Source organism: Vigna umbellata, chromosome 2 (genome assembly GCF_029865625.1).
Source record: "Vigna umbellata cultivar VRB3 chromosome 2, Vumbellata_1.0, whole genome shotgun sequence".
NCBI classification, from domain to species: Eukaryota; Viridiplantae; Streptophyta; class Magnoliopsida; order Fabales; family Fabaceae; genus Vigna; species Vigna umbellata.
Genome location: NC_142166.1, coordinates 15,700,330 through 15,772,418, shown reverse-complemented (window position 1 = coordinate 15,772,418; position 72,089 = coordinate 15,700,330). Strand labels below are relative to the sequence as shown.

Genomic DNA, 72,089 nt, shown 5'->3' with positions numbered 1-72,089 from the left:
TTTTTAAGGAAATCATCCTCTTAAACTTTCCTATTTAACATTAATGATTTGTGAAATATAGATGTCCGCTAGTTCTTTATAATAATTCATGTCCCATTCACCAGAAAAAAAAACAAAAAAACAATTACGTCTAGTGCCATTGAATACTATTATTGTTTATAATATTTAATTTTATAAATACTTTGGAAATAAAATATAAATTTTGTGAAATCAATTATTGAAATCAACTAACATACCTAGGTTTGCTGGTTTGGCTGTTTATTATATAAAACACTAGAAGAAGCAATAATTTATTTAAGATAATAATTAAAAGTATAAATGAAGCAAATTCTTATATAGTTAATATATATGGTTAGCTAACGTGTGTACGTTCTTTTTTCAGTTGGTACATTTTAATAATGTGTATCGAGTTTTAGTAGACAAAAATACTCTCATATATTATGGACTCTAAATTTTAAGGTTAAGGGTATTTGAATAATTTTCATTTTCAAAACTAAAAAAACAAGAAATCTCCAAACTCTTACTCACCTTCTCATTCCTCTCAACCCTTTCTCTTTCATCTCTCTCACTCCAACATTTTCTTTGTCATCCTAGTGTAGCCCCAACTGAAAAAATAAGAAACACTCGCTTAACCCTAATCCATTTTCCTCACTTATTCAATTTCTCTCTCATCTTCGTCCTCTCTCTCACACACAACAACCCGCAACACTGCAATTTGTTGCTCTTGCTATGTTTGTTCATTTGTTTTCCACTTTAATAACAAAATTTTGTTATTAAAATGAAAAACAAATGAACGAACAAAGTAAGAACAACAAATTACGGTGTCGAGGGTTCTTTTTAATTAACTTATAACTCTTTTCGGATTCAAATCTAAGAAAAAGATAAAAACAACTAAGATAAAAACAAAGAATTTGAAAAACGACAAAAATATAGTACAAAAAGAATACATGGATCTGGAACTATATTTTGTTTCAAATTGCCAGTATTTTAGTTTTTTTTTAGGTATTTTTTATGATATTGTTGCCCCAACCTATCAATGAATCTAAGAAATAGCGAGAATTCTTGATTTCTCTCAATATCTCTCTCAATTCGAAAATCCAGGATTTGAATTGATGTCCTTTCATCGAATCCTCCTAATTACATTGATTTATCCGAAAGATTTCACTTCAATTGGAATTGTATGGGTAAGAGAGAGTATAGAGATAAGAGAGAAACAAATTGGATAAGTGAGGAAGGTGGATTAGGGTTAGGAGAGTGTTTCTGATTTTTTTAGTTGAGGCTACAATAAGAATGACAAAGAAAAGATTGGAGTGAGAGAGATGAAAGAGAAATGGTTGAGAGGAATGAGGGAGGTAAGTAAGGGTTTCGGGGTTTCTTATTTTTCTTTTAGTTTTGAGAATGAAAATTATTCAAATACCCTTGACCTTAAAACTTAGAATCCATAATATGAGAATATTTTTGTCTACTAAAACCCACTACACATTACTAAAATGTACCAACTGAAAAAAGAGCATATACAAGTTAGCAAACCCATATATATATATATATATATATATATATATATATATATATATATATATATATATATATTCTTATAATTAGGATTTTAAAAAAATAGAAAGTTTCTGTATTAGGAAAATGACACATGACCAACACCTTTGTAAGAAAACTCTTTATTAAGAGCTTGTCATGTAGAAAACTACTTTAACAAAAGTTTTCCACTAAAAAAATGACACATGGTCACTACTCTTCACTAAGAGCTTGTCATGTTGTCACCATGTCTCGTGTGGGACACCTTTCACCAAGCTAGGGTTACAAAACTAATCATTCAAGATTAGCTTAAGTTAGACACAAATATTGCCCTAAAACTTAAACAAAATTGTTCAAAAACACTGCACTAATTAATCTTTAATATAAGCCTTAAAAAGAAATCATACATTACTTGACCCTTAATACAAAGTCTAAAAATGCTGTATAATAGCATAAGAGAAAGAGATTTGCTTCATTCTAAATAGATGACTTTATCTCTTCTTAAATGTGCTTAATTCATGGTTAAGGGATATGCTATCCCTAAGATTCACATTCCCGAATTCTTACTATTTTGGTGGATATAACTTTGATTTTAGCATTGTTGATCTCGGAGGAGTGATCTAACCAGCTAGATATATCGAACTCGAATCGACTTTAGGGTCATCACCTTACAACTCGATCCTAAACCTAGATTAATACCTAGGAACAACCTACATATCCCTTCGAGAGTCATTCGACCATTTAGCTAAAAATATATTTTCAAGGACAAAATTGACACAAGTTTATTCTGGACGATCCAACATTAAAAGTGATATTATATATAAAATTACTTTTACCAACCCAATTATTTAATTATAAATTGGTCAATGAATTTTTGTCATTTCTTTTAAATGTGAGCTAATTTGACAAAATCACATTTTAACATAATAAAAAAAATTGATGTCAAGATTTCTTGAGAAGATAGAAATAAACAAATTAAATTCTTGGTTGTTGTACAGAAAAAAAAATCATCTAGTGATATAAAAGACTGGCATGTATGGAGTTATAACTTTTGCAGGTTAACCCCACACACCATTTTGATTTAGATATGACTGCACCATTGATGAGTCCAACGGCTTATTTTGTTTTCTTTCTCATGCTAGAGTGGGCACTGTTGGCTAGTTTTGCAGGATAGAAAGTTCTTGAAGATATTATCCAGAGATTGGCCATGATCAAGCACCTAATCAATACTATAATATGCAAGAGAAAACATACTGAAAATGCCAAAAAATATCACTTTAGAATCCAGATAATAGATATAACATAATGAAAGCATAGCTTCTCATTAAGGAAATATTTAGCCTACAAATCCAGAGAATAAAGAAATAAATGACAAAAAAAATTAGGACAGTTGCTTTGTAACATTAATACTTCTTATCTTGCATCCTCATTTTGAGGGTCAGAACTAGGAGAGAGTTCTAAGGTAACGGGACAATGATCACTTCCATAGAAACCTGCAGAACAGAGACAAGAACATGGTCATGTTTGTTATAATATGCAGTTTACAAGTCAGCACCAAATAACACAAACTGCAGTTTGGTTTGGTTTCATATACACTCAAATTAACTAAAAGTTGAGTCAGCAATGAAATCATATCCTTGCCATGAGTTTCAAATTTTTTTCTTTTGCATAAGCAACGGAATAGAGTACCAATTGCATGAGAAATTACCTTCTAACTCTATCCCATGTCCTTGTATTTCACATGCAACAATCCTTTCTTTAAGGGTCTCTGAAACTAAAAAATAGTCTATTCTCATCCGTTTTCCACGATACCTTCAAAAAACAACACTCGTTGTAAGAACTAACACGCTTAAGATGTAGATTAAATTAGATAACAAGTATGGCTTGAAAATTAGAAAATAATCTCATTCTTAAATTTGCTACATTTTAACACAAATAAGATATTACAGGGGAGGCCTTCCCTGTCAACAAAAAAAGATGAAAAAGAAAAAGTAGTTTAGAGAAAAGAGATCAAATATGTGTGATAATATTATTTAAGTACGTTGCCTCAATATAATAATTAATCACCATTAACATTGAAAATCAATTCTTAAAGTTTAATTTTATACCTTCCAACTGGATTTCCTGACCATGAGAAACCTCGTTCCATGTCCTTATCCCTGTGCAGAAATCTATAAGCATCCACCAGCTTTCCCCTGAAGTATGGTTCATAATATCAGCTATTAAGACTTTAAATAGTTAAATAAATAGAAAGTAATTAAAAAATAAATGGTAAAAAGGTAACAAGTCAGCTATGGAGCAAGGTTATCTTTTTATCAATTTAGTTGGCCTTGGTTTGGTTTGGAATATCAGAACATACAAACATCATACACTAATTCAAAACTTTTGAAGAATACTATCTAAAGAACGGGTTCTACATCTCCAGTCTTCTACTCCACTTAAAATGGATAACTAAAACACAGTAAAAAAGAATACTAAGTTTGAAATATAACATTTTCTCTGTGGTTACTTTTACCATGAAAGTTGACTAAAAATCAGGTATTGAAAATTGTAGCAAATACTATATATATATATATATATATATATATATATATATATATATATATATATATATAAAAGACACTCACTCTCTTAAGATGGTACCAAATCGTCTTCTTTCAGCCAAGGTAAACCCAGGTTGGCCACAATCCTGCATAAAGCCATATCATCAGATCATATGCATAACTACTAATTGGTGGAGATCTTCTGCTCTATGTCAATAGTAGATATAAAACCATTATTGGGCATATCAAAGGACAGTCCTAGACAAGGTAATAAAACCCCTAAGGTTTGGATCCTGGATTCATTGTACATCATAATTAAATTTAATTCCAGTAAAAGAAAAGGTGGTGGGATGAATTTCCCACAATTAAATGAAGTTTGCTACATAGATGACATAATGTCCTTCTGATAGGATATAAGGTGATAGGATATAATGAGTTTAGGATAAAAAGAAGAGGAAATGAGAGGGCGGTTAGGAGGAAGAGTTGTTTGATAGTTAGTTGGTGGGAAGGGGAAGGGAGACTTTATAATATCTCCATCATATCTCTTAGACAACTTACTCAAATACTCTACCCTCCCATCGGATGCCCTGCCTAGTCACCATTGTATATGCCCAAACCAGCTCAATTAATTTCCTTTATTCTTTTACCCAGTCTAATAGCTTAAGCTTTAAGTTAAATCTATTGAAACTAACAGCCATGAAATATCACAAAAAATGGATAAATCTATTTTAAAGGGAACTTCAATAGAAAATTGCTTAAACCTCTTTATTTGGAGGGATATAACCATTGAGTTTTGCTGTACTGAAAAACTCGGGATGACTTACGTCAATCTCTTCATGGCTGCACACAATGAATATATATGTATTTAAAGCTCCTTCTTAGAACATGTACATGCATAGTAGCCCCAGTAAAATAGCAGACAAAGTAGATATAGACAAAAATTCAGAACAATTCAAGCAACATTCAAAACTAATCTATGGTGTATGATACTAAAAATTAGAAAAAAGTCAGATTTTTATAAACTAAAGAATCAAAGGCAAGGTGTAGCTTCAAAGAACTAGTTTCATAGGACACATACAATTACATCAAAATAAAATAAAACATGAATCTCAGTGGTCCTCTCAAACTATTAGAATCTTGCTTTTTTTTCATATAATGACGGGTAATAAATCTATAGATGAAACCAACAGTTGAGCTTCACACTAACCAAACTTTATGACAAAAGAATGGAAGAGGTAAAACTTTGTTCCTTTACGAAGGCCACAAAAATAATCAATCATATATCTCCAAAGCCCAACAAAAAATGAAGATTAGCCACCTGACATTCAGATCCCCACACCATATTAAAGGCTTGTCTGAATTTTGTGTAACGAATTCTAGAATCCTTTTGTCCCATTTTCTTCTCCTTTGAAACGAGTTTGCCTCCTCTTTCCATCCGTTGTTTGGTACATACGTATTCAATAAACGGAGTGTTTCAAATTCAACTAGGATCACTCGACCATCTGGTTCATGTTTTGAAGCTAACAATAAAAATAAGAATCCATTAACAGTGAACTAAACATGGAATATAATCCAATATGCAGATTCGTTAAAACCTTATTTCAGCTAAATCTTTATATGAGTCGTCTTTCTAAGATATATAAATATTCATTTTGAAAATTGGACTGGAATTTCATAAATATATCATAAACTTTTAACATTAAGAAAGTTTAAGCACCAATATATAATAAAAACTATTAAGAAATTTTAAGAACCAATATATAATAAAAACTATATTTAGGAGGATCCAAGAACCTTCTCCTCCCACTTCTTTTCCAAATCAAAACAATATGTATAGTAATAGTAACATCATGTAATTCTTTTTAAGCCACCCAAGGACACAATCAAATCATGGCAGGACTGAGAATTGCCAACATTTATGTTGGACATTTTTCAGCAAAAATAATAATAACACCACTGACAACGTCAAAGTATAATGTTTATATAAGGAAAAGAAATACTTAATGCCGTAAATACAATTAAAAAAAATCTGCAAAACAGGATACCTAATTTATCAAGATTGAAAACAACACTTTTTGGCTTGAAGCATTTTTTCACAAGTAGTGCTGTCCCTGCATACTTTGAATCTGCAAGAGACCACCAAACTTGATAGTTGCCAAAAGGTGGAGCAGAGAGTGCACGCATCAATACCTGCATAGGTTTGAACAAATATGCTCTAAAATATTAGAAAGTAATGTTAGAATGTAATTAGTCTTTAACAGTTAAATTTTTTTTACTCATTAGCTGTTACAGATTCTAGGAAATTAGGATCATTTATCCCTGATTATTTGGCAAGAATTTACTGTATTTGATTCTGTAAATTGGTATAAATACATGCCGTGTGATCCACATTAGACACACAACATTTAGATAAAACTTTTTATATGATACAGTTTGGCATGGCTAGGTGTGAGGCTGATTATTTTGTCTTCTTTCATTCTCCTGGTGGGTGCATTTATCTTGCTTATGTTGATGACATTGTAACAAGTGAGCAAGATCAAGCTGATGTAGCTGCTGATGTCAGCTCATATGGAAATAATGACATGGAAGGAGGAGCAGAATTAATTAGCATGAAGGAACATATGGAGACTGATACAAAAAGTGCAGTACCAAGAAGAAGCATGAGAATCAGGAGGGGGAGAATGTCTTAATGGGAGGAATCAGGAGGGAGAATGTGTTATTGAGAGGAATCAAGAGGGAGAATGTCTTATTGGAGAGGGTTTGCGAAATGAGAAGGACATGAGTCTGGTACAATCTCTCTCTGATAATTCTTCTTTCCTCTCTGTTTTCTTCTCTATTTGTTATTGTTTATATGTTAATTATCATTGTGATTACGTTGTTCTCTGGTCATTACTACAAGGGATCAAACTGTTATCCATAAAGTGATCGTTATTGTTTCTGTACAGAAGCCACTGGTGCATTTTTTTTTCATAATTTTGTAAGGAGATAAGATTTCATTATTTGTCTTGTTTCGGTAATCAAACCCAAATTGGTCTGTAAATAGGTCACCGTTACATGTTATGTTCTTCATCTCATTCGTCCCCACTTCATCATTTGAAGCTTGACACTAATGGTCAATAATATCATCTATGTAATGCAAGGAAGCAAGGAATAAATATCACACACATGGTGTTATGGCATTGCATTTGATTGAGAGAGAAGGAAGATCATGAGGAGTCCACAAGTTAGAGCAGCAGAGTGAAAAACAAGATTAGAAAACACATTTTGAGATTTTCAATCTTCAGCAAGGAATTCAAAGATTTCATAGATGCAGGTCTCGAATCAGCCATTATAGACACATAATCATAGCTGCTAAAAAGAAGGCCAAATCTATTTAAACTATCTACACAAAGCCAGTGCATATAAATAAAACAAGTTCTTTCATTCTCTTTCAATTTTAAGACGGTATCTAGAGCCTTTTCATCTCAATGGCTATCGAAACCAACCACTTCTCTCCTCCACCATCATTTTCTAGTAGCTAGAAGGACTTTTGGGTGGGGGTGGTTTGTGAAAATGTTTTCATAAAGCACCTTTGAGATGCTTTCGCATCCCACCCCAAGCACCTAAAGCTATGGCTTTTCAAGGGTTCAACCCATGATTCAACTTTCCCCACATTCAATTTATAATTAGTTGCAAAGAATCCGATTGTCATTAACAATCATGTCTCATCAATGTTTGATTTCAAGCAATATTTTTTTTCATTATTTTACTTGGCGTTCTCAACGTCTTAAAACAGCATTAATATTGAGAGAATTCCCAGATAATGGTAGTTTCCTGGACCATCTCTGAAGCAGACGATCAAGCTAATCCTTGCAACCCCTCCAAGAATATCTAACAATCTACCTGACACACCAATTTTATGCAATCTACTAATCTACCAATCCTGGTGAGGCCTGTATTTTGGAAATCCTCTCATAAAACCAGAATGGACAATTGTCACCGGACAACATCTAAACCCGAAAGCAGAAATTCTCATTCACCCAAGTCCCAATTTTTTTGTTATCAATTCACCTCATTTCATTAAGTCACATAAATGTTCCAATACACATACACAATAGACTGACAGTTCCAGCAACACATGTTTTGGCCACAATCAGCAAAAGAACATAAAGATACCTTTTTTTCTTCTCTGGCTGCGCTTGTATCATCTTTTATTTCCCCCGGAACTTTAGATGCACCCTTTGCTCCTGCAGCAGGCATCCGAACTTCCTAATGAAGATTTCATGCCACACCAAGTTTATTATTTGCACAGACAAGGAATGCAATATATCCAAAGTGTGGTACTTAAGAAAGAACATCATTGTTTGAATTAGAACATTTGCAAAAATAATAAACTCCATGGTCCTCCAAATAGGTTCCTCAACCATGATGAAGTAATAGGAAAAAAAATGAAAAGGGGTTGCATGAAAGGGAACCTGAATGGCAATGACATCAGGATCAAAAGTGGTGATGAGGTTGGTGAAGTCGGGCCAGTTGTTTTTGACCCGAAGAAGAAAGCTGTTGGCATTCCATGTCATAAACTTCAAAGGTTCCTTCTTCTTGTTCTCTTCATTTTCGGCATCATTCTCAGTCTCTCTTGGCTTCTTCGAAGACCCATCTGAATCTTTCTCCACTACTTTGAAAAACCGTTTCATTCTTCTCCCTTTTTCGTTCTTCACTCTTCACTCTCACCACTATTCACTTCACTCTATTTGCCTCCAACGTGAGAAGTTTTTGCCCTTTGATTGATCCTTCCACCAAAAACAGTCTGCTGCATTCTTTCACATCATCATATAATGTTAATTAATATATTTCAAAAGGCATAAAAGTATTTAAAAAAATAGGTTAAAATAATATATTTGAAATTTCGGTAAAATAACGAAATATTTTATTTACGGACGTTAAAATTAGGGTAAAGTAAGTATGTTTTCCATTACTGAATTTTCTTATTTGATTAGTTATGATACTAAACAATTTATTCGTTTGGTTAATGTATTTTAAGGTAACCATGACAATGTTCTTCTTCCTTAATGCTTGGTTAATGAATTTAAGATAACGTTAGGTACAATCAAACAAATTTAAATGACATGGAAATTGACATTTTTAAAAATTATGTTATTGTGGTAAAACAATAAGGAAAAAGACCACCAAAGTTTAATCATAGGTTGTTTTTGTTATTCTCCTGAGTTATGATTGAAATAATTGAACACACTTTTAATGTTATTTATTGAATTTGAATTATTCAAATTATAGGTTAATTTAGTCAAATTTTTTGAATTTTAAATATATACTAAACTAAACTATTTTAATAAAGAAAATTATTTTTATTTTAAATAAACGCACAAATATAGTAAAATTTTAACTAAAAAAATTACTTGTATAATTTGAATAATTATTATTATAATGAACTATAATTTTATATAACTTATTATTGAATTTTAACAAAACAAAATATTTTTACAAATTTATAAATATTAAAATATAAATAGATTTAGTTGAATATCTATAAATTTTTAATATATTATTCTACTGCAATTATCTATTTTATTCAATTTTATTTATCCAAAATTACTAATTTATTTAATCTAATTAAATTTAAATTTCTTCGGATTTAGTCGGATACAATTTCTTTCTCATGGCTCGAATGCATCATGTGTTTATACTCAAAAGACTTTGTAATTAAAACTTTATAAATTGTATTATTCTAATTTTTAGAGTTTATATATTTTCCTAATTATTTATCAAATATTTTTTAGAAATTAAAATAAAAAGCATATTCTTTAATTTCCAATTAAAATAAAAAATTATAATTACATAAAGTTTAAAATAAACTTTTCAATGATTTTGATCTAGATTGCGGAGGAAGAAAATATATAGATTCATACTTGTCCATATTATATATGAATAATGATATTTTGACAACATATTTTGACACAACCATGTGTCAAAATGTGACTGGTCCACATGGAAAACAAAATTGAAAAAGGAAAATGATGTGGAAATTCAAGTTAGAGGGTTGTAGGGTTTTTATTTAGGCGGCTTTATTTTTGGGTTTCAAAATTTTGAAATCTCGGATAGAGAACCCACGAGAACCAGAGAAGATCCTCCCACCTACAAATCTATGTTGATCACAACTGGTCATTCACTGATAAAGGAGCGTTCAGTCGTTCATCGAAATTGTATCCGCCGTTGTTGAAGTCGAATGTTCTGGCATTTCGAAGCACCGTTCAACGTGAAAACCACCATCTACACGCTCTACAGTTTCAATACTCACTCTCACAATCACATATATCCAAACCTTTTCACTATTATGCCATGGTCGAGGAATTGTGTTGAAGAAGCCTTTGCCATCAAACCCTTGTGCCGCTAGATCGTCGTTTTCTCTCATAAACCCTAACTCCAATTTCACTTAAAATTTCTTCCTTTCTTTCATTCTTCATCTCTGCTAACGAATCTAATCTCAGTTGAATTCTAGATTTTATGAACCAGAGTAATCTTGTTGTCGTGCCCAAGAAATATACCTTCAAATTATGCACATCATGGTACACTAACTTGTTTCATCTTAAAAGTCACTCATTTTGGACTGCCTAGTTTACTTCTCGTAATTTTTTTAACTTAAAATTGATGTGGAAACAATTATTATGCCATTTATGAACAATTCCATGGCCAAGGAAGCATATTTTGTCAAACTCATGGTGCAAATACATCAGTGGTATCAAAGACCAAATAACTGGGTACTTCAGGCAAAAGTTTTGCACACGTTGGTCAACTAAGAAGATGACACTCATTTTGGACTGCCTAATTTATGTCTCATCAGTTTTTGAACTTAAAAGTGATGTGGAACCAATTATTATGCCATTTATGAACAATTTCGTGGTTAATGAAGCATATTTCGTGGTGTAGATACATTAGTGGTATCAAAGACAAAATAAGTGAGTACTTCAAGTAAAGGTTTTGCACAAGCGGGTCAACTAGGAAGATGACACTCATATTGGACTGCCTAATTTACATCTCATCATTTTTTTCAACTTAAAAGTGATGTGAAACCAATTATTATGCTATTTATGAAGAATTTTGTGGTTAAGGAACCATATTTTGTCAAACTCATGGTGCAGAAACAACAGTGTCGCAACCGGAATCGCGACGAGACGACGATCCAAATAAGAAACGTATTTTGAAAAGAGATTTTGGAGTCGCCACCATAGTTTATTATGGAAAACTATGGAAAAACCTCAAAACGATAAAGCACGGTCCACGAAAACCAAAGATTGGGTTCGGGAGTCGGTTACGCGTGGGGAAGGTGTTAGCACCCCACAGCGCCTGCCCCAAGGCAGTACCTTTAACTAAATGCACGAATATGATGTGGTTTTTCAAAATGTTTAATTATCCCCTAAAATAAAATTCTAAATAAATAAAACATATTTTTTAGTTTTTTGGGCCCGACAAGGATTGACCTTGCTCCTACGTATTCTCATTCAAAATGAGAAATCAGGGTTACGTAGTTCTAGCTAAAAGATTGTTTGTTGTTTGGAAAAGCAGATGTTTTTAATTCTTGGAGATTTTATATTTTCAATATTTTCGAGAAAAAGAAGGTAACGAGTACTAGGCCGACGCGAACGATCACACGAGCACTCATACCGTTATCTACTTATTTAGGAAAACTTAAGGGTATTGAGTGCTAGGCTGATGCGGACGATCGCACGAGCACACATACCATTATTTACTATTACGTAAATAAGAGAGAAAAGTATTGAACACTAGGACGATGCGAACGATCACACGAGTGTTCAACCTTTAAACGTATTTTTGAAATTTTATTTAAGAAAAGAAGAAAAAGGTTTTTAGCACAAGGACGATGCGAGCGGTCACACGTGTACTTAACCTTCAAAACCTAATTTTTATGTAAATTTATTTAAGGAAGAAGAAAAAAAAATTTTTAGCACAAGGAAGACGCGAGCGGTCACACGTGTGCTTAAACCTTTAAAACATATTTTTGTAAATTTTATTTAAGGAAGAAGAAAAGGTTTTTAGCACAAGGACGACGCGAGCGGTCACACGTGCGCTTTAAACCTTTAAAACTCTTCTTGTAAATTTTATTTAAGGAAGAAGAAAAGGTTTTTAGCACAAGGACGACGCGAGCGGTCCCACGTGCGCTTTAAACCTTTAAAACTTTTCTTGTAATTAATTTTTTTTATTTAAACTATCAATATTGTATTATTAAATATATATTTTAGGATAAGTGAATGTCTAGAATAAATAAATAGAACAAAATAAAATAAAATAAGACAATAAAGAAAAACAAATAAACAAAAAAAGAAATGGGAAAGGCTGGACGAACATTGGGGACAGTATTCAGAATGACGAGCGTTTGTTGGGGAGAGGACGAACGTTGGGAACGAAGGCTGAATAACGAACGCTCGTTGAAGAGATGACGAACGGACGTTGAGAAATTGAAGTTGTGACGAACGCTCGTTATTGAATGACGAACGAACGTTCAACAATGGAAGCTTAAAGACGAACGCTCATTGTTTGAAACTACAAACGGACGTTCAAAAATGGAACCATAAGGACGAACGTTCATTATTGACATGACGAACGGACGTTCAAAAATGGAAGCTTAAGGACGAACGTTCGTTATTGGAATGACGAACGGACGTTCAAAAATGGAAGCTTAAGGACGAACGTTCGTTATTGGAATGACGAACGGACGTTCAAAAATGGAAGCTTAAGGACGAACGTTCGTTATTGGAATGACGAACGGACGTTCAAAAATGGAAGCTTAAGGACGAACGGACGTAAAGGCTTAAGGTTAACGAACGCTCATTCCTTTAGCTAACGAGCGCTCATTCGTTTGGATAACGAACGTTCGTTAGGGAAAAGGATGAGCGAACGGTCGAAAATGCTTAAGTTTAACGGGCGCTCGTTCACTTTGATAACGAGCGTTCGTGTTGGGGAGATGGCGAACGAGCGTTCCAAAAGAGGCCCAAGGCTCCCGGACGTACGCTCATTTCTGGGCCAGGCCCAGTGGAATGATTTCTAACCTAGAATTTTCTAAGGGGTTCAGAATGTTCATCCTCATTCCCCATTCCCCAGCTTGCTTCTTCTCTGACCCCAGGTCCCAAGCTCTGCACCACGAACTCACCATCACATCTGCCATATCCGGCCACCGTCACCTCAACCAGAATAAGCCTTGGCCTCGCCGGCGACACCTCGCGCCACCAGCACCACCGTCAGCCAAGACACCACCGTCTCCACTTCTCTCTCTTCGAAAACCAGAGATTCTCAGGGATGGTTTTCCTCCGTCTTCATCTCCAATCCGCTCGTGCTATCATCATCCATCAACATCAACCTCACCATTGCTAAAACCTCCACGACGAACACGATCACTGTCACGATAATGTCCCTCCTCGTGCCTATACTAGTCCACCTCCTCGGCCACCTACACGGCCACCAGATTCCTTCTCAACAGCTCCAGGCCGCCGGGACTCAATACCCTCGCGCCACTAACCTCACCGGTGCCACCAACGCCACTCTTCTTCTTCCCCATTCGAGTATTTTCTCAACTGCCAAATGCCCCCCGCAACACCATTTTTCCTCTCTGCCTCCCTTGATTTTTATTGTTTTCTGATTGGTTTAATGTTGATTGACTTCCTTTAATTTGGTACTGGAAGAGATGAGTGTGTTGTGTGTATATGAGCGTGAAGGGGATAATTGATTCTGTGATGATGGTATATGGGCTGGCGAGAATGGGGTGAATGGAGTTTAAGCAGTAAGCATACACCATGAATCTGGATGCACAAGTGAACAGAAACTTACCTGCTGCTATGGTTGCTGCTATCACTCTGTATCCGGTGACCTCCCCTAACCTTTCGTTTTCTCTGCCGGTGCCAATGATGAATCTGGATGATGATTCCTCCAAATGATGGTCCCCGTGTGTGTCCTCCTTCTCCCTTTTTCTCCCCCTGATCCAACCAAAATCCTCTCCCCCAAAATCTTGGAAAATATTCTCTTGTAACCACCTTGTCCCCTCCTTCCAGACACGCCTCCCACGTACCCCTTTCCCACGTTTTTTCTCTTTTTCTATTTCCCCTTTTTTTTTAATTTTTATTTTATTTTTTAATTGTTTTCAGTTTTAATTTTATTTTTCAATTTTTTAATTATTTTGATCAATTAACTCTATTAAAACAAATTGAAGATAAGAAATAAAAATTGAATTAAAAGCAAGAATCTAAATACATAAAAAAAATAAAACAAAAAAGGTAAAATAAAAATAAAATAAATAAAAAAAAAACAATCAACAAAAACACACTTTTTCAACCCGGACAAAATTGAGTGTTGACAGCTGCCCCTCTTTACTTAGATGTTACTAAATAATATGAAAATTTAATCTTTTCGTATTATTTAGGTAAAGCTAAGTAAAGATAAAGACACTAATTTTGTCCGGGTTTCAATCATGACAGAAAACGAACAAAATAATTCAAATCACGATACCAAACGACCAATGTCAAGTAAAGTATCAGTAACAAAAACTAAAACCTGGATTTGACCATTGCCTCGCAGAGGGCCAAACTCACAGAACAGAAATCTAAATCCGACCATTGCCATGCAGAGGGTCGATAACAGAAAATTAAAACCTGGATTTGACCATTGCCTCGCAGAGGGCTAAACTCACAAAACAGAAATTTAAAATCTGACCATTGCCATGCAGAGGGCCGATAACAGAAAATTAAAACCTGGATTTGACCATTGCCTCGCAGAGGGCCAAACTCACAGAACGAAAATTTAAATCCGACCATTGCCACGCAGAGGGCCGATAACAGAAAACTAAAACCTGGATTTGACCATTGCCTCGCAGAGGGCCAAACTCACAGAACAGAAATTTAAAATCTGACCATTGCCATGCAGAGGGCCGATAACAGAAAATTAAAACCTGGATTTGACCATTGCCTCGCAGAGGGCCAAACTCACAGAACGAAAATTTAAATCCGACCATTGCCACGCAGAGGGCCGATAACAGAAAACTAACCTGGATTTGACCATTGCCTCGCAGAGGGCCAAACTCACAGAACGAAAATTTAAATCCGACCATTGCCACGCAGAGGGCCGATAATCACAGAAAAACTAGAGGCGCCAGACAAGACTGGGCTTGAAACGCTGAACCAAAACCGTGCTTGAGGGGAACGAGGTGTACACACCTCGTGGAGGGTGTACAAACCCTGAACAAATGATGTGAGGTGTGCTAACCTCGTGGAGGGTGTACAAACCCTATGGATGAATGATATGAGGTGTACTAACCCTATGGATGAATGATATGAGGTGTACTAACCTCGTGGAGGGTGTACAAACCTTGTGGATGAATGATGTGAGGTGTACTATCCTCGTGGAGGGTGTACAAACCTTGTGGATGAATGATATGAGGTGTACTAACCTCGTGGAGGGTGTACAAACCCTGTGGATGAATGATGTGAGGTGTACTAACCTCGTGGAGGGTGTACAAACCCTATGAATGAATGATACGAGGTGTACTAACCTCGTGGAGGGTATACAAACCATGTGGATGAATGATGGGAGGTGTACTAACCTCGTGGAGGGTGTACAAACCCTATGGATAAGTGAATGAGGTGTATCATTGGGTTCGACCATTGTCTTACAGAGGGCTGAAATGCAAAAAGAAAAACTTTAGGTTAGGATGCCAGACAAAACTGGGCTTAGGGTGCTAGGCGAAACTAGGTTTGGTGGGCCGGTATGGAAATTGGGCTTGGGGCCAGTATGGAAACTGGGCTTGGGGGCCAGGCGAACTGGGCTTTCAAATTTTGAAATTCTAGTAATTTGTAATTTTGTGAAATGGTTTTTTTTTTTTTTTTTTTTTTTGTAATTTTTGACAGAAATTTGATTTTTGAAAAGGCGTCAGTGACTACTCCCAAAGCGAGGGTCCAGAGGTGAAGATGGGAGAAACAAGGTGTAAAGACCATTTTAGAATGCTGAAACCTAACTTAAAAGCGATGAACAAAAGTTGTGAGTGTCAAAACCCCAAAATGAGAGAAAAAACATGATCAACATGAAACAACATGACTTGAAAGAGAAAACCATAATGTTATTCTTTTTGTATTTTTGAAGAAGGATTCGACAACCATTCATATCAATGAAGAGGGTTTCGATCTGAAAGATTTTTTTTTTGATGGATGAATGCACACATATGGAAAACATTTGCTTTGTTTTGTGTTTCGCTTGTTTTTTTTTTTTTTTTTTTTTTTTTTTTTTTTTTTTTGCTCGAGTCAGTCATCTTTCTTGCAATCATCATACTTATTCTTATTTTCAATATTTTGTGAAAGAGAGGAATGTCATACATCTCGAGGTCTAATGTCCAATATGATTATATGTTTGACTTTCTCTTTCTCGACATCAATGCACACATGCTTGAATCGTAGACAAGTGGAAAATGTGAGATGTTTAGAAAGGTTTGGAGAAGACTGGGAGAGTCATGCGGGCACGTCATTCCTTCTATAATCCTCAAAGGATATGTAGTATGTGTGTGCCAAAGCGAAACACGAGATACCTAAAAGTTGCCCCAGTTTGGTGTTTGGGAAAATGAGCATTAAGTTTGGATCCATGATAGTTCAGGTGAAAAATTCATGTAAGACCCGCAAAGCTGTTCCAGTCTTGGGATTATGGGTCAATGAGTTGCAAGGTGAAGAATTCGTGAGATTCACAAATCTGCCCCAGTTTTTTCGAGTATGGGTTCTTTCCTGGAAGAGGTAGTGGGCATGAAAAGGATAAGCTAAAAGGATCGCCCCCAATTAGTTTGACTTTTTCCCATGCTTCTGGCTAGTTGGCAGGGAGATCCCCTCTTCTTGAGACATTACTTTTTTCTCTCTTTTTTTTCATTCATTTTCAAATTTTTTGTTCTTTTTGGTTTTTTTTTTTGGACACATTGCAAGTCATTTCGTCTTATCGCAAAATTAAGCTTTATGAAAATTTGAGCAAACATTATTCAATCTGTGTGGACTTTATTAGGCTTGTAATGTGGCTAGGGCTAGAAGGTATCGAAAGAAAGGGTTAAAGGCCCAAATGAATGCTCGTCGGTTATTTTTTTTTTTTTTTGGAAACAAGGGTTATCATCTGGCATTGTGTCAACTATTTGATCTTTTGAGCACTCTTCTTTTTTCTTGAACTTCGTTTTTTCATTCTTTTCATTTATCACCACTTTGTGATTTTTTTGTTTTTTTATTTTTGTTTTTCGTTTTTGTTTGTTTACCCTTTTGAAGGATTCTCTCGTTTGATCATTCAGTGCTCTTCGTATGCTTCTCAAATCGACTCATACTGATGATAACCCTTGCTTGGGAATAATTTTGAAAAAGAATTTATTTTTGGCTCAAACGGGGTAACAATGGTTATAGTTTTTGCTTTTTGGATAAAGAAAGAAGGCCACACATCATTTTGAACTCTGATTGCTTTATTTTTCAAAAGATTAATTCTACGATTAGATGACCTCAACATGAGTCATTTTTCTTTTTCCTTCTTTCAAGACCGCCCTTTCGGGTTTTCAATCTAGTGGACTTATTCTCCTTTTGAAAGTTCTTCTGTTTGTCTCAATGGATTCAGGGATCACCCAACTAGCGCAAGTGAGGAAAATTTTGGCCAGGCCAATCTGCCCCAGTGTAAAGGTTTTTGTTACTGAGGGAAGTGACAATGTTTGTTGGGGAAAATCCTTTATTTTAGAAAGGTGAAGGGTGGAGGTTTTCAAGCAACCCGTGCACAAACATCTCGAAAGAAAACTTCAAATTGTTATTTTTAAACATTTGACCTCAGAAAAACTTGACATCCCAATTTTCTTTTTGATTATTCATCATTTTTCCTTTTTTCTATTTTCGAAAAACAAGAGTTTGACGATTCACAAGAAAGACAAGTGACTCAAGACTTCCTTCATTTTTATTTTTTCAATTTTGTTTTCCTTTTTTTTCGTAATACCCTTTCAAGACTCGATTTCCAGCACTACTTGGAGAAACCCTGTAGTGAATGGTCGCATTGCAAGTCATGGATGAGGATGTGATACCAATGAGCATACTTCTCCATAGCAAGACACTTCACAACATTGAATTCACTTATACAATGACTTATGCTTTCTTATGTGGTTTTGAAGACAACTTCATTTCTTCATGGCATTTGTAGAGGCATTCTCAAGCCTTGCCTCAGTGTTGGGTTGACTTTCTCCACACTTTAATCATCTTGAATGAATCAAAGTTTGCCTTTGTGCTTGAACCACCAACACTTTTGGTGGAATGACCGATAGCCACTCCATTGTAATCACCTTTTATATATGATGCATCACGAGTCTTGAGGTATTCAGGCCTTAAAGGCTTCCTGACAGCTTGGTGGGAAGTTGAGTTTGGGTCGAGTCCAATTTTGTCTCAGAGCGGTTTCAAAGGGTAGGCCAACGGTATTTGAGTAGTGGTATGTGATTGAGCTCTTTCTTCTCTCTTTATCCCAAGCTTAGACCAGACTTGTTCACATTTGTTGTCATGGTAAGACCTTCTGCGATCTTTTCAGTCTTCACACCAATTTCAATTCTTTTTTGGATTATCACCAAGTTTGAGAAGTTTAGGGAAACACTGCTCACCATGGCCTCACAGAAGGGTGATTGCAGAGTAGTTAGGCATGTGTCAACCATCTCGTTATCACTCATAAGAGACTTTCCTTGAGCAACAATCTCTTTCCACCTTTGGGCGTATCCTTTGTATAATTCATACTCCTTCTTCACCATGCTTCGTAGTTGTAATCAATGAGATGCCACGTCCATGTGGTATTTGTACTACCTCAAGAGAGCATCCACCAAATCTCCCCAAGACCGGATGCACGAAGATTCAAGATGAGTGCTCCAGTTTGGTGTCATGCCAGCTAATCTACCTTAGAAGAAACGAATTGACCACTTTTCATCATAGGAACACACAACCATTTTCTTTCTGTACATCATGAGATGGCTCTTGGACAAGTGGTGCCTCCGGGTAATTTAAAATTTGAGAGGTATCACCGCCTCTGAGACTAAGCATAGCCCTGCAACATTTCCAGACTTAGAGCTTCCTCCCCCTTCCATGACTCTTATCCTTTTTCCAGTATTTCAAATTTAAGCTTGTCAGCATCAACATCCACTAGTGCAACGACATGAGGGAAAGATTTCAACTCGGGTTGCTTCGTCATTATCTTGCTCACAAGGCGTGGCTGAATCATTTCCTAGGGGACCATGAAAGTGGTTGCCCCAAGCTTGTTTCTTCCTTCAACTGCGTTATTTTATGCCTTTTGAGTGTGAACATGCCTCAATTCCACTCCCAAGGGTGAAGTGTAATGTAGAGGAAGACCATATGAGGAGAAAATTTAGGTCTCTCGAACTTTGTATTGTAGTCGTGGTGCACATGAATCTCCAAGGCTTTGTAAGGCATTCAGAGCCTCTAGGATTTGGCTCATTTATCCCTTCAGTTGTTGGATATCGACTTTCATCCCTTCTTGAACTTCTCCTTGGTTCTCCAAGATTTATTAACTGGTTCGAGTCCTTTAGGGTATCTTGGATGTTTAGTTATATTTTTTTTTATAGATGAAACAATTTAAGAAAATGAAAATGAAAATGAAAAGAAAAAGAAGAGACAATGTAGTTCAAATATTCTAGTCAGAAATTATGAAGCTGTGAAAACATTGCTCCGATAGTTTGGAAATTAACATGAAACAAAGTCAATAGGGTAGTTCATCACTCAGAAGTTCCCAAAATGTGAGGCATAGGCAATCTGGGTCAACTACCTCGGGCCTCATCCATCAGATTCTTCACTTGTACGATCAGTTCTTGCAACAATTGAGGAAATTTTCAATCCCCTTAGGCGGGTTAAATATCGGCATTGCAGACTCAGCATCAGCCAATAACTTCATAACGTCTTCAAGGGCTCCATTAGCGAGGGAAGCTAGTTGTGAGAGACTCCTCCTTCAGTTCCTTTGTAACTCGCCCTTCTTCAACGACATACTCTTTCACCTGAATCATCAATGCTTGATGTCCCCTTTTAGCTCAATGACATTTCTTCTCCAGTTTTGCCACTGCTGCTTTCACACGGTTCATCACTACGAAATTGCTTTTCACAATTTGGGTCAGGGGAGATTAACTTGAATGACAACTGGATTATCTTAACTCTTTCTACGATCAACTGGCTGAGGGAATCTTTCATTAACAATCCATGATTTTGGGCCTCTCTCGAAGCGAAGAACATTGCCCCAAGCGTCCTTAACTTGATGAAGCATTTCAGCAAAGGTTCCTTCCTTTGAAGGTCTACGATATGGCAAGAGATGTAGGCGTGGGCGTTACCCAGATTGCTTTTGTTCTAACACAGTATTGTGATTAGTACAACATCGAATACCCATGAGGGGTACATTAGGGAACTTCCCGCAATGATATATGATATGCGGTCTTCGCTGCCAAGAAAGCACATCATTAAAACCTTTCCTCCTCTGAGGCTGCACAGAGTTGCACTCATTCATTTGCCTCTTTCATCTTCGGTTTACACCGCAATAACTCCTCCATGTGACATGTGGCATTCAAAATCGCCTTACTTATGCGAGAGATCTTCTTTCTGCATGGCTCATAACCTTGACTAAGGGTCCTGGAAACTTCAGTTAGGACAATACTGACTGGATTCTTTAGAGCGAACTTTGTATCCCACAAACACATTCATGACAACGTAGCCGACAAAATTCATGATATTAGAAAAGAGCATGACACCATAGAGGATAAGAGCTAGTACATTCGTAATTGTTTCCAATTTTCAACGCAAGTACCACTCTAGGTATCCTTGACAAAGGCCCTTCACCTTACCCTTAAGTGTGAATTCACTCTCCAACTTCATAGGGGTACTTTTATAATTCTCGCTCGCTGCAAGACATGGGTATACTACCCAAGATAGTTGCATAGAGTTTTTCCCTCGGGAGGTGTATTTAAGATTTGCCCAAATTCTTCCCCTCTAACAGGCTCACCAAATTCTTATACCCCTTCTTGAATGCATCCTTCAAGGTTATCTTTTTCTCACCAGATCCCCTGATCCACCAGTAATACCGTCCTTTGCTTTGATGTATATCAAAATGTCTGAACTCGAATACCCCCGACTCAAAATCCCATGTTAATTTCCAATTTATCTCAAAGGCTTAATCACAAATTTATAATTTTCTGACTAGAATCAGCGACAAGACCATAAAAATGCATGAGAAAAAGAAAGAAATAAAAGAAAAAGGTGTATATATAAAAAAAAGTATAAAGATATGTACAAGGTGCTTGATTTTATTAAGCAAAAATGAGGGTTATGAGACTGCACACATCTCCCTTTGTGCCCTAATGAAGGTTGAACACTTAAGATCTAAGGTTAAGTATATGGAATCTCACAAGGATGGTTACCTGAACCTAAAGATCAACGACCACTAGAGCTATGGCCCCCTTTATAGTATCTCCACAACAGTCGAGTAATCAACTAGGTGTGGAAACACATATGAAGAGAACAGACTCTAGCTGGAGTTCTCACGATAGCCAAACAGGAAGTACATCCCAGAGTGACACCGCTACACAACTCCTCTAATTCTAAGTTACACTCAGACCCGGGTATAGGGCCCCACTCATGATATGCCGAAAGTATGTGTGTGAAGGGAGAACATCATGCACATCCAAACCCTCACCTGCAAAACAACCAGAAAAATTTCCAGGCAGATATGAACATATTGTCTACCCTAGGGTTCAATATTCAACAGTTATTGCAGTTATTCCAAATATCAAGCATAGATAGAGAAAAGGGAAAGAAAAGCAAAACCACATCGAATTCGCGCATCTAATTAAATGGCTCGACTCTCTAGCAGTCCCCAGTGGAGTCGCCATCTGTCGCAACCGGAATCGCGACGGGACGACGATCCAAATAAGAAACGTATTTTGAAAAGAGATTTTGGAGTCGCCACCATAGTTTATTATGGAAAACTATGGAAAAACCTCAAAACGATAAAGCACGGTCCACGAAAACCAAAGATTGGGTTCGGGAGTCGGTTACGCGTGGGGAAGGTGTTAGCACCCCACAGCGCCTGCCCCAAGGCAGTACCTTTAACTAAATGCACGAATATGATGTGGTTTTTCAAAATGTTTAATTATCCCCTAAAATAAAATTCTAAATAAATAAAACATATTTTTTTAGTTTTTTGGGCCCGACAAGGATTGACCTTGCTCCTACGTATTCTCATTCAAAATGAGAAATCAGGGTTACGTAGTTCTAGCTAAAAGATTGTTTGTTGTTTGGAAAAGCAGATGTTTTTAATTCTTGGAGATTTTATATTTTCAATATTTTCGAGAAAAAGAAGGTAACGAGTACTAGGCCGACGCGAACGATCACACGAGCACTCATACCGTTATCTACTTATTTAGGAAAACTTAAGGGTATTGAGTGCTAGGCTGATGCGGACGATCGCACGAGCACACATACCATTATTTACTATTACGTAAATAAGAGAGAAAAGTATTGAACACTAGGACGATGCGAACGATCACACGAGTGTTCAACCTTTAAACGTATTTTTGAAATTTTATTTAAGAAAAGAAGAAAAAGGTTTTTAGCACAAGGACGACGCGAGCGGTCACACGTGTACTTAACCTTCAAAACCTAATTTTTATGTAAATTTATTTAAGGAAGAAGAAAAAAAAATTTTTAGCACAAGGAAGACGCGAGCGGTCACACGTGTGCTTAAACCTTTAAAACATATTTTTGTAAATTTTATTTAAGGAAGAAGAAAAGGTTTTTAGCACAAGGACGACGCGAGCGGTCACACGTGCGCTTTAAACCTTTAAAACTCTTCTTGTAAATTTTATTTAAGGAAGAAGAAAAGGTTTTTAGCACAAGGACGACGCGAGCGGTCCCACGTGCGCTTTAAACCTTTAAAACTTTTCTTGTAATTAATTTTTTTTTATTTAAACTATCAATATTGTATTATTAAATATATATTTTAGGATAAGTGAATGTCTAGAATAAATAAATAGAACAAAATAAAATAAAATAAGACAATAAAGAAAAACAAATAAACAAAAAAAGAAATGGGAAAGGCTGGACGAACGTTGGGGACAGTATTCAGAATGACGAGCGTTCGTTGGGGAGAGGACGAACGTTGGGAACGAAGGCTGAATAACGAACGCTCGTTGAAGAGATGACGAACGGACGTTGAGAAATTGAAGTTGTGACGAACGCTCGTTATTGAATGACGAACGAACGTTCAACAATGGAAGCTTAAAGACGAACGCTCATTGTTTGAAACTACAAACGGACGTTCAAAAATGGAACCATAAGGACGAACGTTCATTATTGACATGACGAACGGACGTTCAAAAATGGAAGCTTAAGGACGAACGTTCGTTATTGGAATGACGAACGGACGTTCAAAAATGGAAGCTTAAGGACGAACGTTCGTTATTGGAATGACGAACGGACGTTCAAAAATGGAAGCTTAAGGACGAACGTTCGTTATTGGAATGACGAACGGACGTTCAAAAATGGAAGCTTAAGGACGAACGGACGTAAAGGCTTAAGGTTAACGAACGCTCATTCCTTTAGCTAACGAGCGCTCATTCGTTTGGATAACGAACGTTCGTTAGGGAAAAGGATGAGCGAACGGTCGAAAATGCTTAAGTTTAACGGGCGCTCGTTCACTTTGATAACGAGCGTTCGTGTTGGGGAGATGGCGAACGAGCGTTCCAAAAGAGGCCCAAGGCTCCCGGACGTACGCTCATTTCTGGGCCAGGTCCAGTGGAATGATTTCTAACCTAGAATTTTCTAAGGGGTTCAGAATGTTCATCCTCATTCCCCATTCCCCAGCTTGCTTCTTCTCTGACCCCAGGTCCCAAGCTCTGCACCACGAACTCACCATCACATCTGCCATATCCGGCCACCGTCACCTCAACCAGAATAAGCCTTGGCCTCGCCGGCGACACCTCGCGCCACCAGCACCACCGTCAGCCAAGACACCACCGTCTCCACTTCTCTCTCTTCGAAAACCAGAGATTCTCAGGGATGGTTTTCCTCCGTCTTCATCTCCAATCCGCTCGTGCTATCATCATCCATCAACATCAACCTCACCATTGCTAAAACCTCCACGACGAACACGATCACTGTCACGATAATGTCCCTCCTCGTGCCTATACTAGTCCACCTCCTCGGCCACCTACACGGCCACCAGATTCCTTCTCAACAGCTCCAGGCCGCCGGGACTCAATACCCTCACGCCACTAACCTCACCGGTGCCACCAACGCCACTCTTCTTCTTCCCCATTCGAGTATTTTCTCAACTGCCAAATGCCCCCCGCAACACCATTTTTCCTCTCTGCCTCCCTTGATTTTTATTGTTTTCTGATTGGTTTAATGTTGATTGACTTCCTTTAATTTGGTACTGGAAGAGATGAGTGTGTTGTGTGTATATGAGCGTGAAGGGGATAATTGATTCTGTGATGATGGTATATGGGCTGGCGAGAATGGGGTGAATGGAGTTTAAGCAGTAAGCATACACCATGAATCTGGATGCACAAGTGAACAGAAACTTACCTGCTGCTATGGTTGCTGCTATCACTCTGTATCCGGTGACCTCCCCTAACCTTTCGTTTTCTCTGCCGGTGCCAATGATGAATCTGGATGATGATTCCTCCAAATGATGGTCCCCGTGTGTGTCCTCCTTCTCCCTTTTTCTCCCCCTGATCCAACCAAAATCCTCTCCCCCAAAATCTTGGAAAATATTCTCTTGTAACCACCTTGTCCCCTCCTTCCAGACACGCCTCCCACGTACCCCTTTCCCACATTTTTTCTCTTTTTCTATTTCCCCTTTTTTTTAATTTTTATTTTATTTTTTAATTGTTTTCAGTTTTAATTTTATTTTTCAATTTTTTAATTATTTTGATCAATTAACTCTATTAAAACAAATTGAAGATAAGAAATAAAAATTGAATTAAAAGCAAGAATCTAAATACATAAAAAAAATAAAACAAAAAAGGTAAAATAAAAATAAAATAAATAAAAAAAAAACAATCAACAAAAACACACTTTTTCAACCCGGACAAAATTGAGTGTTGACAAACAGTGGTAGCAAAAGAAAAATAAGTGGGTACTTGAGGCAAATGTTTTGCACAGGTGGGTCAACTACGAAGATGTCACTCATTTTGGACTGCCTAATTTACTTCTCATAATTTTTTTCAATTTAAAATTGATGTGGAAACAATTATTATGCCATTTAAGAACAATTTCGTGGCCAAGGAAGCATATTTTGTCAAACTCATGGTGCAAATACAACAGTGGTATACAAGACAAAATAAGTGGGTACTTCAGGCAAAGGTTTTGCACAGGTGGGTCAACTAGGAAGATGACACTCATATTTGATTGCCTAATTTATGTCTCATCATTTTTTCAACTTAAAATTGATGTGAAACCAATTATTATGCTATTTATGAAGAATTTTGTGGCCAAGGAACCATATTTTGTCAAACTCATGGTGCATAAACAAAAAGTGGTATCAAAGACAAATTAAGTGGGTACTTTAGGCAAATGTTTTGCACATGCGTGTCAACTAGGATGATGACACTCATTTTGGACTGACTAATTTATGTTTCATCATTTTTTTAACTTAAAAGTGATGTGGAACCAATTATTATGCCATTTATGAACAATTTCGTGGACAAGGAAGCATATTTTGTCAAACTCATGCTGCAGAAACAACATTGGCATAGAAGGCAAAATAAGTGGGTACTTCAGGAAAAGGTTTTACACACGCAAGCCAACTACGAAGATTACACCTTTACATCAAGGTGTTGTTGAACTTTTAATATTGACTTACATCTCCAAGAACCTTTAATTTCAACAACGATGCTAAATGATGATCAAAACACACATTTTTCGGAAGAAGCACGAAAATGAGAGGGTGGGAAGGAAGTCCTTCTCTCTAGGGTTCGGGTTCTCTCCGGCACTCTAGTTGTGACTGCATTGGTGAGTAGGTGGGTTTCGTCAACGGCGGCATTCCGGGACTCCGGCACTCTGGTGACGCTCTTGGGAATCGACACGAAAATGGGTGGATGGGTGGAGGGAAGAACTTCTCTTTAGGGTTCGCGTTCTCTCTATGAGCTTGGGTTCTCTTCGTAAAATTTTCGCATTCTCTCTCTAAGCTTGGCTTATCTCTCTAAAAGTGCCTTAAATTCAAATTCTAAAAAGTTAAATTGAAACCCCTCAATTCAAATCCTGCCCCAATTTTGTTTCCACGTCGTTTTACATTTTCTATTTTCATTTCCATGTGTACCAGTCACATTTTGACATGTGGCCCATGTCAAAATGTTGTCGAACAATGTTGTTAAAGTATCATTATCCATATAATATATAGGATAATGATACTTTGACACCAATTTTTGACAACATTTTGACACAACCACGTGTCGCGCTCTGATTGATCCATGTGGAAGAGATTTAAAAAATTGAAAAGACGTGGAAATGGAAGTCAGATGGGGTTAAGGGGTTTTGATTGCACAGACTTCATTTTTGGATTTCAAAAATTAGAAATCTCATTTTCGCGAGAGAACCCTAGAGAGAGCGTCTTCCCAGCCACAAGTGTCGCTTGAGCAGAACCGACCATTGGCCAACTTTCCACCGTTCATCGAACTCCCACCGTTAACCAAAGCCTTGTCTGTCGCCGTCCGCTGTTCCGAAGCACCAACAAAAGGCGAAACCACCATTGACAAGGTTCTTTAAGCTTCCCGTCATTCCTTTCGCCAATCCTTTATTGTTGTTCGATGGGTTTGATTTCTTTTTTAATGTTTTTTATCATTTAGGGATTGTTGTGTTTTTTTGGTGGTATTCTAATACTTTTGGACCTTATTTGGTAATGTAGGTATTGTTGCAATAGAGGGAGTTGGTCAAGAGGGTGAAGTTTATCAAAGTAGGAAGAAGGTATGTTGGATTATATTATATTTCCATAAATTTAGGGTTTTCATGTATTTAAATAGAAACCATATTTTTGAGCTTGATTATGTTGATATTGTTGATCTGAAATTTGTGAAATAAGAGAGATCTTGATTTCCAATATATGTTATGTTGCAAGTTCTTCTCTAAAATTGTTGTGTTGTTGTGATACCTCTTGGCTAGCCCCAAAGAGAAGTGAAGGGAATTGTCTTTTTCATGTTTTATCACTCATTAGTCGTGCATATTTTGTTAGAAGATAAATATGCCTTATTGATATCTTGAATTATTATATGTATATTGTAAGGGTAAATTAAGTTTTCTAATATTTTAGCGATTCACCAAAGTTGAAACATTCTTGGCCTTATTCACGTCATGAATCATAAGTTTTCAAGTGAATTATATATTCATTGGACCATACCTCTTGATATATTCTAAAGCTAATGCGAACGTACTCCTACATCTGTTATGTTTGGGAAATATAATTGATATGCAAGGTGTTAGCTAGGAAAATCATGTGAAAAGCCTTGATGTAGATGAATACATCACTGTTAAACTGCCTTTTAGTCGCCTAAGGCAGAACAAAGTCTGGTCCCCACTAATGTAGCATAGGGATGACCAAAATGTCAATCCTAGGACTCAACAAAGTTAAGATTAAAGTGTACAGTTAAGGTCTTGTGTTTATTTACTAATTATTTACTTACTAACTACTAAACAGGTGGGGACATTTAAAATGAATGAAACTACAATAAAAGAATTGAAACTAGTCTATACTAAAATCTATTTAAAAGAATAAAGAAATTGAAATGAAATAAAAGAAAATAACAGTCTAAACTACTCAAAACAGAAATAAAACCTATTTACTATAACTACCTACAACTGAAACATAACATATATTATACAATCTAAATAGAACTCAAATGCTAAAAAAAAAATAAGGAAAGAAACTTTTTGAAACAAAACTGCAAAATAGAAGCAAAACCTAAGTCTAAAAGAATGCATTAACAGTCAAGAGATATTCCTAAACTAAGCATCAAATCTGAATTAGAATGTAAAACATAAAACCTAAAATGAATCATCAAATCCTACTTTAAACAGAAGTAATCAAGAACAATTATGTTAATATTTTCAACTAAAACTGAAATCAAATGAACGAACACCTAAACTAATGAGTAGAAACAGATTGGTCGATTAGAACCATGAATAAGAACCAAAAGTGCCAAAGTCAGTGTAGAAAAGTAGTCATTTACAACTCATGAAGATATCCTGTGCAGTCATACCCACTGTGTGGTATTTAAGTTCCAAATCAGAACTTAAAGTTTGTAAATGTCTACTCACTATACCAAATCACAACAAATTCAACTCCTAATTCATATTCGTAATCATCACCAGATGCAAAACCTAATCTAAATGTAATTGAAACATGCAATATACTCTCAAACATATAAAATCCTAATTAAAATGAACTGACAAAAACAAAATACGAATTACAATATTTTTTCTTTCATTGGACTCATCTCCAACTCGAGAAGACATCTCGATAAGTCATGCTCACTCTGGAGTCATGTAATTCCCTTAGGAATTTCAACTGTGTGGAGTCACAAAGTCCAAATCAGAATTTTTTACAAAACAAAACTAGAAATGACTCTCACATCATCAATCAAGAACACAAAAATAATGGAAAAATCAAAATGACAAAATCATCAAACGCTCAACACATGGAAACATCAAAAGGAAGTATTACTAACAAGGAACAAAGTTACATGAAAATGTACCGAACAAAACGCGAGCGAGAACACAAAAAACTCGAAGCTACCGAAAGCGTGTAAACACTAAGCTCTCACGTCCTCTCTATCTACTCTACAATGTAAACTGAAAAAAATCTAAGTGTCTCGTCTCCGTGAAAGTCTGTTATCTACATGGCAGAACCCCTTTATATAGGGTTGAAAATAGAGGAAAAAGAAAATGGAAGAGAGAAAAGAGGAGACTTGCTTGCGACGCTTTCTTTATCAGACAACCAACCTTCATCTTTCTTTCCAAGCCCTCCGATCAACTTTTCCTTTCCACCGGTCAACTTCCGTCACATGCTTCTTCCTCGGGCAGGTCGCAAACATGGAGCTCTCCTCTACACGTGCACCGACTTCGTCTTCATCTTCTCTCTAGTTGCTCTTAAGAACCCTAGCTGGAAGAAAGCTACCTTTTCTTCCAAATGAATCACGAAGTAAGAACCCCAAAGCAGGGCAACTTCAGCTAAGATTGAAACACTATGTTTCATTAATCTCATGCCCGTGCAAAATAAGCCCATTTCCCTTTCAGCTAAATTTGCCAGCCTTCAAAATGTAGAGCATAAATTAAAATGCAGGCCTAATTCCCCAAATTTGGCAGCAGCAACCCACTCTTCATCAACAATCATCAGTAGTCCATCAAAAGCAACTTCCAATTATCCAGCCAATGGCCCAATGTACTCCAAATGTGGCAGCCAGGCCAAAACGCGCGTTTCACTAAAGTTGGAGTTCCATTGCAGCAGTAACGGCCTGACAACGTCTTGAATCAGCAGCGTCAAATCCAGTAGTGTAGAACAACCAGCCCAATCAAGGCCCAATCCTGGAATTTCATTTCAACTACGAACAGAAAGAGCAATTAGAAATTAAAAACAAAGACAACAAAAATTAAAAACCTTTTTAAGCAAAATAAAGAAAAGAATGTTTATTAAAATATTTTCCAAAAATACTAATTTCCTATTTATTAACAAAGACTAAAAAAATATACTCATAAAAACCTATTTTTAACTAAAATTTTACAAAACAAAAGATTTTAAAGAAAAACCTAATTCTATCCCAATTCTAAACAATTAAAGATTAAAATACACTAACCTAGACTTCTAAACACAATTAAAGGTGCAAAATCTGAGAGCTATAAATCACTACATTAAAGAAAATGCGTAGGAGAGCGGGGTTGACATTGTATTTTTTGTATAATGTAGTGAACGAATCAGGGTTTGAAAAAATAGTGAATGCAACATCAATGAAGGAGGCCTGAAAAATTATGGAGGTTGTATATAAAGGATACTACCGCGTGACGCAAGCCCGAGTACAAGCTCTCAGAAGAGAGTTTGAACATCTAGAGATGAATGAAAAGGAGAGGGTTGCGAAGTTTTATAGCTCAGGTGCAAAAGGTGGTCAACCAACTCGAAATGAATGGAGAAGAAATGCCACCTAACTTTGCGAAAAAGATCTTGAGATCTCTGATGGATGACTTCGAGAGTATTGAGCACCATTGAAGAAATAAAGTATGTCTATTATGTTCTCGAGCTGAAGAACAATATTTTGGACATGGGTCAAATGATAAAGAACAATATTTTGGGTATGGGCATGAAGAACATGATAATGAATGATGGTAGCTCAATTGATGATTATTTAAAGACAATTATAGACGATGGGAACTCAATACTAGAAGTGGAGAATGTGAGTAACTTGGTAAAGTGTAATTGAGAAGACGATCAGAACAAAGAACAAATAAGCAAATGTTAAAATAGTCATGATCAAGAAGAGGTTGATCATAATGAAATCAAAGTATTAAAGAGGTCAATCAAAGTGAAATGTAGAACCATCAACATGAAGAAAATAAAGAATCTAACTTTTATTGAAAGAACCAAGTTTGATTTAGGATGATGTATATGGAAAGTTAGAATATACAATGAAAGATGGATAATGTAAGTTTATGGAAGGTTTTGTTAAATTAAACTTAAATTTTAAGAATTTATTAATAATTTTATTTAAGTTTTATTTTATTAGTTTGGACTAAACAATATTATTTGATAAAAATAAGATAAAAATTGATAATTTTGATTATTTAGATGTAATATTTATTATTAGGTTTAATTGCTTCCTTTGTCCCCAGTTTGGTTGAATTGTGTCAAATTCATCCTCATTTTTAAAAAAGTTTCATTGTCGTCCTCACGTGGTATAAAAGTGTCAATTGAATCCAAACGTAGAAAAAATTTGTGTCAAAGTAGTCATTTTTCCTATATCTCTGTGTCTTCCTTTCATATGTCACTTCTCTGGAGCTATGAAAAGCCTTAAATTGGATAAGGTAAAATGAATATCTGTACTTGATTGTATGAAAGGAAGACATAGATATATAGGAAAAATGACTACTTTGACACAAATTTTTTCTATGTTTGGATTCAATTGACACTTTTACACCACGTGAGGACGACAATGAAACTTTTACACCACGTGAGGATGACAATGAAACTTTTTTAAAAATGAGGATGAATTTGACACAATTCAATCAAACTGGGGACAAAGGAAGCAATTAAACCTTATTATTAATATAAATATAAATAAATTATGTAGTTTTTATTTTTAGTAGCTTAATATTTTGTTTTTAATCATTATTTTTGTACTTTATCAAGATTGTATTTACATGTGTTTAAAAACTATCACGGTTCAATAAAAATGTATCATAATAAAGTTACACTACATCTATTTGTGTGTCACTTTTCCTTCTTGACGAGTGTTGGTGAAAAATCCAGAAGTCGTTTTCATTGATGTCGCCGTTAAGAAAAGCATTATTCACGAGACGATGGAGTTGATGGATGGGCCACCTATCTGAAACAGCAAGCGCAATGATAATACGAGGTTTTCCGTTCAGGATGTTGTAAATTCTTTAGGTTTAATAATAATATGAAATTTTGAGCGTGCTTTCATATTAACTGGTATAGGTGAAACAGGTGAAGAAGGAATCAGGGAGTCTGTAGGAGGAATAAAGGAGAGAGAAGCATGTCAACATGATTGTCTTTTATTAGCAGAGACCCACTGGCAGCTAAAGAATCAGCCGTCTTCTTCATGTCAAGAAGATCAAGCTTCTTGCATTTTGCTTGAAACTGAAAGAAAAGTTTAAGAAAAATAAAAGAAAGATCAAGAAAATATAATTTTTTTAGTGTTCACGTAACCATGGATCAAATTAACTTTATTTATGATATATGATTTTTATTTTTTTCAATTTACTTATAAACGAGGGAAAACTAAAGTTTATTAAAACATTTTATAATTTAAAAAAGTGTTCTTAGACTAAAAACACATGTAAAGACTCTTTCAAACTGGTTTCAACAAAGACTTATTATTCTTCTACCTTCTTTTGTAAATATCTAGACTATAAATGTTGTAATAACCATTACATAACTAATAATGTTATTTATTCTAGACTTATGAGTCTTCACATGGTTAGACTGGATTTGCCAACAATTACCTTAATTAATCTTCATATTCTTTGGTTATCTCGCTCCACAAATATACTAGCCGCCTAACCTTGAGGAGAAAAAGACAAAGATGCTTGATTGGAATGTTACCATACTGTTAGGTTGTCATCGAGAGATAATTGAGGTTTAATCAGGATTGAGATGGATCTTAGTAGGAAACATTTGAAGAATTTGACGCGTTCAATTGTGACCAAGGTGGACTTTTGTAAGAAATTTAGAAACATGTTCAATCATAACTAAAGGAGACCTTGGTAGAAAGCTTAGAAATACGTTCAACCAAAATAAAAGGTAACCTCAATAGAGAATTTAAAAGAATGTTCAACGAGAATCAAAGAGAATATAATGCATAATAATATAAAAATAATTTTATATTCTTTAACTCTTGTTCCATTGATATAAAAAGGAATAATTGATTTTCAGTTTAATCATTAGGCAAGTCCCATTTTTGGGTGGGAATCTCAAATTGGTCATCTTATTTTTCGGCGTCTCAAACGCAATTTAGGGTTTGAAAGGGTTTTTTGAATTGGGAATTTTTCTGAATTAGAGCTCCTCTACGTTTGATTTGCAGGTGTAAGGCAGGATGCTCTCTGATGAAATTGATTTGGGTTTTCTATGATTAGGTCGGGTGGAGTTTCATGGAGGTTGACGCACTGCGATGGGGCTCGTGATTTAGATTGCGCTAATGGAGGGTTGTGTGGTGGCTATCTGTGCGAAGAAGATGATGCGTTGAAGGTAGTGGTTGGTGCAAGGAAGCGCGACATGATTCATGGCGGCGACGGCCTAAGGGTTTGGTGGAGGTTGCAGTGGTGGTGGTCTGGCAAGTCCTGCGCATGACTACGACGATTAAAGTTAAATGGTGGCTTTGGGTGGTCTCTACAACGTATGATGGTGGTCTGGGAAGGATGGTGGTGTTGCTATGCTGCGCGAGGAGCAACGATCCTGTGACGGCGACAACGTGGCTGACAACGCTAGGTACCCTAAAATAAAATTAAAAATATCCTTCTAATACAAAGAAATGTAAGACCATGAAAGTGCATATGGCGGCCAGTGCAAAAAGTGTCTTTCTTTATATCTTCTTTAAGAAAATAATTTCAGAGGTAGTTCTAGTTGTTACGATTTTGTTGTATGTGTTAATTCCTTCAACCTTGTATTATGATTTCAGATATAATTCCTGCATCATTTTTATTTGAAGAAGAAAATAAAAAGTTGTCTGAATCACATGAAATTAATTCAACATAAGAAGATGAGTCGAAGGCAGAAGCTTCAATGAAAACATTTTCTGAAATTAATTCCCACTTTGTATGAACCTTAAAATCAAACTTCCTTTTCTCAATCCATAATTCGAACAAAGTATGTAGTTTAATGTTTAATTCTTTTTTACCAATTTCTTTTATTAAAAAAAATCAAAAGACACGTCAAAATCACATACATCAAATAAGATATTCCACGTCATCTAAAAATGAAGATCAATATGCCACGTTAACATAGTTGGACCTAATTTAGTGTTAGGAGTCTAATTGTTACAATTTTCACATAATAAAGACCTACTTGAGACACCGAAAAAGAAAATAACCAATTTGAGATTCTCATCCAAAAATGAAACGTGCCGCGAATGATTAAACCTTGATTTTAAAAAAAGTGAGAATATTTTTCTTGTACGGTTCTTTTTTAGATCTTATACAAAATTTACTTATTTTTATTACAATCACTTTTAGATTTATCAAACTTTATCGTGACATTTTGCTTTCATCCAGATTTTTGTTTTTATATTTTCAATTCTTAATTTTTTTGTTTTAATTGATTTTAACCCATAATCTTGTGGCAATTCTATTTTAAATTTTATCAACCCTCCAACCCACTAACCTCAACATCTTTCACACCATAAGCCCCAACACCATGATTCCATCCTACAAATTGGTTTAACAATAACTCAATTATCTTAACTTCACTAACAACATTTTGCATATAAATTATATCTACTTCCTCTCTTCTATAGTATAATATAACACTTGTATCTAGGCATATCTGTTTCAAATGGTTATTTATCCTTCCATTCTTAGCTCTCCATTACATCTTCACCTTCTCTTTTTTACTTTAACTCCTTAGTTATCTCTAATGCTTTAAAATAACATCACTTATTAGATCCTGAAAACATATTATTTTCCTCTTCAAAGGGATAGCAGAAAATTTTATAACTTTCTTATATCATAAAAAGTTTTGAAGTTATAAACAGTCTCATTTTGTACTATTAAACCATACACTTATATAATTTTAAAATTTAATTAATATTTTGGTTTTAATATTTGTGAAACCACGCCTCCTCCTTTCCTCCTCCTTTCGCTTCAACCCTGTGACGTGGAAGCCTCACCACCATCGTTATTGCAACACTACAAGATTCTCACTACTAAAACTAGAAGATTTGATTCACAATTCAAAATAAATAAAAAAACAATTTATTTGAATATTTTACACATATATATTAATCTATCTAGATTGTTATTCTCATTCTTCACAGCAATCCTATGATAAAAAACATTTTAAATTAAAATTAGAAGAGACTTTTTGTTGTTGTTGTTGTTATCATAACTATTATACCACATCATATATAAATATGATCAAAAGATAAAAGATTATTTTAAGAAATAGAAATAATTAAGTGACCTTCTACACACATTTATTTTCAACAAAACCTGAAATTGTTATAGTAGTTTAGTACTATTATCATATAATTACGTGAAATGAAATGAGCGCATTTCCTAATCGAAAACCACGCTGACATTGAAATTTGGTCTCAAAGTCTAACAACTGTTCCCAAAATATGCCTTTTTAGTTTACAAGAAATTGAAGCTTTAATATTTGTAAGGTTAATTTCAGGTTTCAGAGTGTTTCATTCTATTTATTTGATAGAAAAAGATGCATCCTTGAAAAGAAATTAAGGTTAAGAAGAAATGAAGATTCTTTATTGAACCCATGGTAGTAGAAACAGTGAATGAAACAAAATCCTTGACTTAAACTAGCTCACATATTGCTTCTCAAGAAGGCTACCACAGAATGCCAAATCAAATCTCTCCTCAGGAGGATCTCCAATGCAATCAAACACTGCATCTGCATTTAAGAAATCTTCATCTTCTGTGTAGCTGCATTTGGATGAAACAGTTTCAGAATATTGAAGAAAGTTGTTGCACAAACATCTAAAAGGGAAATCAGAAGCCAAAGAAAGGTATTAAATTACACCGTGTTCTCTTTCATCTCTTATTTCTCTCCTTTTTCCCATCACATATTGGCATCACTTGTAACCTGTATTACTCTCTCTTCTCTTTCCTTTTCTTCCTATCTTTCTTTCCCATATACCTTAAAAATTATGGATATCTGTTTATTAGGTTTCAAAAGTTTAGAACTCCCTAACCAAGGTTGCGTTATATTTCAACAACAATTCATACTATAGACACAACACTAACAAGACATGAACTCAATCTATTATCATCAAAAGGAATCACCCGTTCTGTCATCATTAATAGATCAATTTATTGGAAAAATACAACAGAGAAAAATGAGTTCAATCCATATAAGATTAATATCAACTCTAATACAAAATATTAATATAATAAATTTGAGTCTTATAATGTAATTAACTTTCTTTTCTTATCTCTACTTGATGCACGATGCACTTAAATTCTCAAGATGTCCAACTATAACATTCAAGAAAAGAAACCTGGGGAAGTTCCTAAGGTTTGCTGGAAATTCTACTGAAAATACACTCGACCTAATCAGTTAAAAAAATAAATGCTGTCTAGTCGTGTTAGGCAGAGATATTAATCACTGTGGAGGAGAAAAGCAAGCTGAGACAACCTTTCCACTGAATCTTGATGCATTTAAACCCAATCCAAATTCAGAGAACTGCCTTATTGTTAATGTTTATGCTGTGTATGAAAGCATTTAGCAGTGTTGCCAGATATAGCATCAATCAGTCGGATTCATTTACTTTCTCAGTAACTTTTTCTCACTTCAATAATGAAGACTGAGTCCACTTTACACTTTTTGGTGAATAACAAGATGGCATTAAGAGCTGTTACATCACTGTGCAACCTTTACATCACAATGAAGCTTGATGCAATTCTCAGAACAGTCTGATCAGCTTAGATAACTTTCGAATTATGTGCCCAAGTATTTTACATTGTTTTCAAACATGATTAAATATTGTTAGGTGAGTTAAACATTTTCATGGCATCCTTACAAAAGAATGTCATTTACCAATAGACAAAAAAATATAAGTATTTGGATAGCTTCAGTTACTGACATGTGATGTTTTTGATAGTATATATTGGTTTTCTATGTCAACAAAATTGTCTGTTAGTAGTATGATTTTAGTAGAGTTGCAATGTCTTTATCAGCACTTTAATTTCAATTAAAAATTTAGAAAACAAAAAGCTGCATCCCATCTAATAAGTAGAAACATACCCGCTCTTTGTTACTATACATGTCATTCCAGCTGCTTTAGCAGCTGCTAGGCCTATGGCACTGTCCTCCACCACAACACATCTGCAGAGAACAAATATCGATATTTCACATTCAAATGTGACATGCCAGTGAATAAAAAAATGTAAGACACCTGAGTTAAGCCATCATAAAATACACCTTTTGAGTCAAAGCATAACCATCAACTGTAGAAGTTCATGGCTTCTTATTTGAATAATAGTTTTAGCACAAGTTATCATCACCTAGGCATTAGCATAGTGAAATATACCTTGAAGGTTCAACACCCAGTGTGCTGGCTGCTAACAGATAGATGGCCTGTCAGAAAGAACATGATGCAATTAGATGCCTAGATCATTGAGTCCTAACTCAATTTGAACACACTACTAGGTAGCTATACCACAACAGAACTTTGTATGATAGAATCACTGAAGATTTCAGATCATTAAACTTCATACTTGAGCATAAAGGACTTGCAATAATTGAGTTTCATTTTTTAGTTGATTTCTATTGAATGTGTCCCTGTTAACATCAGGAGGATGAAATTCTTACTGGATCAGGCTTTTTACGGGGAACCACATCTCCTGCAAATATCTTGATTTTTTCTGCTCTCTCAGGTCCCAGCAAGAATGATACTATTGCAGAGACCTAAAATCAACTCACAACTTAGGTCTGAAGATGAAACAGCAGTGGAATATGATTCATTCATTGATAATTACTTTAACAAGTAATAACGATTTGAAAGTTGGCCTATTAACAACTCAAATTACACGGATTGGATTCAAGGAATTGAATAGCAAATTGATTATGCATACCGCCTTTTCATTGGAAGTGCTGCAAACTGCAACTTGGACTCCTTGAGCAAAAGCCTGATCGATAATCCTATATGTTTGATAAAAAGGGAGACATGCAATAAGACAAGGCACGATTTATCTTTCTATGATGATAATAATACAGTTTTTTTTAATTTTGACACACATACATAAAAACCATGAATGTTAGATAGAAATTGAATGATAGCAGAGAAAATATTGGATAAAAGTTTAGGAAGAAACAAGATCAAGAACTCAAGATATGGAATGCTTTGCATGTTCTAAATCGATTATGTAATTGGTAATTTGATCTCTCTTGAATTTCAAGTTCGAATAAAATTATGCTGTTCTAAACTTTAATTATGAAGAATAGAGGAAGCAAAATCAAATCATGAAACAAATCAATCCAGTGGTAAAACAAGAATTAGATGGCGGGTAAGGAATGGTTTTATTTTAAACTTTAAACAAAAGCCACTCTATAAAGAATTTGGATAAAAGATAAAGAACAGATAGTAACCAACTTTGCAACACCTGGACGAAGAGGCAACAGTTTTTTCTCAATAAGAACCATGAATAGTTCAGTCTTTTGTTTGTGAAGAGAAGCAACGAATTCTTTTCTTTCTTGTTCACCTGCTGGGGCATTCGCAGGCCAACCTGTCTTGTTAAAGTATGCTGTCATCCTGGTAAAAAAGAGAAAAAAATGCACATCGATTATGACTTGAAATTCATTCATATGATGAATTCAAATTTTTTTAATCTAGAGATGTTTAAGGTTTTAACTATACCAAACCTTTCTTTTCCACCTCCAATTTTGAGCAATTCTCCATACAAGTCCACATCCCATGTAACTCCCAGATTTCTCTGCATGATAAAAGCGGAGACAAAGCAATAAGACATTTGTTAAAGAAAAAAGTGAACCAATAAGTGTTTGTATGTGTACCTCTTGGAAGGTTTGGTTGAAAGAAATGCGGTGACCATCTTTCTCAGTATCTACAAGGACTCCATCACAGTCAAATAGAAGAGCCGAGGGAAGAGTGGAAGAGGAAGATGCAGAGGCCGAACAACTCAACCTACGAGGAGGAATATTGACCCTTGTGGTTGAAGTGACTCCAAAGGTTGATGTTGGTTTTGATATCCTAAGAGAAAAAAGAGTAGTGAAGGATGACGTTGGAAGATGATCATTGTCCTTGGTGTGTTTGAGGAGGCAATGGGTTTTTGGTTGAGGTGTTGTTGGAGTGAAGAGTGACGCAGAGGAGATGGAGATGATGCTACTTGCAGCTGCCATTGATCACACACCTTCTACTCTCTTTTTTTTTCAGCTTATTATCTGCTTCTTTGCTTCCAACTTCCAACGTCCAACACAGGTTTCGATTAGGTTCAGCCTTCTCAACACTCGCCACGTGGAACAATACTCTTTTTCTTAAGGAAAGTGTGTTTTTTGTCCACAGAAACAAACTAAAACAGTGACTTCTCAAACACTGTTGTTTTTAGAAATAATTTTTGCTAATGCTTTGCTGCTCGACTTAGTGTTAAAAGATGTTGTTCATGCTGAAATTATGGATTATATTTTGGTTATTGAAGTTTCTTATAACAGCCTGGATGCTTTTCGGTTGGAATGTGATAATTTATTTGTGATTAAAGCATTTTTATACATCCTTGATTCCTCGAGTTAAAGAAACAGGCTGAAAATTGTATTTAGCTTTATCAAACATATTTTAGTTTCACCTATTGAGTATGAAATAGTTATAACTTATGGTACATTGAATTTCTGATATCCCATCTTTTGTAAGTTTTAATATATATTATTTTGGACTATCAAACAATATATTATAGATTTTCTCAAGTTTTATTGGATTTGGTTTGGTCATGCCACTTTCTTTTGCTTGCTTTGTTTCTTTAATGATATTTTTATTGTATTCCAATTTTGATAACACAGACTGGTGTACGAAATATTTTTACCTGCTACAAGTTTATGGTATTTATTTAGTCCTTTTACTTTTATTTCTTAGTGGCCATCATAATCATATATATAGCTAGAAGAAAATGAAACTATTTACTCAATTGCTATTCTGAAAGCACTAATGATACAAGTACATTTCTCTTTTATCCATTTTAATAAATGCTTGAGGGAGACAATATCACTCTTTAAGAGCGCATGAGGTGAGGCCTTTGCATAACTTTGACATGACAACCGCCTTAATCATATTAGATTTAGCTGCATCTAGCAGTGGATCTGATTGGAGAGCTTTGTTGAAACAATACTTGGCTTCTTCCAAAAGACCCTCAGCAACAAACACAAGACCCAGATTGTTGAATGCAGGAGCATACCCAGACTGAAGTTCAAGTGACTTCGTAAACATGGCCTTCGCACGTTGATATTGTTTCTGATGGCGGTACAGAATTCCCAAATTGGATAATATAGCATGCGCTTGTTCAGTTGTTGCCAAAGACAATGCTTTCTTGTATACTTCTTCAGCTTGTGATGGTTCCTCTGATAGTTGAAGTGAGACACCTATATTATCAAAAAACTGTATTATCAAAAAACTCTTCCGAAAAAGGGATTAAAGTAGATGATGAGAACATGCACATTCCTAGTACAACAGATAGAACATACCTAGGTTAGACCACGCATAGCTGCAATCCCTGTCACAGGCAACAGCAGCTTTGAAGTACTTTTGTGATGTTTTGAATTGCCGAGCACAGAGACTATGAACGCCGAGTTGATGCCACTGCACCGCATCATTTGGATCTTCTGCTATAGCCTGGTGGCAAAAGTATGGCATGCCAAACATATAACAAACTATATCCATCATCATAGAAACACCAAATACATTGGATTGCGACATTTTAGCTCCAGATGAAAGACTCACGCATTGTAAACAATACAATATGCTGATAAAACCTCAATTAGCACGTGGATTATCAAGATAAAAGCTAGGTCATTCTAGGATAATAACCAAAAGAATACATTACCTGCTTTAAACTGCAAAGAGCACGCTCTTCAACCTCTCTCAACCCGTGCTTTTCACTTTCATATGCTGCCACTATCTCATGCTGAGCCTTGTGAACCATGGCAAGCCCAGCCCATGCTATTGGAATCTCGACCAGGGATGAATCACCATCTCTTATTATGGAAGCCATTTCGTTTCCAGCACATGAAAGCAGTTCACTGCGATCTTGTGATCTTTCTGCCTCCTTTATTCGATGGATAGCAACAGCATATCGAGTAGACATGCAATTGGGCTCCAGTTTGGCAGCCTACGAAGAAATGGCGACAAAAGGAAAAATTTAGCAAATGTGAATGCTGATCACAGAATTTCCACAGGCTGATTTTCATTTGGTGAGGTGGAAACTTCAAAAGTGCAACTAACACTATGCAATACATACACACCTAATACTTGAGAGTAATTCCTCTCATTTTAATTATGAAAAATATACATATAAAAGGATCGAGAAAAAATTTCCACCAATAACAAGAACCAGGAAACCAATAAACAACCTCAATAAATACGCTATAAATGACTGTAGCAAGGAGCCATGAGCACCTTCTCCAAGCACTTGCTGGAACTTCGATGATCACCACTAATAGAAAATGCATAGGCAAGATTTGCCCATAGATGGGCTGATTTGCTATCTGCTTTAATTGCAGCCAACAAACATTCCTTGGCAACTTTTGCAGCCATGATCTGATCAGCCATGGCACCTTCAGAGGCACTTGCACCCGGACCTGGCATTAAAAGAACATACTATGAAAAATTCGGCATCTATTAAGAATAAAGGAGAAAGAAAGGTAATATCCCACAAAAATTGAGATCTTAGAGCCAGAAAAATAAAAGTACCTGCCACAACTGAAGCATATTTACCCAAGAGAAGGGCAGCATAGTTGACCAAAGCTGCAGGATGATTTTGATCTTTTAAAATCAATTGCTGGAAACATTTTGCAGATAATTCCAAATTCCCACTGCAAGGCAAGATAAACGTTGGAGTATTGACTAGTGAGGAAAAATATAAACAGAATAAAAATTCATATCAACCCTTTAATTAAAGCCCCAAAAGGACTAGTATTTCCCAAATAATTTAATGCAATATTCCAGAGAGTACTAACCCAGAAAAGGAAGCATAAATTTCGTATCATAAAAGTGACAGCCACAATTGCTTAAATGTACAAGCTAAGAAGTACAGACACCTCTAAATTGTAGCTGTCGGGTCTTAACCATGTCAAATATGTATCCATGTTGGATACTGCATGGACACTTCAAATATTTTTAATTGCATTTCATATATAGTTTAAGAACTTGTATACTAATAAAGATTAGAATACCACAACAATATAACTTTTTGTATTACATTACATTTGTAATGGTATGTGCTCATTTTTAAATCATCAATTCTCTATTGTGAATTTAAAATTTTATTTGATTTTAATTTAAAATAACTAATATTAATTATATTTGCATCATATCCTAAAAATTTGAATATTTGTTGTATTCCCAATTATAGTCAATGGGGCATTAGCATCACACCTCAAGGTAGCGGCTGTTGTGCAGCGTTGAGCATGTAAAATTGCAACAGATCATTTAGGTTTTACCTAAAGAACTAAACTCCTGGCTGGGAAATGGGGTTGTTTAGGTGTTTTCTTTTTTTTTTTTCTTTTTTGCATTAAGGATGAATGAGTAACTTTCTATTTTAACCTATAACCCACTATTTTTACTCCCCTCTTTTGCAAATCAGCCCTTCCGCCTCTCTATTTCAAGAAGCATTTCCAATGAGGTTTCTGTGCACACTTCCAGTGGCATGGCAACTTCTGACAAACTGCACATCTTCTTTCTTTTCTGTTCAGCTGAAATGGCTTCATCTGGCCAATCAACCTCTGCCACCCATCTCGTTCAGCCAACCTCTTCTTGCAGATTTCCTATTTTGGACATGTTGATATGTTGTTTAGCGGCTTTCTTTTGGACCACTAGGTCATGAAACTTAATCAGAATATGATTTTAATTATAGGCATTTTCCCTTAATTTTTAAGGGCACACACACATAGTGCAATATAAATCTACTTAAGGATCAATACAACCGTTATCTCAATATAGTGGTTTTGGAGAGAATATTGGCTCCTATGATATATTCCCGAGTCAATGTATTCCTGTGTCCATATCCCGTATTGTAACTGTCCATCCTAGAAGTGATAAGAACGTAGGGACAGTCACACCACAAAAGGTAGCACTTGTAGTCAGAGCCCAAGGCCTTATAAACAAACACGATATTAGAATCCCATACTTCCAATGTGAGAATCAAATCTCTTAACCTAGAATTAGATTCTAACATCCCACACAGGCTAACTGCTCAGTAGCTCTTCAACTAGTCCTAGACAACACGAAAATGCTGACATCACCAACAGTGTCACTCCTTTACAACTAATGGAAAACTATAATACAAATTGATAAAGCCTTGGACAACTACACCATGACAGCACAAAAGTTAGCCTATACAATCCCATATGTGGGACTCAAGTTTCCTAACAGCAAGTCTCAATTCCGAATTTCCTGGCAAATCTATAATTTTTAAAATATATTTCCATTATAATTGACATTTCTGTAAGTGTTCATAAGACAATTTGATGCATAAATCTCTATGTTCTTTTCGAAACTTGTCATTGTTTCCTCAGCAAATTTCTTAATTAACAATCCACAGTGCTAAATATTATTCAGAAAGCAAAAGAGATAAATGAAACCTGTACATATTGTTCAAGGATGGATTAAGAATTTGTTAAAAGGCACTCTTTTTGTTGAAAAGAAAAAATAATAATATGCAAGACAATTACCACTCATACTTACATTTGAAGATAAGCTATCCCAAGATTTCCTAGGCAATCATAGTTCTCTGGTGCAATGGACAACAATGATGACAAAACTGAGATAGCACTCTACACCAGCATTGGAAGTCACATTGGTCAAAGCAAAGTCACATCAAATATTGACACAAAAGCATCACATATGCCTCTAGAACATTAAAGTAAAAAGAAGACGAGCAACCAAGTATTTGTACCTGCACGCGACCAGTTTTAAGAAGGATAAAACCCAGTGTGTTCCATACAGCTGTCTGTCTAACATCTGACTGCACTGACTCTTTCAGCTTAGACAGAATCTCCTCAAGTTCATGAGGCTCAAGTTCTTTATCAGAACTATTTTCTGATGAACTTTCTAGTAACAGGCACTAAAAGGATTATAAAATATGTTAATGAACAGAGATATTAGAATCATTAATCCATCAAATTATGACCATTGCACCTGTGCATGGTGAATCTGAACTAACGAAAGCAACTCTGGCCTATCAATCTCAGCCTCAGGCCTGAGCAAGATCTGTTCTGCCTTCTCATAAGCCAACACAGCCTAAAATTTTTTTGATAGACATCGAGTAAGTTATCCGCATCAATAGTAACAAGTACAATTGAAAGCACTGCTTAGTACCTTTTGAGGCTGGCTTAATCTTTGGTACATTAGGCCAAGTATAAAATGAGCATGAGCATTTTTGGGCATCTTCTTTGCAACATGAACCAAGCCCTAAACATAAACTTATTTTGTTGGTAATAGAACAAAAACAACAACAATAGCAATAATAACAACAATGGCAAAAATTGCAGTGGCATGAAAACAAATTATTATTGTTAAAATTGCAGTCTTGGCTTTACAATGTCCCACTTTGTTAAATAAGCAACTGAATATGGAAATGCAGTGATTAGTTTCTAAGAAAACAAAATAAAATCAATCATAGTAAGCTACCGGTTGAGTGAACAGCTGGCACTAGACTTGATTCACAGCCATAGATCCATATCAAACAAAACCCATTATAATACGTTACATATAAGCAAAACAACAAATAACCAATTGAGTTATATTGAAATTATGCTGCCATTCTACACATAAAAAGGAAGTACAGAGAAAAAAGAATAATGTTTGAATATTGGTCTATCACCAAGTCACCTTGTCCCAATAAATACAACATTTTAGGCTCAGTAAAAATTCATAACAGCTGCAACACGTTCAAAACTTGAGAAGAAAACATTGAGATTTTTTTTTTCTAAATGGCAACATAGGAACAAGAAAATGTCTCCATCTTCAACTGGTATCCCATATACACCACATCTCAATAGGATGGCTAGAAATATTTTATCTAATAAAGAAAAACATGTTAAAAACTATTTCCATCACCATGACTTGGCATGATTAATCTCTGGTCATATTTTACTGGAAATAACAGTTGAAATTTATATCTGATTGCCCATGTATCAACTTCCTAAATAATTCAACAAATAAAAAAAAAATAGACATTTTGATTCTGAGAAAACTTGTCACTTTTAAAAATAAATTAGAACAATGAATATAAACCATTAGATTACATCTTAGTGGTCTAGATTAAAAGAAAAAACAGACATGATTTTTTAAGTACTCATGCGACCACCAACTAACTTTCAATCTTGACATTTCATGTATGATTGTATAGTTCTCATTTCTCAAAATAATCAAGAGTTCTCACCTTCACATATCCTCACTCTGTGTGTGTGTGTATTCTCAAGGACACACAAACTTACTAGAGTTTAAAAGTAGGATGTTTTTAATAAATGAGGAAAATATCTAACAACATTAGAGTAAACTTACAGTCTTCACACTGCTAACTTTTTCCTCCCGAGATGAAGGAGGTCCTTGAACATGTTGATCACCATCTGCATCAGCTCCACAATCAAGAGAAGACTCTGTCTTGCTAAGTCTGGAACGACATCTGCCCAGTTTGTTCAACTTTTTACTTTCACCTTCAATGCTATCAGTGTCTTTGGACAACAAACTCTTATCTTGACCACTTTCATCATTCGCCAAACTATATATTCATTAAAAAATATAAATGACAAGAAGCAACAAACAGATACTGTCTCAGACAGTAATAGGTCCTACCATCAAAACGACATTTTAGAGAATATTGGTGACCATTAAACGAGTCATAAGCAAGAAAACATATCTTCTACATAACAAAACGGAAAAATGCAGAAAAAATCACGATGAATAATGTCATATTATAACACAGCGCAAAGAAGTACTTATATATTTTATATTGGGTGCTACTAACTAATACCTTTAGGACACTAGTTAAGGAATCAATAAGTAGGAAGTTCTAAAATTGAAATTGCATGGAAAATCACAATGAAATGCAGGCTTATACATTCCAATAAAAAATATTTCCACTTTTGATACCTAAACCTGTAGTATTTTCCTTTTACACTTTATTCTTTCAGTAATCCCTCAACCTGAAGTTGGTTATCCATGTTACACATGTCACTATGTTAGTTTTTTTAATAAAAAACTAAAATTTAATCACTCAAAGAGCTAAAAAGTCACCACATTTTAGTCCTCCCAAAAATATAAAATATAACCGTATTCATCCTTATAAATTTCCCCTACAATACATCCTGTAACCCACCACAGTCTGTTACGGAAGCCACTACCTTCAACAAAATTAACACCCTTTCTCCATCTTCCTGCTCTTTCAGCCTACACCCAAAACAACCCACCCGAAACAAACAGCCATTGCAATTTGCAATGCTTTCAATACAGCCATAAAAAGATGAAGACTGACTATATTTCCAAAAGTCTCACAACATTTAAATTTACGCAGAGTTTAAAAAATTAATGTTCTTCTGGCTATGACCTCTAAGGGTTTGGTAAGTTTCTAAATTAGAGATTTCAATTGGTTCTCCAAGGCAGAAAATCATAAATCAAAAGATGAAAAGGGAAAATTGAAATTATGCCAGAATGAGGAAGAGAGTATTACGTTGCAATCGATGGAGGAGGTACAAGGGAAGAGTCGTCGTCGTCGGCTTCGGGAGGATCAACGTTGAGGTCGGCCAAAACGACGAGCTTCGCTGTCGTATGGTGTGGAACCCTGGAGTTAGAGCTCTCTTCTGCTACTGCTGCTACTCCAAACTTCTCCGCCATTTCTTGAGTGTTAGTTAGGTTTCGCGTTCCGCGTTTTCCTCTTATATACTTTGTTTTCTAAACTCGTTGGGATTAGGATTTCACGTCAAAAATTTATATATATCTTATATATATATATATATATATATATATATATATATATATATATATATATATATATATATAAATTCGATTTCACTATTCCAAAAGATAGTTTAAAAAAATGATATAAAAAAAATGTTCACTTATGAAGCATAAGGTTTATCTAAAGTCATTGAAAAAGGAATTCTTGATGATAATAGAAGATTGCTTTTCTAGAAATGAAAGTCAAAGCTACAAATTATTAAAAATGTAAAAGTCAAACATATATTACTATATGCTAATTTAGATGAAGATGTCATTAGAGTTGAAAACATAGTTTCTACAAAATAAATATAGAAAGAACTAGTTAATACTCATTAGGATACAATAAAAGAGTCAGAACACTGAAAGATATATTCAAATCAAGTAACACATTATAATCTTGTTTCCTCTAATGTTCAAAAAAAGTCAGTATTATATTGTACAACTAATCGTAAAGATAAATAGGCTAGAACATGTGTGCATGTGAAATATCGAGACATAAAGAAACATTTCCAAATTTTAGTTGGAGATCAAGGCCACAATGTTGTTAGAATCTTCCAAGCTAATACTCTAAACCTTTTCTTTCATTTTCCAGTTTTAATGTAAATTTCTATTTCCCTTCATTGTTAGTGCTTTGATTTACTGTTCTTGAATTCATTTCTTGATTGCCATTTAAATTTCAAGCAATTTTACATCTTTCTTTTTTAAGTTCTTGCAAGTTAAGTTTCAATTTCATGCTTCTCAAACTCATTTTATGTTCTTGCTGTCAAAATCAATTAAGGGATGTTTGATCATTAATTTTCCAACTTTTATCATTTTCTTGATTTGATTTCTGAATTCAAGATCAATATCAAAGTAGTGCAATGTCACTTGATAATCCAATGTTTTTCAATGAAGTGATTGATATCAAAAGCTGAAAAGTAGTTATCAAGAATCAAGTTGTTGGTTTTATCTTCAAAAATTCATTTTTTCATCTTGCAACCCACATCGTGATTTTGAGTTCAAATATCTGCTTTTGTTATTTCTTACTATTTTTAATTTTTTTCCATGATCTTTAACATGTTCCAATAATTAGTTTTTGGTTTAGAATGCAAAATCCTTAATTTCTTCAAAGTTAGGTAATATAGTTAAAATTTTCATCACTTGCTTTTGACTTGTTTTCAACATTGATTATGCGTTTTTGTGATTTCAGCATTGATTAAATCAACTTAACAGGTTTAGTGTTTTTATTCATGTTGGTATCAACAACTACCTCTTTTTATATGAATTTTGTAGATTTTGACCATTGCATAGGATTAAGGTTTCAAACACTTTGAGAATTAGACATTTCTTACAGTCTTCATATTTTGATCAATTCTTTGTTTTATCATTTTATTAGCATCATATTAAACTTGTCTAGATGAGAAAATCATCCATTAATACATAACATTGCATCAAAACCCAAAATTATATAGAAATACATTTGCTGTCAAAACCAGTTTGACTAGCTTTGCACTCAAACTTGGTTCAACAAGTAATTTTTCTATTTTTAAGTTATTGGTTTGATTTATTTATTCATTTTGCATAGTTAGTCATATAGGAATTTGTTTAGGTCATTTGCATTGCATAAAAAATAGTTTAGTTTATTAAAGCATTTTGTTCACTTTAGATGATTGATTTGGAAGAGAGTGGCTAGATGGATTAAAGAAATTTGAGAGTGAAATGATTGTTGTTTATTAGTGGATTTGGAAGTGAGTGAGAGTGGATTTGGAAGTAAAGCTTGTGAAAATTAGTATAGGATTTAACCGATGTGACACAAAAAAAATTGTTTAATTAGTATAAATTGAAGATTATCAAAATACCCCTAATTATAAAAAGGGTTAAATATGTTTTTAGTCCCTAAACTATTGGCCGTTTCTGGTTTTCGTCCCTCTTCCAAAGTAAGGTACAATTTGGTCCTCATTCTTTAGAAAAACGTTCGTTTTAGTCCTCAAAATTTTGTTTTTAGTCCTCGTTTTAGTCCTCAAAACGTTCGTTTTTTCGACTAAAACGAACGTTTTTTAAAGATTGAGGACTAAATTGTACCTTACTTTGGAAGAGGGACGAAAACCAGAAACGGTCAATAGTTTAGGGACTAAAAACATATTTAACCCTTATAAAAATAATATAAAATAACATTTGTTAATGTTATATTTAATTGTAAAAATATTTATAAAGAGAAAAAAAAATTTTAAATGTAAAAAAAAGGTAATTTAGTAAATTGAAATAATTACTTTTAAAATATAATATTTTTTGAATATGATTTAGTGCCAAGTGGAAAATATAATATTTTTTGAATTTATTAGTTTTAAAATATAATAGTTTTTTAATATAATTATTTTTAAAATATAATATTTTTTGAATATATTTTTTAAAATCTAAACAAATCATTAATCTTCTATTTGCATTAGAAGTAAAATACATGCAAAATAATATACGATGGAAGTAAAATAGAAATAAAGTAAAAAATTGTTTTCAAGAATAGAAATAAGAAGGAAATGAAGAAATTTCTCTCCACTTGAGAGGAATAGTGGGTAAGAATAAATGAATTGTACAAATAATCACACTCAAACACATTTTTCTCCATTTTCATAGGGGTATATGTCATACCCATCCAAACACATCCTTCATATCTCCTCTCCCTCATTCTAAAAAGATAAGTCATGAGAGACAACTTAACAATTCTAAGAACAAGAACACTATGCTCAAGGTTAGCATGGGAGAAACCATGTGATAAAATATGCTTCAAGTGAGACTCCACTACATATCTCCTTAACCTGCAATAGTATAAACACTTGTTAACAAGGGTTCCATGACCACCAAACACCTTCATGGTCATATGATGAAGGTCCACCACCTTCACAACGTAGTATTCCCTCACAGCACCTCCACCAGCTTCAAGTATGACCAAAGTCACCTTCTCCTTCGTAAAACCTGCAACACAAAGAAAGGGTTAGGGATGCTGCCATTAAAAGGAACTCCTTGGACTCCCATTTCTTGATGCACTCTAAGACTATTGCATGGACATGTTCATGGACCTCTGCATCTTGTAGACCTTCATCACGACTCACAACGCACACCACCAAGCTTGGAAACACATCAGTGCACGAAGGAAAGGTGTGTAGGCTTGTGGAACCGAATAAATCACCATGGGAACCAAATACAAGTGACGAGGGGTGAAGTCAAACCGAATACAAGCTTGCGGGAACCAAATACAAGCATCACTTGCATTTGTTCTCTCCACTGGAAGCGAATACTCAAAATGAGAACTGAATACAACACCCTCAATAACTGAATACAACTCTTCTTGAACTTCTTCTTCAATCTCTGTTCTTCATCTTCTTCATCTTCATCTTTAACATGGCAGTAGTCATCAACCTCGAATCACCATAAACCAGCCTCCATTCTGGGTCATAATCTCCAACCAACATATCTCTCACCTGCAAAAAATCACATAGCTTTACAAAAACAATGCACCCATGAATCTCAAACTGTGTATGCTTTATTTATTATTAACCATGCGTTGGAATCGATTATACAAACTTTGGAATCAAATACTTTCATTTCTATGTGGTATTTTACAATGTATGGAGGGCAAAGATGACATTTCAAATGAAATCATTCCAAATTTGAGCATATTAGTGGGTGATCAAAATGGTCCTTATTGGGTTCTCATTATCGTCCATATCCTGGCTTCGTCATGTTTAGCCATTGGGATCGTTGTAATTCCACTGTAATGTTATGGCTCGTTCACTCTTTTGATGTTAATATTGCTCCAAGTGTTTGTTGAATGGAAACCATTGTTAAGATATGGAGTACTTTGGAAAAAGGTTACTATCGAGGAGATGTTTTTCGTATCTCTAATATCCAATAAGAGATATACTCTCTTTTCCAAGGTCCTATCAGTATCAATGCTTATTTCACTTAATTACAAACTCTTTTTACATGAATTAGACCAACTTTGATCCTACCTTCATGTTATTTCAAAATCAATTTTTTTTGCAATCTTTTTCCTACTATACATTGTTACGGTGATGACGATTATGTCCTTCATTTTCTTAAAAGACTTAATGAACAATACTCAGTTGTTCATTCTCAAATTATGATGATGTATTCGTTAACAAATCTTGATCATGTTTTCTCCTTTTTATCGAATAGTAATGTCAATTTGGTGTGCATATTGATGATTCTCATACCTTGGTTATTTTTCCTCTTTGACACATAATGTGGTGGTTTTGGTATTTGATCTCAAACTTCCTCAAATTCCAATTGGATTATGGTTGTGGTCGAAGTTATAAAGTGTTTGCTCATTGTGATCGTCCTAGTCACACTATCAAAACATGTTATAAAAAAATGTACTTCATCCTCGCATGCAGAATTATCATTCTACTCATAATGTTCAATAACGATATTAATAAAGGTTATGATACCACCACTGGCTTTTCTCAAGCAAGAGTATCCATGACTCTGATTCCTAATACTTTGTTCACTTGAATGAACTTGGGGGAGAGTGATTGAATGGATTTGAAGGTAAAATTTGTATTGTTTATTTGAGTGGATTTTGAGATAAGTGAGAGTGAATTTGGAAGTAAATTTTTTTAATCTGTCATATCAATCAAATCTTACAGTAATTCTCACAAATTTTAATTCCAAATTCACTCTCACTTACTTCCAAATCCACTCAAATAAACAATAAAAAATGTATCTTCAAATCTTCTCAAATCCATTCAATCACTCTCCCTCAAATCCATTCAAGTGAACAAAGCCTAAGAAACATCAAACCTTAATGTCTCTTTTGCAACAATCATATTTTGAATGGTATCATTTTTTGATCACATTTCCACTTTTCTTGTAAACAAAACCTCGGGTATTGTTTGTGCCTTGTTTAATCTTTTTCCCAAAAATACTTGGATCATTGACATAAGATCTTTTATTCATGTTTGTAACATTTTTTTCTTGTTTCAAATTCATAAACACATTTCTCCCGTCCATGTTAAACTGCCTAAAGGTAATGAGATTCAAACCAATATTTTTGGTATAGTTTTTCTCTCTCTATATCTCTTTTTCACTCCAATGTGCTTTATGTTCTTAATTTCACTTTGAATCTTATTTCAATTTCTCAGCTCATTCATTCCTTACCATCTAAATTTTCTTTTTTCATTCATGAGTTTTGGATTTTGGATTAAAGATATATGAGAATGGTTGGTGTAGGTAAAGTTCAACGTGACCTTTACACAATGAAGTCTTGTCCAAAAACTAGTTTACACAACTTAAACAATTTTTTCCATGGAAGAATAATATTTGGCATCTTAGATTTAGTCATCCTTTACATGATAGTGTTTTACTTTGAAACACTTGTACCCTTATAGTGAATGTAATAAAATTGATTTGCCTTGTGAATTTTGTCATTTCTCTAAACAAACACATATTTATCTTTTTCTAATAATGATTTTTTTTAGTGAATTGTTTAATTTTGTATCCTTTTAGATTTGGAGGCTAATTGTTATACCTTCTATGCACAATCACAAGTATTTTCTTACACATTAGTCGCATCACTTGGACCTATCCTATACAATTAAAATAAAAAATTGGTTTTTTAGTTCAGTCTTTTGCTACTCTTATTTTTCATAAACTAATTAAATTTATTTGAACATCCAATGGTCCTAAATTTAGTCTTTCTAAGTTTTATGCTGAAAAATGGATCATTCATTTGTGTGGAAACACCGTAATAAAATGGTTTAGTCAAACGCAAACATCAACATATTTTAAGTATTACTAGGTCACTTTTGTTACACTTTGGTTTGCTACATTATTGTTTGAGTTATGTTGCTTATTTAGTTGTTGATCTTGTTAATATAACGTCTTCTTCATTACTTGACAACAAATCACCTTATTATATGCTACACAATACAACTCCTGATATTTCACATTTATGGATATTTGGATGTCTAGCCTTTGCCTCCACTATTGTTTCTAAAAAAAAAAAAATCCAAAGCGTAAAAATGTATTTTTCTTAGCTATCAAAGAAAGCTTTGTTATATATGATTTAAAAGATAGGCAAGTTTTTCTATCATGAAATGTTCAATTTCATGAATTATGATAATAGTGATAAATGTGTGTATGTAAAACAATTTTTATTTCTGTTATTTTATGCTTATATGTAGATAACAGATTAATATTTGGTAGCAGTATTAACATTGTTATCAAAGAGGTGTTAAAAGCTTTGTTATATACGATTTAAAAAATAGGCAAGTTTTTCTATCATGAGATGTTTAATTTCATGAATTGTGATAATAGTGATAAATGTGTGTATGTAAAAAAATTGTTATTTATGCTATTTTATGCTTATATGTAGATGACATATTAATATTTGGTAGCAATATTAATATTATAAAAAATATGAAACATTTGTTGCTCATATGAAGAACCTCTATCCTAATATGTTAGTATGAGTATTAAGCTTAAAAAAAGATTATGATATTGTTTTAACTCAATCTTATTATGTAGAGAAACTTTTGAAGAAGTTTAATTATTTTGATTCAATTTTAACGTCTTATGACTCATTAAATTAAAGAAAAAATTAGGTAAAAACATTTCTTCTCCTAAATATTCTAAATTTATTGGTTCCTTATTACATTTGAAAATTTTCTCCTTACTTGATACTCCATATGCATTTGGTAGATTGGACAAATATACACATAATCTTGAACGTTTTCATTCGACTACACTAAAATTCATTATGAAATTTTCGATTGTTATTAAAGGATGCAATCATGATGTAAATTGAATTTCTAATTCTAATGACATAAAATCAATTACTATGTTTTTATTTTGGGTGAAGATACAATATCAGATAAATATAATAAACAAACTATTATTTCATGATCTTTCATCAAATGTTGAGACAAAATTTCTTAAGAATTTTCTATATAATTTATAATTATTAAATAAGCATATACCTCATATTTTAATGCAATATAAAAGTCAAGTTGATTTATCTAAAGTTTTAACTAGAATTTTAAATGAAAAAAAGAAGGCATTTGAGAGTGAGACACAAATCTTTTGAAAACTTAATTATTTATGGTATTATTCTCTTGACGAATCAACAAACACTTAAGTCATTGAGTAAAATGAAATTAAAACTCATAAGTTAGTTACAACAATTGACATACATCTCCACGACAATATCATGGAATGTTCCCTAAAGTACACCAACTCATTTGAAAAAAAATATATGTTCCACAATGACAATTATGCAAACAATAAAATTGAGGTACATGCATTATTATTATTTTTTAAAATACCTCCAAATAAAATCAATAACAATTATTGTAAGAGTGTGCGTCACATATCACCTTTTAATAGTATAAGTGGTGAATGTTATGATAGAGCCATTAGGAAACATGAATAAATTTCTAAGTAACACTCATTAAACAAAATAAATGTACAAGGTTCTCCAATTATTGATTAGAATCTAAAATAAATATTAATATCGTACGGGTTATTTACTAAATCTAAAATCCACTAAAAAGATATATAACTCAAAACTATCAGGTCTTCACCTTTCTTCACGTGAAAATTTATATGCATTAAATATAAGACTCAAACCCGAAGTATCTTTATGCTAAAGTATAATATATATATATTTTTTAAATATTTTCTAAAAATTATGTGAGAAACTGATTGTATGACTGTTACTATCAATTTTATGGTGTCCATTTTCTAACATTATTACATTTATTTTCTTTTAATCATATGTATTATACTTAATACTATTTACTGTTTACTATTTATTGTAAATATATGAAAACAAACAATAAATACAACAATTCATATAGAAGCACTATTGGTTCTTTTAAAACATTGACCTTATAAGGTTATGATATTATTCACCATACTCCATCAGTACAATAAATTATTATATATTAAGAAAGATATGATAAATTGTTGCACTTTTAAAGAGGAGTGCATATTATTTTGTCTTGTTGTGAAACATTTTATTATTAAATTTAATTTTTTTAAATATTAAACAATATTCTATAGTTGAAAAATATCAATTTATAAATTTTTTCAATTAACGTTATTTGAAAATATTTCTTAGTCAAAATACTTGAAGGAAAATTTTAATTCATGTTGACAAGAAATTTTTCATTAACATCTATCAATATTCTTTTTAGTTAATCATAATTATTTGACTTGTCAATTAATAAAAACAAGTAGCATCCTACTTTAATTTATGAAGACAATTGTCCCTACCAGAATTTTTTTTACTTAATATATACAAATATGTGTATAATAATGTATTATTATACGATAAAAACCATAAATTATTTATTATTTTTAAATGGTTAAAGTTAAAATAGTGTATTATATATTCAATTAGACATTTACTCGTAAATTAATTTTAATACCATAAAAGTTTATACATATTTCAAATGTGTAGAAGAAGCTTGTATATTTCATTCAACACTTATAATGTTTAGGGTAAATATAATCAATTACTTTTACTTTTATTCCTTTATTTATTTGGATTTTAAAACTTAATAGGATTACATTTTTTTAAGGTACTTAATAAAAATCTTGAGATTACTTTCGACCGAATTTTCAATAGTTATTAGCTTAAAATTTCTACCATTAATATCAATAAAAGAAAAGTTTAGTACCTATTTTAATCCCTCGGTTTGTAGGATCTGTTCAAAGTTATCTTTCATTTTTTCAAAAGTTCAATAACATTCTATATTTCGCAAAAACTATGCATGTTAGTCCTTTTTTGTTACGACGTTAAAAAAGCTAACGGCAGTGTCCAGCTGGTAAAAAGTTGATGACTTGTGCACTCATTACTGACGTGGCACTGTCAGCTATTTTTGAATCATAAGTATAATGAGGCGACAAGGATGTTGCTGGTTCCGAAGTTGGGTATGAGCTAGCGGTGGAGCTGCGGTAGGCAGGGGTGTTTGTTAAGACGACGGAGGACAAACCGCACGCGGCAGATTGGGCCCTAAAGAGGGAGATGGTTCATTCCATGAGAAGAGGAATTGATTGCCTGTTTTTTGTTTCAGATGATTTAGATTTTTCGGATATGTTGAGGAGGTCAAGGGAAACAAATTTGGGGACTATGGTGGTGGGTGATTGGGATAGGGCTTTGGGGAGGCATGCAGATTTGTGGGTGCCATGGATGGGGTTGAGAATGGGTTGTTGTTGTTGATCTTCTCAGCTATTGATAACAAAATGTAGTTCAAGTTGTAACACAGTAATGCACTTCTTTGGTGAGTGATTGGGAAGATGTACAAAACTTCACTCCATCAAGGTTCCAGAGAAAATCACACACTCTTTGAAACGCACCAACGTAGAAAGAAAGAAAGAAAAACGCAGAACTCAAGAACATCACAATAAATTCCAACAATGCCGTTTTTTCTTTAACACCCTTTCCTTTTCTTCCATCAAGAACCTGTTTTGCCAACGACCCATTACTCTAATGCTTCCCCTTCGCTTCAGAGTCATCATTTCCTTTCTCATTCTCTGCCTCCTTTTTTCCCCGTTCTTCTGCCTCGGAATCCGTTTTTTTCTGACCACCGAAGACGACGACTCGTTCTTCCACTACGCCGAGGCACCGGGGTACCAAAATTGGGCGGGCTGCCCCGTTTCCTCCATCCACACCGCTATCACCTCGTGCGACCCGTCTCTGGCCCACATCACCATGACCCTCGACTCCAGCTACCTTCGCGGCCCCATCGCCACTGTGCACTCCGTTCTTCGCCACTCCTCGTGCTCGAAAAGCGTGTTCTTCCACTTCGTTGCGACAAAGTTTGACTCGGCAAGCCCGCGAGTCTTGACCTGCCTCATTCGATCCATCTTCCCCTCTCTAAACTTCAAAGTCTACATCTTTAAAGAAGACACAGTGATTAACCTAATCTCGTCTTCAATCCGAATGGCCTTGGAAAACCCGTTGAGGAGTTCTAGAACAACCCTTTACTCTCTTGCGTGTTCTCTTCTCGAAAGCCTTTTTATTTCAACACTGGAGTGATGGTGATGGATTTGGTGCAGTGGAGGGAGGGGAACTAGAGGAAGAGAATTGAGAACTGGATGGAACTGCAGAAGAAAAAGAGGATTTATAATTTGTGATTGAGAACTGGATGGAACTGCAGTTGATGCCCAGGGTGATGGAATCTACCCTGGACCGAGGATGTACAGAAGCGTGCTTGGATTCAGAAAATTATACTTAATTGTCACATCGATTTATAGTTGCCACATAATTGGACACATCATTTATTATTGGCTAACGTGGACATTACACCGTTAGATTTTTAACGCTGTAAGCAAAAAGGATCAACTTGAACCGTTTTTTCAAAATATAGGACGTTAGTGAACTTTTGAAAAAAGGAAGAACAACTTTGAACATACCCTACAAACCGAGGGACCAAAATAGGTATTAAACCTAAAAGAAAAGTAGCATCGATACATCAAGAAAAACATTGATTGATATTGATAAAAAATAATCTTCACCCGGATCAGGAAAAATTTACTAAAACCTTAACTGAAAAATTATAACCCAAGAAGAACACGTTTTGCCCAAGAATCAGCCCAATTACAGAACATAAATAACCAAAAAGTGAGGCAACGAATTACCAGAACTACATGTAACTAAATGAACAATTACTCTACATTGCAAGAAATAGGTTTCCATTGGGAGCTCTCCGCAATAGAAGCTAGGCCTCAGACCATGTTGGGTCTTTGTGGCAATAGTAGATTATAGAACTTATCGTACAAGAAGAAATTCTTTCCCTTGTTATCAACAGCCTTTTTCCACCCACACCATCCCCCATTCACTATTTTCTTTAGATCATCCGAACCTGTATAGTGGGGATCAAGTATTAAAAATGCACAGTCTCCACTTGCTTCATTGTAATCTACTCCCAAGAGTGTATATGCTAGTACACCACCACCTGCACTTATAAACCAAAGCATTGTGAGAAATATCGTTACTCTTAGCCTCCCTTCCAAACATTTCTAACCACAGTGCATAAAAATAAAAACTCAATGAGTTGAATATGTAAATGAAAATATACTGCTGAGTTTAGAATTTCTATCTACCATACACAGAATGTCTGACCAGGTTAAGCAGAGAGAACCAAACCCTGAGTCAAATCAAACTAACTGTATTTTGTAAGAACTGAACGAAATGGTATTTGGTTCAGTGAACTGGTGTATGAAATACAAGCCTCCCTGTCCTAATTGATTCAAACCTGGACACATTCTCACCAGTCTGTTCAATCCGCTCTGACTTCTTTCTCTTCCCCTCCATGCATATTATTGAGCTACTGAGCTAGTAAAAAACCACTTCACTGACAGCACCAGTCCCTCTGCCATCACCGAAGTCCACATCGTGTCCTCAGATCTATAGTCGTAGGCCCGAGAATATGAAGCAGGATTGATTATTAATAGTATTTTGTTAGAGTCGGGATAGTATTGGAGGGGTGTTAGGGGAATGGCTGATCCTGTTATCTTTCCTTATGTAACTGATTCTGTTAGAAGAGAGTGGGGTTGGTTATATTTTCCCTTTGTAAGAATATGGAGGATTATCGGGTGAATCCTTGAAATAGATATTTGGGTAGAGAGATTCATCTCTTGCATGGGAGAGCTCTGGCCTATGGAAACTTGCCTGCCTTTAAAATCTGTTGTTGTTATAGTCCAATTGCATGCACCTCTGATACACACTGTATCATCGGAGGTCTCATTGAGAGAAGCTTGTCATTTGACGTATGAATACAAGAAAGACATCGCAGTTATTAAGCTCAAGCTCCAGTCTCATGAAGCCTCCGTTACTACCCAATTTGCGTGGTCTAGATTGGAGCACACATTTGTCCCATTTGCATGAAGTCTTGTCTTTACTGGAAACACAATCCTTTGTAGCAAATGGGAAGAAATGCTCATTTGGCTTGTCCTCTATAAACGATCTAGTACATGTGATCACTGCTCATGGAGTTCAAAAGGATTCTAGCAATATCTAAGCTGTTGTAGAGCAGCGACTCCCCACTACTACTAAGGACGATTCTTACACCTTGGTAGTTATTATCGTAGATTCATCCAGGACTATGAAAAAAATCACCTAACCTCTTAGTTTTAACTAAGAAGGACGTGTTTCCAACACCAGAGGCAGTGTTGGCTGTGCAAGATGGTGAAGACTCGACACATTCTGCACAATGGCTCATCCTTCAGAAGTCACGACATGTTGAGGAACCCACATGAGAGTCTGCAGCAACCATTCGTTCCAAGTTTCAAGATTTTAGCTTTAAGGACAAGGTTGGACAGGTTATTGATAGAAACCATTCCTCCAGGTCGAATAAGGCCATTCAGATCTATAGTCGGCCCAATAATAGGTTAGAGATGGGATCCTATAAGAGGGATATTTGGGGAATGGTTGATTCTGTTATATTTCCTTTTGTAACTGATTCTGTCAGAAGGGAGCGGGGCTGGTTATATATTTTCCCTTTGTAAGAATATGGAGGATTATTGGGCGAATCCTTGAAATAGATTTTTGAGCTGAGAGATTCCTCTCTTGCTTGGGAAAGCTCTGCTCTCTAGAAACTTCCCTTGCCTTTAGAATCTATTATTGTAATTCTCTAATTGCATGCACCTATGATGCATACCATATTAACACCATTCTCCATATCATTGACAATTACAAGGAACAGGCTGCATGGGGCAACCCTTTTTCATTTGTCTCTGCCAGGGCGAAAACATTGTCATGTTTACACCTGCCTATTCACTGGGACGATTCAATGAGTACCAGGCTCCAGTCAATGCCAACTGATGATGGCAAAGCCCTAGCCAAGGGACCACTCACAAGAGTCATGGCCAAGCACATACAAGAAGAATGGGCTTCATTTGAGACAGGTAGCCCAAGCTCTTATTTTCTTGAACCAGTGATTATTGTAATTAGTAGAGTAGGTTTTCTTTTGAGCCTTGGGTGTGTAGTATAGGTTTTCCTTTTTGGAGACACCTTTAGGGTTTGCTTGGGCTATAAATAGAGGCCCTCTCCCATTGTAAAAACCACTTTTGAGATTAGTAAAGATATGCTGTCAAAATTGTGTCATTCTACTTGTCTCCAAAAGTCACTTAGGCTAGAACTCTCACCTTGAGGTTTCCTCTAGCCACCCTTCCTTGAGAATTGGCTCAACCTCTTTATAGAGCACCCAAACACAACCTCATACTCACCATCACCGAGCCATATCCTCCATATATCATAGCTTCCACACCACCTTGGAGCCTCCCTTCTTGCTTGGCACAATATAACTTGGTGGAAGAGCCATCAAATGCTCTAGAGCACTATACTACAGCTACTACTACTTTTGTGCCTGTAAGGAAGATTCATTCTAACTTGAGGAACAAGGAATGGATAGGTTTCAACATTGCCGAGCTATTATTTTGCAGAACACAACAACTTCACAGGGTAAGAAGTGTCCAAACATAGTTAGGGTTCTGATCAATTTTCAGAGAGAGCACATTCATTCGTTTGTTTATAATATTAGCCAAATTGGATTACTGACAAACTGTTACAAAAAACTAATCCAGGTTCTTCAACTGTTTTAAAAGGTTTGGTTCAGTCTCATTGGTTCTTTGAACAAGGCTATATAATATACGGAGATGCCATATATAAATGGAAAATAAAAGAAAAATGTTACATAATTTACTGACCAATCATAACTGGTGTATTTTGGTTCTCAAAGTGCAATGCCAGCTCTCGACATTTTTCCGGCAGCTCAGATCCAGATCTAACATTGATGACTTTGCATGTAACCTGTTAAATCACACGATCAAAATATTAAGAACTAAATTACACTCACAAGAAATACATATTACATGCACTTTGTTCAATAATGGATCCAGAATTTAGACTCTCTTCTTTGGGGTGAGAGGGGTCAACATATATTGTTCTCATTCTAGTCAAAGAACCATAAGAACAATGTCCAGTTGGGTTTTATGCCCAAAAGCCCAACTGCATCTAGATACAGTTTAATACTAAATATAAACTTGAACATTAAGAAATCCTAAGATGAGCAATACTTACACCCAAAAGTTTGTCCAAAACAAAGCTCAATTCAATTGCACCTATCCATTCTCTTGATCCAATAAAAGAAGGGTCTTTATCACCAATCTCAACAAGTGTCTGCTGTATTTCCCTGAGAAAGTTGTAGGTTTGACCAGTTAAATCATGATCTTGTACAATGACAAAACAAGATTTTGCTAGGCACAAGTGAACTTCAGCAAGACTTACTGATTCATCAAATTTCACATTTAAATGAAAAACAAATGACTATTTAAATGACCAATTTAATATACATTGCACAATAAAAATAAAAACGTCACACAACTTTGAACCTGAAGTGACAATAAAAAATAATGAAAAATAAAATTCAAAAATTAGACAAGAGTAAAATGTAAATACCTATGAGAAGGAACTTCTATGGACGTGTAGTTTTGAAGTCTGAACCATGAAATAATAGTCTGGAGAGAGCGGTATGCACAACCCCATCCCTAGGAAAATCATTGATAGGGATTTAGATTATAATATTACAAGAAAATAGAGATATTTTGTTCTAATGATATCTGCAATCTTCAAGTTGTAAACATAATGATGTTTTGTTATGTCCTTCCTTGACTAGACAAGAAGTCACACGCAGTAATTGGTGCATAATTGCACATAGCTTGATTAGTTTTAAGCCAAAACAAGACTTAGTAAGCATGACTAGTCTATCGTTGAACTAAGTAACAAAGTTCTTCTAACTATTTAACTTGGGTTCCCATCTCACTACAATTGCTAAATTTGTTGCTACAAGAGAACTTGAACAATGAATGAAGATTCATAACATGTTACATTATACGTATTGAATAATTAAATTCAGTTTCCTCCAAAATATCGAATCTTCCTTTGAGATATAACAATACCATCATTAGATTATACTACCTCAATACCCAAGAAATACTTGAGTTTGTCAAGATCTTTGGTTTGAAATTGATGGCAAAATAGTTGCTTCATCCGGGAGATGCCATGGTGGTCACTGCCGGTAAGAACAATGTCATCAACATATACTATCAAATAAAGACATTCTAACACTAGAGTAACGGTAAAAGACTGAATGATCTGCCTCAATTCGAATCATAAGAAATTGTTGAACAACGCCGGAAGTTTCTCCGTGAGAGGAGCCGCCACGCGCCACCAACGTCACCGGTGCGTGTAGCCCATGCGCCCACCTCCGACGAGACCCACTCGCTGCCGCCGCCATAGACAGGGTCGCCGGAGCCCCCTGAGTCTATTCCTAGGGTCGGTGACGACTCGTTTTGGCTGTATTTGAGTAGATCTAAGTTTTAAGTTTTGCTCTTTTTTTCTCGGTGTGACCCACTCGCCGTCGCCGCCACAGAAGAGTCGCCGGAGCCTCCTGAGTCTGTTTTTAGGGTTGGTGACGACCCGTTTGGCCTATATTTGAGTAGATCTGAGTTTAAAGTTCTGCTCCTTTTTTTCTCGGTGTGACTCATACACCGTCATCGTCTTGGAGACTCTTGGTTACGTTCTACGGGATGTCTGAAGTAAAAATTATTCCTTTGAAAGCAATGGATGAATCAATGAGTAAGCCCTTTGGATCATGTACTCTGTCCATAAAAGGTAAGAGTTGCCTCAATACTGTTGATCATGTGTCTCAAGGTATTTGGATCCTTGATTCGGGTGCAACTGATCATATGACACCTTTCCGTGTGTCCTTCGACTCATATGGTAAAAGAAATAAAGAACAACTTATTACAGTTGCGAATGGTCAGGGTTTACCTATATGCGGCTCTGGGAAAATAATTTTGGACTCATCTATTGTATTAAAGATGTTTTACATGTTCCTCAATTAGCTAATAGTCTTATCTCTGTGCAAAAACTCACAAAGGATTTAAATTGTTCAGTAACATTTTTTCCAACTTATTGTGTTTTTCAGGATCTTGCCACGGGGAAGACAATTTTAACTGCTAAGGAGCAGAGTAGGTTGTATTTTTAGTGTTTAATGACCAAAGCAACACAAAAATCATGAGTCAACAAGGTACATCTGAGACGTGGGCAAAATCTCAAATATGGTTACATCATCAAAGGCTTGGGCATTCTTCATTTAGTCTTATCAAGTCCTTGTTTCCCCACTTGTTTACCAAAGAGTCCGTTGAGTCTTTTAAATGTGATATTTGTCAATTGTCAAAACATCATCGTGCTTCTTATCTTATTAGTCACAAAAAGAGTATTTCTCCATTTGATTTAATTCACTCTGATGTTTGGGGTCATGTCATAGATTCTATTTCCGGAGCCAAATGGTTCGTTACCTTTATTGATGATTGTACCCGTGTCACGTGGACATACCTTATGAAAAATAGATCCGAAGTTTTTCAAATTTTTGTTAATTTTTTCCATCTTGTCCAAAATCAATTTGGAAAAAATATCAAAAGAATCAGGTCTGATAATGGTACTGAATATGTGAATCATGAATTTCTCCATTTTTTGTCTCATAATGGTATTGTTCAGGAACTAACTTGTGTTAACACCCCTCAAATGTCTCGATCTCCGATCACTTGCCTCGATCTCCGATCTTGTAAGCAAACAAAATTTTTGGTAAAAGAAATAACACAATCAAAAGAACAAGTTAGATGACTAATAGATAATAAGTTAAAAGGAGATCCAGGGACATAAAGAACATTATCAGTGGATAAAAAAGAAAAAAGGTTAAGTGTCCCATCACCATGAACTGAAATCCTAGACCCATTAGTCATTGTAACATAACGTAAACTATCCAAAGAGGACAAAGAAGAAAAAATTATTTGTTACCAGTAATGTGATTTGTGGCTCCTGAGTTGAGAACCCAAGGACCAACAGCAGAAGATTGAGTCAAACCAACAAAAGATATACCTATGCGTACAACAAAAGTGAAACTAGAGGGTTGACGATCCTAACACCATTTAAGAAATTCATTGAAGAGAGCAAATTTGTTGGTGCTATCAGATGGAGGAGGATCCACATTATTAAATGATTGTGAGGGAGGATCAGTTTGAGCAACAACAATAGATTGAGGAGGACGACCATGTAATGCATAACACCTGTCAATCTTGTGGCCTAGTTTACCACAAAGGTCACAATTGTTATGCCCTTTTCCTGGCTTACAAAAGCAATTGCGATCATCACATTGAGATGCCAAATCAGAGGAATCATCGACAGAAACAGGTGTATCATTAATGGGTTTACTTGGCGCACGCAAAAGGGTGGAATAAGTAGAAGTAAAATAGGGTACATCAGGGAAACTTCAACATGGGAATATTTATTAGCAAGTCCGTGTAATGCCAATACCATGAAGAACTTCAATTGTTGCTCTATATCTTGGGCAAGAGTAGAGGTAGGAGGTAATAACTCATTAAATTCATGAAAAGAGCATGAATTGTAACCAAATAATCAATCGTGAAGTCCTAACTTTGAGAAGCAACAACATTGAAGAGATGATGTCGAAGTAGGTGATCGCTGCCAAAGAGGAGTAGCGGCGTGCCACCACACGCGGCAATGAAACGGACAAAGGCACAACTTTGAATGGCGAGTGAGGGAGTGTGGTGGCAGCTTTGATGGCATAGCCTGGCCGAGACTATCAATACCATGTGGTCGTCAATTTGAACTGAAACTCCAATGATAATACCCATGGTGGCGGCGATAGTAGTTGCAGTGGCGGCAGTGATTGCAATGGCAAGGGTGACGAAAAATGCCAAAAAACCTAAAACACTAGATACCATATTGAATATAGTGAAGAAATAGGTATAGGGTTAATCTCCCTTGTGTAAAAACATACACATAGGGTAATGTATTTATAATAAAGAGAATGTGGGCTAAGTCTAACTACAAATGAATATGTAAAAATAACATAATTAACATACGAACATGTTTCCCTAATTAACATAAAACGCAATATATCTAACAATACGAAAGGAGACATCAAGTTGAAACCATGTGTTTCTAAGACAAAACAAATGCTTTATTTATATTGAGAATAATAAATAAAGGAAATTTGATATTCTCTAATAATAAAGATTTTATATTGGCATATATAAAAATATAGCTAATACTACATATATAATCTCAATATTCCTAATTATTAATATAATTATAAGGAAAACGATTTACATATATAATTTTCTTTTATGCATAACTAGTTGGTTACGTGACATTTAATTCCCTACTGCACATAAATGCAATGTAAGCAGCTTTCTGTCCCTGTAAGCACCCATAACACCTTATCCCAACCAATCACAATTACACCTCCTGCCTCGCTAAATACACTACACTACGTCAGAGAACCTGAAAGGAAACCAGCAAGGAAATGACAAGAGTCCAACGTTCCAAATTTGTCATTCATAGTTTCATAGACTATTATAAACACAAACCAAACTATTAATAGACTAGTTCAATTTTGTTTTTTAATATTATTTTTTAGAATAAACAATTTCAAACCATAATTTGGGTTCAAATAATTTCTCCCTATTGCTATCCAAACGATAATTTTCAACTGCTTAAACAAGATTAGGTTAATCAGATAATATCAAACCAGTCAGCATTAATTCTAATATTGTTCTTTGGTGCTTTCAAGGAAGATGGAACTGTTCCTTGGCTACGAGGTGATTATTCAAATTTTAAAACCTATTGTACTTTTAAAAGAGGTAACAAATGTGTTTGAGAGATTAGCGAGTTTGCTGGTGGATTTGAACAAGAGTTTGTTTGGTTTGAAAATATGCCTACTTGTTTGAAGCTATATATTTTTAGAAATAGATTTGGTTTCCCCAAGAATAGATATTATTGATTTCATGGGTTTGGGTTTGTCCCCCATGTTTGTTTGTATCCTTTATTTTTCCTTTTGCCTTTTTAATAATATTATCATCATGGAGCATATGATTGTTGACATATGAAGTGTCAACCTAGTTGGGATGTCATATTCTCATAATGGTGTGATCTTGATTGACGCCTTTACTTAAAAAAAAAACAAAAACATTACTTAGCAGAAGAATTGCAATTACCGAATCATTATAACCTTCATGAAGATAATGGAAGTATTCATATGAACCTTGAACAAGGGAAACAGTTCCCCCCGTAACTGCATAAACCACAATCATTTAAAATGAGACAAAGAAGAATTACATTTAGAATAAGAAACAGACCAGAAAAGCAACTTACCCCCACTACTTGGAATCCCAAAGTGTACATCTCTGAGCAAAGTTGAACCTAGTATTACCAATAAATATTAAGAAACTTAGAGCATATGACATATGTTAAGGAGTTAGTATAAGAAAATACAACCTGAAAAGAGGCAGATGCAATCTTAATCCTTAGAGCACCTATAGAACATAAAGAGCAACTCATTCAAGTGTATATTACCTTTCTGTAGAGAGATCATCCCATTGCTCTTCACTTTCGTAAAATCCAAGGCATTAGAAATTCTAAGAAGGGGACGATCATAGGGTAATCCCAACCTTGAGTGCAGGGATCTCCTAACTTCAACTGCATAAAGCATGAGCACCTCATAAATCACTAATACTAACATGCTGAGGTCATAAATGAAAAAGTAGATTCGAAAAACCCAAATGTTATAGTATAGTTTTTTCTATACTTTCTAATGGCAAGTACATTGTAAAAGAATTATCCTATCTATTTTAGAGTTCAATAGCATACCTTGCTTCATTTCTGTCTCCCCAAAACTTAGTTCATAGAAAACAGTTATTGGATGCAGAATACCAGAAGGACTAAAGTGATAAGATTTTGGCTGAAAAATACATAAGTTGCTAGTCAGTCAAAAGAACAATGAGTGTTAAACACAGTGAAAATATATCTTTACTATGAAACAACAATAACTTAAATAATAAAATTTCACAAATAAAATCAATTTCTTTAGTCAATTTGACCAGGTTGTTCACTAATAATCATTATGGTGTTTTGCAAAACTGAATAATTTTTTTTCTACATACCACACTTTCATTATGGGAGAATATGCAAATTCATACCACTAGTACCTCACATCAATGAATATTAATTTCTAATTTTTTCATTTGCACAACCAATCCTTAGCAACTATCAAAAGTAATATGTGTCTGGTTCTTCCATTTAAGCTAGAAATATTCCATAATTGTAAAACAGATGTTCATATATTTGAAGGTGCAGATGAACACCATTATGTGTATTCATCCTGGTGCATTACAACCCATATTGAATTGAAACTGTCACTTTCACAGGTGAGTTGTACTATACAAAGAAATAAAGCACATATTTGAGACTATATTACTATATTTTCAAGAGAAAAGCAAAAAAAAAAATCCATTTGAAACTCTAATGATAGGATTGAGGAATGACAATAAGTCATTGTACATGCATTTCTAGTGAATTGGAAGCACCGTGAAATTTAGAACCATAGAAAGCTTATGTAACTGGAAAGATGAATCCATTTTCTCACCTGGGGAAGTTGTGCCAAAAGGTTAGGCAACATTAAGTTCTGCACTGTATTTAACTGGTCAACTAAGCCAGGTATGATTAAACTTGAAACTGCATATTTTAGTGGAAGCTCCCTCGAAGAATAGCAGAGTACATCTAGCTTAATATCCACAACAAGGAGTCTAGCTTCATCCTCAACTGAAAGCAATCATTCAACTTCAAATAAGAAAAGCTAGAAACAAAAAGTAAATCATATTTTTCAATGAGCATATACTGGACATCAAATACAATCCAATAATATTGACCTGGAAAGTATTCTGCAACAGGTACAGTAGAAGCTGATGATGTCCCGAAGCTATTAAAGAGAACACTAACTTGGATAGTATCTGCATTCTAAGAAGATGAAAATTTCACAAAATGGGCAATGGTAGTCATTTGACTATTCATTATGTACATGACAGAAAGGAAAAATAATAAAAACAGGATAAAAAATTAAAATCACAAATACTATCAGAAAATATATGAAAAAAACCAAAAAGTAGAAAAGAAAATGGGAGAAGATAAAAAAACACCATAACATTTGTTACCTCTGCAGAAAAAACTGGTGAGCCTGCTTTACTGCGATTGGAAAAGTATGAACACGATAGTGAGCTTGCATCGGAGCCGTCGTCATCATCAGCCAAAGTCTTGATCTTGGAGAGGTCTGCATAAAAGTCTAATTGTACACCTCTAATTATGACAGGAAGAGGTATATCCAGAGAGGTTTTGTTTGTTGTTTCTAACATGTACACAGCCTGAGGGTCTCTTAACTTGGCAATAAGAGCTTCAACAGCTTGTACATATGCCTTCTCAACATCTGCAGAACAAATTTGTCCAGAATTTATTGCATTTAGAACAAAGTGATAGTGATGGTTCCCTACTGTCAGACGTTTTCCTGTGAATCTGAACACTAAAAATACCCAAATTCTACTACATCAAATTGTGTTGATTCTACATCACCTCTTGACTCCCAGCAGTTCTGTTGAATTCATATTTCTACTGTGAATCTCTAATTTCACTGTCCACTATTCTCTGTAACCCGATATTTTTTGGTTTCACATTAAATCTTGAACTCAAATTAAAGTCTTTCCAACTAGAAATTTCATTGTAGATCACAGCTAGAGTCCTGTGCTGAACAACTTCCATCAACAAAGGTCCTACTTTGCAGCTCTCTGCGGCCTTTAACTTTTCTCAACACAAGACAGTTAGCGGAATTTGAACGTGGTATTCTGCTCAATCACTACATTGCACCTCTGTATTGCCTTCATTTTTCTCACAAAGCCTAAATCCTGCTTTTTTTCTTTTAGGTCTAATCCCTACCGTTGTCAATCATAGACTAATCCCCAAGGGTGTAGAGTTCTATCTAAAGGACAACTCCTCTACCCACATATGCTTCTCAAATCACACGATTAGAGATCAAACCCGTCATATGCTTAAAGAGGATAACGGTATGTAAACTAAAGGGCCTGAACTACTCGCACACGTGTCACACCTTGTGATAATCCCCACTTTGTTTAATAATAGGGCAGTGAGAAATGGTTTGTAAACATAAGGACATCTAAGGAGACGTCAAGAAGAACTCCGGAGGACCCCGTTTAGACTTATCCGACTAGACCAAATTCATGCGCCTATTTGGTTAAGGACAACTTTAAACGAGCTTCTGTATAAGCATTTCTAGAAGAAAAAAAATGAAAAATGAACTTTGTCATAATCTAAAATTAGCTTATTTATAAGTTAAGAATAAAATATTGGAGAAACTATCTACAAATTAGCATATGGGTAAGACAATTTTAGCTAATGAAAAAACTAATTTCGATTTTTTTCAATTTTTATTTTTTGTAAGTGTTTAGTTCAAACATTAAACTTTTAAGAGTTTAAACTTGCAAAGGTGGCATATAATCTTCCTATAAGCTCCTCTTAAACCCGAATGCAAACCTAAAGTGAAATGAGAAACTTACAAAATACAACATTGTGACTCTGATTAATAAGAGCAAAAGTTAAATCTAAAAGGATCATTCAGTTGCAGCAGTGACTATGTTTCTTCAAATATCAACAACTTCACTGAACCAGACAGAAAAAGCGCGAGAATAAGGAAAACCTACCGGTTGGATTTTTGGGAGCATAATAGAGTGGCAACTTAATCGGAAGCTCACAACGAAGCAGGCAAGCATTCTCCCACAAACACTTCTCCGAATCCCGTTCCTCTATTACCGATGGAACAGCCTCAAGGCTAGTCGTATTCCCACTCTCAGACACAAAAAACCGCATATCGCCAGAATCTGAACCGCAAACAGCTCCAATCAGCGGGCGATCCGTTCCTTCCCGATAGAGAAGTTTCCGTAATGAACGAGCGGCGTCCACGGCCGCACGAGCGTCGGAATCCTCGCCGGAGGCTACGGCTCCGATGATTTCGAAACCTTTAGGGAGGAGTGTGCGCAGGTCCTCCGATTCCTTGAGGAAATCGGGCGACGAGGAGGAGGAGGGGAGAGAATGGATACATCGGAGAAAGGAAGCGACGGTGAGCGGCGGGAGGAACGGGGATCCAACGAGCCAGAAATGGATTCCCGGGTCGGATCCTTTGGTGTTGAGTTGCTTCGGGCGGGATAGCAGTCTCACGCCACGGTGATTATCATCAGCCATCGAAATTGTCCTTGTTTCCTGCCTCCAATTCCAATTACGAAACAATGGAATTGGGGGAAACGGCTTCTCTTTTCACTTGAAAAGGTACAGACCAGTGTGAGTCTTCATGGTCAGTTATGTTTAGATAAATAATGAACTTACACCAATAAGTATGCGCACATTTTAATTTTAGAATAATAGAAAAAAAATTATATTTTCAATTTTAAAAAATTAATATCATTAAATTTTGTTACATTTAAAATGATTAATACGTATATATTTATTAAAAAAAAACTAATATTAATATACAATTAAATTTGAAAAATCAATAAAAATTTTAAATTTTTAAAATAAAAGGCAAAAGGTGAAAGATTGCGTATTAACTTATATTTTTCCTTTAACATGGTTACTAAATAAAAAGTTATACCCATAAGTGGAGTTTAAACAAAATCAATCAAATTAAAGGTTTTAAAATAAAATTATAAAAACATTTATTATTAAACTAAAATGAAATATTTCAATATTTATTATATCAAATTAATTATTTATCTTAGATTTAAGTATAAAGCAAGTATATATTTTAAAATAATTATTAGTATAAAAGCACTGTTTATTAAGTGAAAAAATAATTAAAATAATAAAGCAATGAGAAAAAATAGTCATTTATATATAATACTCATAATTTTTTTTCTTTACTTTTTCTTATTGTATGTAGGTTTGGTTAGTATTTTTGTCTTAATATTTATTGAGTTAATTTACTGTAATTCCTTATTTTATTTTCTTTATCTTCAATTTAGTCTTCATATTATTTGTAAGGAATTAATGTAATTTTGTATTAGTAAAACTCTTGTTTATCATTCTTTTTCTTTCATAACTCCTTTTGTCACCCTGAACCAACAATAATCGTTGATTCCATTAAGCATCTATTTGTCACTGATCAAACCCACCTTCTCAACAATTATTTATGGTGGTAAAAATAGTTCACATCAGGACTAGGTTGGCAATGTCTTTAGAGTTTGAGATCCTGGCACAATTGCTAGTGTACTTTTTGGTGGAGGATTATACCAATTATTGAATCCATGGGTTTTTGCAATTGTGAGGTGCCTCTCGCTTTGTTTCTTTCATTTTCAAATCCTATTTTGTTCGCAATGGAATCCCCTTGGTGTGTGACAGTGACACAGAATTTTCCAAACCTCCGAAACACAGTTGTATCTATTTGATATACTTCGTGTTTTAAACACAATTTTTCATGTTAACCGAGTGAAGTGTGGATTTGAGAGAGTGGATTTGATAGGAGTGGAAAATAAATATTTTTGTCGTTTATTTAAGTGAATTTGGAGGTAAATGAGAGTGAATTTGGAAATAAAATATGTGGAAATTAGTATAGAATTGTATTGACGTGACAAATTAAAAAATTTATTTCCAAATTCACTTTCATCTATCTCCAAATTCACTCAAATAAACGACAAAAAAATTTATCTTCAAATCTTCTCAAATCTCCTCAAATCTACTCAAAAGAACAAGCCTTAAAAAGAGGAAAAAAAGGAAAAAAAGGGGAAAAGGATTGTGGAGAAGAAAATGAGAAAGGAAAAAAAAAGGTGGAGGGAAGACGAAGAAAGAAAAGAAAAAAATGTGAGTTAAACTAAACATGGTTTGCTTAACCCTGCGTTAAACAAGCTCCTGAGGGTTGAAGCTAACACTTCATTATTTTCTTAACATTTTTTCGTACGTTTTATGTTATAAAAATTGAGTTGAGTAAATTCATTATTTTGATTGTATTACAATCAATATATAAAATAAATTGAAAAAACAAATAATCTATAATTTAGTGTATCCATGACAAGTCAAATTAAGTTACAAAAATGTTTACTTTTTAACTTAATTAGATAGTAAACCAATCTGATTCACATGAATTGACTTATTTGACACTTTTACAAATGTGAGAACATTTAAATACATTTTTGTCCTTCAAAAATACTATAATTTATTCTAAAAATTAATTTTAAATTTAAGATTATTGTGTGTAACAAAAACTAAAATTTTGTTGGCAAAAAATTAATTCAGTATTTTTAATTAACTCGCAAAATTAGAGGAAATAAATGGCACTATTCCAAAATAGTTAACCTAAACAGACCCATATGGACAGTGTTTTCTTAACTACCATCTTTTATTGTTCAAGGTGGGAATTCAATTCCTAGAAAGCTCAATTCCTATCTCCATTCGGTTGTTCTATTGATGATGA

The 72,089-nt window shown here is 34.8% G+C and overlaps 4 protein-coding genes and 1 pseudogene across 4 annotated transcripts; 1 reads left to right on the top strand and 4 right to left on the bottom strand.

Moving 5' to 3' along the window:
• Nucleotides 1-2,784: 2,784 nt before the first annotated feature.
• On the bottom strand, nt 2,785-8,867 carry LOC124833808 (DNAse I-like superfamily protein). Its single transcript, XM_047308366.2, has 9 exons — nt 8,528-8,867; nt 8,229-8,321; nt 6,119-6,263; nt 5,392-5,593; nt 4,835-4,913; nt 4,158-4,219; nt 3,639-3,725; nt 3,239-3,342; nt 2,785-3,023 (listed from the first exon to the last, which is right to left on the bottom strand). Exons 1-9 carry the CDS (start codon nt 8,744-8,746, stop codon nt 2,944-2,946), a joined length of 1,071 nt encoding a protein of 356 aa, XP_047164322.1. The 5' UTR covers nt 8,747-8,867; the 3' UTR covers nt 2,785-2,943.
• A 26,398-nt stretch (nt 8,868-35,265) lies between these two features.
• On the bottom strand, nt 35,266-38,935 carry LOC124846164 (Haloacid dehalogenase-like hydrolase (HAD) superfamily protein). The gene is made up of 8 exons (XM_047323375.2): nt 38,553-38,935; nt 38,403-38,473; nt 38,134-38,292; nt 37,616-37,682; nt 37,353-37,448; nt 37,072-37,118; nt 36,786-36,866; nt 35,266-35,464 (listed from the first exon to the last, which is right to left on the bottom strand). The coding sequence occupies exons 1-8, from the start codon at nt 38,895-38,897 to the stop codon at nt 35,341-35,343; spliced, it is 990 nt and encodes a 329-aa protein (XP_047179331.1). The 5' UTR covers nt 38,898-38,935; the 3' UTR covers nt 35,266-35,340.
• Nucleotides 38,936-39,642: 707 nt separating this feature from the next.
• Nucleotides 39,643-46,639, bottom strand: LOC124846163 (tetratricopeptide repeat (TPR)-containing protein). Its single transcript, XM_047323374.2, has 11 exons — nt 46,430-46,639; nt 45,265-45,481; nt 44,077-44,169; nt 43,897-43,998; nt 43,655-43,822; nt 43,444-43,532; nt 41,452-41,573; nt 41,158-41,339; nt 40,586-40,870; nt 40,227-40,374; nt 39,643-40,124 (listed from the first exon to the last, which is right to left on the bottom strand). Exons 1-11 carry the CDS (start codon nt 46,591-46,593, stop codon nt 39,751-39,753), a joined length of 1,944 nt encoding a protein of 647 aa, XP_047179330.1. The 5' UTR covers nt 46,594-46,639; the 3' UTR covers nt 39,643-39,750.
• Nucleotides 46,640-56,188: 9,549 nt separating this feature from the next.
• On the top strand, nt 56,189-56,944 carry LOC148203499 (putative galacturonosyltransferase-like 9 pseudogene; annotated as a pseudogene).
• A 229-nt stretch (nt 56,945-57,173) lies between these two features.
• On the bottom strand, nt 57,174-69,976 carry LOC124846165 (Peptidase C78, ubiquitin fold modifier-specific peptidase 1/ 2). Its single transcript, XM_047323376.2, has 12 exons — nt 69,331-69,976; nt 67,777-68,045; nt 67,495-67,582; nt 67,212-67,387; nt 66,437-66,527; nt 66,143-66,265; nt 65,942-65,989; nt 65,785-65,861; nt 61,160-61,248; nt 60,782-60,893; nt 60,409-60,511; nt 57,174-57,656 (listed from the first exon to the last, which is right to left on the bottom strand). Exons 1-12 carry the CDS (start codon nt 69,866-69,868, stop codon nt 57,427-57,429), a joined length of 1,944 nt encoding a protein of 647 aa, XP_047179332.1. The 5' UTR covers nt 69,869-69,976; the 3' UTR covers nt 57,174-57,426.
• Nucleotides 69,977-72,089: the final 2,113 nt, after the last annotated feature.

Bases quoted from the DNA above. Each gene is read 5' to 3' on its own strand.
- LOC124846163 (XM_047323374.2), bottom strand. From the start codon at position 46,593: ATGGCGGAGAAGTTTGGAGTAGCAGCAGTAGCAGAAGAGAGCTCTAAC. The intron at 41,340-41,451 runs GTACTTTTATTT...TTTTAATGCCAG, and splicing joins ATATGCTTCAGTTGTGGCAG to GTCCGGGTGCAAGTGCCTCT. The intron at 40,871-41,157 runs GTGCTCATGGCT...ATTTCTTCGTAG, and splicing joins CCAGCAAGTGCTTGGAGAAG to GCTGCCAAACTGGAGCCCAA.
- LOC124846165 (XM_047323376.2), bottom strand. From the start codon at position 69,868: ATGGCTGATGATAATCACCGTGGCGTGAGACTGCTATCCCGCCCGAAG. The intron at 67,388-67,494 runs GTCAATATTATT...GATTGCTTTCAG, and splicing joins TGTTGCAGAATACTTTCCAG to TTGAGGATGAAGCTAGACTC. The intron at 66,528-67,211 runs GTGAGAAAATGG...TGTATTTTTCAG, and splicing joins TTTTGGCACAACTTCCCCAG to CCAAAATCTTATCACTTTAG.
- LOC124833808 (XM_047308366.2), bottom strand. From the start codon at position 8,746: ATGAAACGGTTTTTCAAAGTAGTGGAGAAAGATTCAGATGGGTCTTCG. The intron at 8,322-8,527 runs GTTCCCTTTCAT...AATCTTCATTAG, and splicing joins CTGATGTCATTGCCATTCAG to GAAGTTCGGATGCCTGCTGC. The intron at 6,264-8,228 runs GTATCTTTATGT...AAACCTATGCAG, and splicing joins CAGCCAGAGAAGAAAAAAAG to GTATTGATGCGTGCACTCTC.
- LOC124846164 (XM_047323375.2), bottom strand. From the start codon at position 38,897: ATGGCAGCTGCAAGTAGCATCATCTCCATCTCCTCTGCGTCACTCTTC. The intron at 37,683-38,133 runs GTTGGTTACTAT...TCAAACATATAG, and splicing joins CTTCGTCCAGGTGTTGCAAA to GATTATCGATCAGGCTTTTG. The intron at 36,867-37,071 runs GTATATTTCACT...TGTTCTCTGCAG, and splicing joins CTGGGTGTTGAACCTTCAAG to ATGTGTTGTGGTGGAGGACA.